Source organism: Saccoglossus kowalevskii, chromosome 7 (assembly GCF_978046115.1).
Source record: "Saccoglossus kowalevskii chromosome 7, keSacKowa6.1, whole genome shotgun sequence".
Taxonomy (NCBI): Eukaryota; Metazoa; Hemichordata; class Enteropneusta; family Harrimaniidae; genus Saccoglossus; species Saccoglossus kowalevskii.
In genome coordinates, this window is record NC_140647.1 from 29,584,722 (window position 1) to 29,650,240 (window position 65,519).

General features: G+C 35.7%; 5 protein-coding genes and 1 long non-coding RNA gene across 7 annotated transcripts; 5 read left to right on the top strand and 1 right to left on the bottom strand.

Annotated features, from left to right (window-relative positions):
• The first annotated feature begins 6,769 nt into the window (after positions 1-6,769).
• LOC146740917 (uncharacterized) lies at positions 6,770-12,794 on the top strand. Its single transcript, XM_085501901.1, has 3 exons — positions 6,770-6,864; positions 7,205-12,758; positions 12,787-12,794. Exons 2-3 carry the CDS (start codon positions 7,619-7,621, stop codon positions 12,792-12,794), a joined length of 5,148 nt encoding a protein of 1,715 aa, XP_085358027.1. The 5' UTR covers positions 6,770-6,864; positions 7,205-7,618.
• A 100-nt stretch (positions 12,795-12,894) lies between these two features.
• LOC146740918 (uncharacterized) lies at positions 12,895-14,128 on the top strand. The gene is made up of 2 exons (XR_014930008.1): positions 12,895-13,470; positions 13,811-14,128. It is a non-coding gene; the product is annotated as an uncharacterized LOC146740918 (long non-coding RNA).
• Positions 14,129-14,483: 355 nt separating this feature from the next.
• On the top strand, positions 14,484-35,347 carry LOC100376855 (26S proteasome non-ATPase regulatory subunit 2-like). The gene is made up of 20 exons (XM_006811820.3): positions 14,484-14,672; positions 20,844-20,900; positions 21,479-21,643; positions 21,759-21,880; positions 24,137-24,364; positions 25,125-25,283; positions 26,022-26,166; positions 26,540-26,600; positions 27,263-27,415; positions 28,277-28,383; positions 29,052-29,179; positions 30,025-30,112; positions 30,526-30,688; positions 30,944-31,045; positions 31,406-31,674; positions 31,954-32,122; positions 32,559-32,780; positions 33,313-33,431; positions 33,668-33,782; positions 34,602-35,347. Exons 1-20 carry the CDS (start codon positions 14,577-14,579, stop codon positions 34,667-34,669), a joined length of 2,736 nt encoding a protein of 911 aa, XP_006811883.1. The 5' UTR covers positions 14,484-14,576; the 3' UTR covers positions 34,670-35,347.
• Positions 35,348-38,381: 3,034 nt separating this feature from the next.
• LOC100377007 (dynein light chain roadblock-type 2-like) lies at positions 38,382-43,432 on the top strand. Of its 2 annotated transcripts, XM_006811821.3 has the most exons (5): positions 38,382-38,472; positions 38,955-39,036; positions 41,233-41,400; positions 41,810-41,890; positions 42,228-43,432. In XM_006811821.3, exons 1-4 carry the CDS (start codon positions 38,470-38,472, stop codon positions 41,851-41,853), a joined length of 297 nt encoding a protein of 98 aa, XP_006811884.1. In that variant the 5' UTR covers positions 38,382-38,469; the 3' UTR covers positions 41,854-41,890; positions 42,228-43,432. The 2 variants fall into 2 exon arrangements, with proteins under 2 accessions (XP_006811884.1, XP_002731040.1); XM_002730994.4 differs by having other exon boundaries at positions 41,810-43,432.
• A 722-nt stretch (positions 43,433-44,154) lies between these two features.
• LOC102807988 (uncharacterized) lies at positions 44,155-54,609 on the bottom strand. The gene is made up of 9 exons (XM_078010291.1): positions 54,469-54,609; positions 51,180-51,313; positions 50,611-50,757; positions 48,807-48,962; positions 46,871-46,974; positions 46,634-46,757; positions 46,177-46,338; positions 45,645-45,788; positions 44,155-44,897 (listed from the first exon to the last, which is right to left on the bottom strand). Exons 1-9 carry the CDS (start codon positions 54,530-54,532, stop codon positions 44,727-44,729), a joined length of 1,206 nt encoding a protein of 401 aa, XP_077866417.1. The 5' UTR covers positions 54,533-54,609; the 3' UTR covers positions 44,155-44,726.
• Positions 54,610-54,838: 229 nt separating this feature from the next.
• On the top strand, positions 54,839-59,599 carry LOC102807671 (endoribonuclease YbeY-like). Its single transcript, XM_006811822.3, has 4 exons — positions 54,839-55,123; positions 56,421-56,552; positions 57,931-57,999; positions 59,171-59,599. Exons 1-4 carry the CDS (start codon positions 54,914-54,916, stop codon positions 59,255-59,257), a joined length of 498 nt encoding a protein of 165 aa, XP_006811885.1. The 5' UTR covers positions 54,839-54,913; the 3' UTR covers positions 59,258-59,599.
• Positions 59,600-65,519: the final 5,920 nt, after the last annotated feature.

Genomic DNA, 65,519 nt, shown 5'->3' on the forward strand with positions numbered 1-65,519 from the left:
GCCTATCACGTTGTGGTAAATGCCTATCACGTTGTGGTAAATGCCTATCACGTTGTGGTAAGTGCATATCACGTTGTGGTAAATGCATATCACGTTGTGGTAAGTGCATATCACGTTGTGGTAAGTGCCTATCACGTTGTGGTAAATGCCTATCACGTTGTGGTAAATGCCTATCACGTTGTGGTAAATGCATATCACGTTGTGGTAAATGCATATCACGTGAATGCTCATCATGTATTGGTGAATACCTATCATGTTACGGTGAATGCCTATCATGTAACGGCGAATGCCTATCATTTAATGGCGAATGCCTATCATTTAATGGCGAATGCCTATCATTTAATGGCGAATGCCTATCATTTCGTGGCGAATGCCTATCATGTTATGGTGAATGCCTCCATGTTATGGTGAATGCCTCCATGTTATGGCGAATGCCTATCACGTTGTGATAAATGCCTATCATTAAATGGCGAATGCTTATCATGTAACGGCGAATGCCTATCATTTAATGGCGAATGCCTATCATTTAATGGCGAATGCCTATCATGTAACGGCGAATGCCTATCATGTAACGGCGAATGCCTATCATTTAATGGCGAATGCCTATCATTTAACGGCGAATGCATATCATGTTATGGTGAATGCCTCCATGTTATGGTGAATGCCTATCACGTTGTGATAAATGCCTATCATTAAATGGCGAATGCTTATCATGTAATGTTGATTGCCTGTCACGTTGTGGTGAATGCCTATCATATTATCGTGAATGCCTATCATGTAATTGTAATTGCCTACTATGTCATAGTGAATGCATATCACGTTGTGGTGAATACCCATCACGTTGTGGTGAATACCCATCACGTTGTGGTGAATGCGTATCATGTTGCGGTGAATGTCTATCATGTCGTAGTAAATGTCTATCATCAAGTGAAAATGAGTAAGATAAGACAGTCATGGCTTTCCATAATCTCTTATGTATCTGACGTCAGCAGACACGTATGATTACCGCCAGTGTTCTGTTAGAATCCGAGCCGCATCGGTGATCGATGTGCAGTGCCGGTAATCACGAATATCGATACTTGATCGGGTTTTTCGTTCGCGGTTTTGCTTTCTTTCGCATAACATTTATCATAAAATCAACAAAGTATTTTAAAAGACGGACTAATATTTCACAAAATCCTTCTATGAGTTTGCAAATACATAGACTTTGTTTTTTGATTCCGCACTCTTCGAACTATTTAGCAATCCAATAGCTGTATACAATATACCGGGTGGAATATAAAAAGTTCCGTTTAGTGACGTCACATTATTTTTTGATCTGCCCACGTATGACGTTATACTATGACCATACTCATGTCATGCGTGTGATAAACATGCGGATATTGAGCGGACACTCGCAGTACCTTTTTTTATGTTGGAGTTTATATCTGACAGTCTGCATTTCGTACTAACAGAAGCAATTTGTATAACTCATTATCAGTGACATAGTCCACGTCCCGTATGTGTTGTCTCCGTTTTGGGGGTGAGTCTCAAACCTTCGGGGAAAATAGACGTGGCCAGTCAATGAATCATACAAACACTCACTCAATAGTTTGGGTGTACAGATATAAAGCCACACTTTGGACCAGTTGCAATTGTGCAATCAATAAGACTCTGAATACGTGTAACTGTCTATACATATAGAAGATATACTGTACAGTAATACACATACATCTACAAATAACATTCTTGAATATAATGAACTAATCTATGAAGAATTTATGTAAAGCAGTATAAATTCATATAAGAACCTTAAAAAACTGCCTTATCACGGTAAACCAAGTGTCATCTGCTTCAATGTATTTATTTATTTATTTATTTATTTATTTATTTATTTATTTATTTATTTATTTATTTATTTATTTATTTATTTATTTATTTATTGTGATGAACTCAGCAGAAGAATTTACAACTGCTTTGCACAGCTGATATTATCTAGTCGGAGATTGGCCGGCTACTAAAGTAGCATTCATATTGTAGTAATAATGAACTCCAGGTGATGAATTCAGTGGACAATCACTCCGCAAGCTTTTCAGTATGCAGTAGTTTTTTTTTTTTTTTTAAATTAAATATATTGTTTTGATGCGTGTGTCACCACATTCACTATCAGCGAGCAGTACAAACTCATTTCAATCTCATCGCCAAACGGACGGAATAATTGACACTATCAACACGAGACCGCATTCTGTCGTGAACACGTTCAGTAGTTGATGTGTCATAAATACGAGGAGCAGAGCCCCGGGTGTTCTATACTGCCCACATTGTGTGTGTGTCACTCACATTATGGTGCGATTGTGACATTGCTGACATCCTGCATGAAATGACTCACAGAATGAAAAATACAGTATAGAGTCATCGTACTCAAAATAGAGTCATTGACTCTTTTAATAAATGTAGGTAATATTTTCTATGACTCGGATATATCACAGTATGCTGGTATCTGATGACTAACAATTAAGCATATTTTATATAAAATATTTTACTGATATGGATGCTCTCCGTATTGGGCAGATGTAATCTTGTAACGTGTACAGTGACTTTAAAAAGTTACCAAAATTGTGTATGATAACCTTAGAATTTTGTTATGTAATTTATACATTGTTGGGTTCCTAATTTTATAACAAAGTACAAACATTATTTTATTTTATTTTATTTTATTTAAAATTATTTATTTTAATTTATTATTATTTTATATTATTATATATTATTATATATTATTATATATGTAATATGCAAGTTTGATGATTTGTTTGACCGCAATTTTATCACCTTCTTGAGTTCTTTTCTTGACAAATGTGCTGGTATACGAGTATGATGCGACTTATGCCGAGATTGAGTAAAAAGCCTAATGCCAGGCGAATACAGCGCGTCTGTTCGATTCGGCATTAACCACGTGACTTTCAAACTTCTGGGATCGACACCTTATGTATTCCACAGCACAAACCACACATAGTGCACGTTGTTTTGCGCAGAATGGCAAAATAAAATGCAATGAACTGTCAGTTCAGCCATCATAGAATTGGAGTCATATCTGCCATTCTGTGTGTTGTCTATTTTCACCGAATAAAATTATAGAAATGGCGTATTCAACATATTTGTTACGTTTAATTTGTCAACTCCATACAAACTTATGTTGTATATTTTTTTACACGTCACTGGAAAACATCAACTCATCAACATTTTTGGAATACTGGTTGACCAATATATAAACATACCAGTAATGCTAGAAATACAACTCTTACTATCCTCGCTCGGCCGAGAATCCGAAATGGGAATTATTTGCTCGTATAAAGTGTTATTTTTCCGCGAAAGTATATTTTTTATTCAGCATTCTTTTTTCCTGTGTTTTTTTCAGTTAATATGGACTTAATATGCGACTTTTACTATGCCTTAATACTATCGTGAACTTAATTTTATTTCACGTTTGTCTGCGCCTAAACCGAGTGGTACTCTATCTAAGTTATAATAAGATTTACATTCTCAAATATTTCAACATATTTTGGACAACCTCTTACAAATTGATACCTGATAAAACACACTCGGCGGAAGAACGTCGATCAGTTCTTCGCTCGAATTATGCAAATGTCGACTACGTCCTGTGATGCAATTCACAAAACACAGAGAATGCGTTCCAAAGACGCGCGCGTTTTGTATTCGAGGTACTGAGAATTGGCGAACGTGCGCCAAGGTTTGAAAAAAAATATATTGTCTGTAACATTTCCCAAGGGACGGGAAAAGATGGTTAACCAATTATTTTTTTGATACCAGCTCATGATCTACCAATGCTTTCGCTTTTTAGTTTTGGCGTCCATTTCGTTAAACGTCTCAAATCAGAATCCTTAGATATTTTGATTTTCCAGCAATATATGATTTTTTCAGCTTATGTCACCACGTTAGATTTTGAGATATGGCATAATATCTTTGTCATATGAACCTATGGCAAAAGTGTTATAATACTGTCAAAATGGCAACTTTCCACTAAAATACAACCATTATTCTTTTCGAAAATAAGGCTGGTGACCCCCAAACTTTGTTTAGGTCAATATCCTTATATTGCCTTCGCGTACAGTTTATTGCAAAATGAATAAATTCTGGGTTTTTTTAATTTATGAGTAGGCTTCTACCTTAAAAAAAACAATGACCTATGACTTGCGCCACATAACGCAACTGCCACTGAAACTAAAAAATTGAGAAAGCTGCTCAGACCGATTAATATAATATATAGAAAATTGTAGTAGACTATCACTTTAGTCCTTCCACTGAAGAGCGGTACATTGCCCGTAACGTCTGGTTATATTGAATAATTACCAAAGACTACGATTACCGCCTATCATTGTTCGCAACTACGGATTGGCGTACAATAGAACATCACCGCGTACACCGAGAGCAGGCGCGTGTACATTCCAAGTACAATTACGTTCGATATGCTTGTCAGTGGAGACAATTACAGAGAAATCCATGGAATACTTGTTTCCACGCATTTGCGACATCATATCTCATTATTTAGTTTGACAACAATAAGAAAGCGATATAGACAACATCACATCATATTATGATGCGGACAATGTCCGATAATATTCGTTGTGACGTAGACAGTACCAGACAAATCGTTATGTCGTGGCAATCGATTGTAAGTGGAGATATAAAAGAAGTGTCCAACATTGTGTTTACACATTCTATTTTAATCAGATCTCACAGAGTCTATAATCTATTTTAATACGAATCAACATGTCTCAATCATATTTCCAAAGATTTCGGGTTTTTCTGAATTCAAGAGGTAAGTTACGTCATCAGGGACACTGGTACCAACATTTCAATTCAAAAACCTCCATTCATCTCTGTAGATATGTACTTGCAAAATATTATATTTGCAGTTATTGTTTACAATGACCTACCATCTTCATCACCACGTGTTGATATTGTTGTATCTCATATACCGTTTTGTTTTATGTAGGTCAAATGATGAAGGAACGGATATTATGGAATCACAAAAAAAGCACGAAAGTAGATAAAGGGTTGATACCCATATACACAGTTAGCAACGTCGACGGATTAATGCAGGCTTTTGTAAGTAACTGACAAACTTCATAACTTAATCAAGACGAAGAAAATAGATCTAGCAACGACGCACTTCTATGATGTATGACATAAACCACGTAATACGTCATGATCACGGCGTACGTTTTCGCGTTTGTATACACCATATACGAGTTACATTCGTATTACCGAGTTGGATAAAGTAAATGTCATGCTGACACGGAACTATTAATTACATCATTGAATATTCATTTTTTCACAATAATAATTTTTGACTCAAAATTTGTTATTTGTTTTTCTAGGCGCTATCTGAAGACGTACGAGTAGTAATGGAATTTGAAAAGTGCGGCAGTCTATAGTCACAACGTAACTTGCAGACAGTGTTGTAAACACGTCAGAATAATTAACACCTTTAACCTATAACACTTAACCTTTAACCTTTAAACAGAAATACCTATTAAAAATGTTATCAATGACAAATAAAAAAAATAAAACATAACAAAACGTCTATGTGTGTTTCGTGTTTGTCTGCGTACCTCTTCAAAGTCCAAATCATCTGAAACACAATACTCAGTAAAACACCCCCTCCCCACAGGAAAACTGGATAAACTTGCCCACGCTTCAAGATCCGAACCATTTCCCCCTTAACATGAGGGGACACATAAGGGACTGAACAGGAATTACAGAAGGGAGGGCAGATGTGTTTTGGGTAGGATCAATCACTAGGCGTTGTGTAAACACCTGGGACATGGCTTATTAATGGGGGGTGAGTAACAACATGTCTACACATGCAAGAACATGTGTACTACAAATAAAATATTGTAAATTAAGTAATAGCTTCAGACGGCTTCCAATAAACATACGATGTGTTAATAGTTTCACGAAAGTTTGGATTTTGTTTTTGTTTTGCGAACGAACCTGATTTTACAGTATGTGGATTATGCAGTTAATATATGGGATGTATGAGGAAATGTAAAAAAGAACACGTTCAATTAAAAAAAAATTTGCGATATTTTTTGTTATTATTCATTCATTAAAGGTTATAAATATCAAATATTAATATTTGAGTAGTACGTAGCATGAATATTCATTAGTCCCACGTGGATTTAAATTTTCAATATTAATTCGGATATTCACGTAATGTTAAAGCGCGGTAGTCGTCGCGCTGCGCATGTGCGACATTTGTGTTGATAAACATTGATTTTCCCACAATCCAATGCGTTCTTCAAATGGAAATCACAAGTATGAGGTTTGACCTGGGCGCGACTTGCACTGATTACCGACAGTGACTCCTTCGATACCTTCCAGTCGCATGAAAATTACCTAATTAAAGCTTGGAAACGTCTCAGTTTGTACTTGTTGATCTCCGCACCCGGGGTCTGCGCAACAGTCAAAGTCGCCATCTTTGTTTATATGAGACCCATATATCTTAGCGGCGGCACCGGGGGGGGGGATTCAAGTTAAATCTTCAATATTGATGATTCAAATCCAAATTAATTTAAATCAGATGTGAACCATCAAATTGACGATTTAAATCCACGTCGTGAATGTATTCGGTTTAAGTTCAAAGGCGACACATACATACAAAAAAATGAGAGTTTGTTATGATGAGGTTATCGTGTAAAAGAAATTGTTGAGACCAAATTTCTTTATGTTCAGTTTGCGGTAGAGCGCCCTCTTTGGTAGATGGGGATTAGGCTTTTGTTTGACCTGGTCTCGTGCAGAGTCAGCCGTTCGTTGATCAGAGAAACTTGTTGTGTAGTGAGCGGCGCTAAATAAAGCACGCTGGTATGTACAGTTTGTTATTCTACTGTGTTTTCCAATTCATTTTTTAGTATACAGTTGACATTATTGTATATTTCTGAGAGGTTTTGTTGCTGAATTGTTTCAACTATGTGACTTCTGCTCGGTACGTTATGTTATCGCTCGCGACTCATTTGCATATGTTTACGCTGACTGATTTCACTAGTGAGAGTATTTGCTGTATTTTACGTCTGATTTATTGATTTATGCATAGTTTTGTAATTCTATGTCTTCAGAAATATTGTATTTGTTATATTCTATAGAACTTTACCGATATCTAGTGGTTTCTGGTTTATAGACAATATTTTATTATTTGCTTTCCCAGTATTGAAGGACAGTTGTTGTAAAGCAAGCCGTTAGCACAAGCTGATGTTAGTCCCTTCCATTGGAGGTGTTGGGAAATTGTTTCGGTGAGACATGGTTCTTTATGCTATTATACTTACTGTGTTTTACAGCATTATATTTTATTGGATTAAATTTTCTTGTGTGACTTGTACATGTATATGTTTGTATTTTGAGAATATTTGAGTACTGTATTTATTGATTTCTTTGTGTATCTTTCAGTTAATCGTATCGTGTCATATCGCATGTAACGCATGGTTATGTGATAGATGGTGCGCATTAAAGACAATATAACCCTCAAGTCAAGCCTCCATGGTGTTATTTAATTTCATTGCATGAAAGGGACCCACATCTCTCATTAACGAAACATTCTATTGGTGAAGGGATATTCGTCAAAATGGATGAAGATAGAAACCGGAAGTTAACCCCTCAAGGACAGACATATGCTGAAGAGGTAAAGTTTAAGGCTCTTGGGGAAGCATGGAGGAGTGTGAAGTCTGTATCTGAGAAAATAAAGTCCCTGATGGCAGAAAACCCTCTGATTGAAAGTGTTAAAGATATTCATACTGAGTGGATGAATAAATATGAACAGTTTCTGAAGTCCAATGATAAGTACTGTGCCTTGTTAAGTGAACATGATCGTGCTGAACATTTTGAGAAATGGTATGATGAGAAAGATGTTTGGGTCACAAATTTAAAGTCCCAAATAGAGAGCTGGTTTTCATCTATGTCAAAAAATGTCAAAGCTGTCACTGGATCACGGTCTACAGTGAGTTCAATGAAAAGTAAGAGATCTTCAATAAAGTCTATTGAAAGAGTAAAGGAATCGGAGTTAATAGAAAAGGAGAAGTTGGTCAGAGATAAGCAAGCACTAGAGATGAAGCTGAAATTATTGGAAATACAAATGCAGCACCAAGCAGAAACACACAAGATCCAAACAAAGTTAGCAGTGTCCAGAGCCAGAAGTCAGCTGATAGAGGAGCTTGAAAATGATACTGACAGCCAGTCTTTGGGCAGTGAATGTGACAGTATGAATGGTGCTGAGAATGAAGGTCAGCTAAGTGAGCTTGAAGATGGTAAATCAGTATCAAACAAAATATTGTTGCCTGACAGTTCGAAGATTTCTAACAAGAACTTCAGTGATGTGTTGATTGAGATGCAGAAGCCTAAACTTGAGATAACAAAGTTTGGTGGTGACTGTTTAAGCTACAATAAGTTCATGAGACAGTTCAAATCAAGAATAGAAAGTTCCTGTGCCAATGATGAGAAAATAGCTTATCTGGAGCAGTTCACAACAGGTGAAGCACACCGTATTGTAGTTGGTTTCTCGTACCTGGATTCTGATGTTGGTTACCCAGCTGCCATGAAGGAACTAAAGAGAAGATATGGTGATCCAGAGGTGATTGCTAATTCTTACATAAAGAAGGTGCTGTCTTGGCCACATATCCGAGGTGATGATGCAAAGGCCCTGGATGAGTTTGCTGTGTTCCTGAGGGAATGCAAGGCTGCAACCCACTGTGTCGGTAGTTTGGGTGTACTGGAATATTCAGAGAACTTGATACGCATTGTTCAGAAGTTGCCTCCTAGTATGCATGAGAGGTGGAGAAGTATTGTTCAAGGTCTTCGTAGAAATGAGAAGAGAATTGGTTTTAGTAACCTGGTAGATTTTATCCAATCAGAAGCAACTAAGCTGAATGATCCAATTTATGGCAGAGATAGCATGACTTCTGATGGAAGACAGAGAAGAGACAATGTACAGCGTAAGGTGTCTGCTGCTACAAATATTGGCAGTAGTGGACTAAAATGTTGGAGTTGTGATGGACCACATCGACTAGCTACCTGTCCAGAAGTTGAAGCAATGTCTCTAGAAAATAGAAGAAATCTTGTGAGAAAATTAAAGGTGTGTTTTCTTTGCTTTGGAAAAGGACATTTTTCCACTGGATGCAACCTGAAGATAACTTGTGATGTGTGCAGAGGCAATCACAACACCCTCTTGCATGATTTTGCCCGACAAAAGAAGCAGAATAGCGACAACCAGCTTACCAGTAGTGCAACAACTGCTGACCAGCCAACAAGGGTCAATACTAGTGGTTGTACGATGCCTATCATTCCAGTGAAGGTGACCATGGGGTCCCAGACAGCAGAATGTTACGCATTCTTAGATCCTGGCAGTAATGTATCATTTTGCACTGATGGTTTGGCAGAGAAGTTGCAGGCAACTGGTACTGGAATGAAACTTACTATGAAGACAATGGGTGCTTCATGTAGTATGCCAACGAAGGTGATAACCGGTCTGAGAATAGAAGCCATCAGTGGTAACGGGGTTCCAGTGCAACTGCCTCCTGTATTTACGAAGTCAAGCTTGCCCGTAGAGAAGTGGCATATACCTACCCAGAAAGATGTATCCACATGGGAACATTTGGGAGATATTGAGTTGCCAAGGTTGCAAATCAGTAGCAATATCGATTTGCTTATTGGTAACAATGTTCCAGCAGCATATGCACCTATAGATGTAAGGACAGGACCACCAGGGAGTCCATATGCTACAAAGACGCCTTTAGGATGGGTTGCCTGGGGTGTTAAGAAAGGTGGAAAGATGAAGTATTCAAGTAATTTTGTCATTGCTGACAATAGTTTAGAGAAGTTATATAGACAGAGTCTGAACTATGACTTTCCAGAGAGAACTGTTGATGACAGAAGAGAATGGTCGTGGGAAGACAGGCGCTTTATGGAAGTGATGGACAGTTCTTGTAAGATGGTGAATGGTCATTATCAAGTGGATCTCCCTCTGAGAAATCCAGATGTGAAATTGCCTAACAATCGGCATATGGCAGAGCAGAGGTTAAAGGGTCTGCAGGCGAAAATGAACAAGAATTCACAATTCAAGGCAGACTACATAGAGTTCATGGAGAAGGTGATTGCAAATGGGTATGCGGAAAAGGTTCCTGATGGAGTGACGGCTAAGAAGGGGAAAGAATGGTATATACCCCATCATGGTGTATATCACCCTAGAAAGCCAAACAAGATCAGAGTGGTGTTTGACTGTGCAGCGAAGTGTGATGGTACATCGCTGAATGATGTCTTGCTACCAGGGCCAAACCTAATGAATGATCTTAAAGGAGTACTCATGAGATTCAGAGAGTTTCCTGTAGCCTTCGCAAGTGATATTGAGTGCATGTTTTATCAGGTGAAGGTGCCTGAGAGTCAACGAGACCTGTTGAGATTTTTATGGTTACCAAAGGGAGACTTAGACCAGAAGCCCAAGGTTTATCGTATGGCAGTGCATTTGTTTGGAGCTGTGTCTGCACCATCATGTGCTAATTATAGCTTGAGAAGAACTGGTATAGACAACATACGCAATGCAAGAGAAGAAACAGTCAACACACTACATAACAATTTCTACATGGACGATGGACTAAAGTCAGTGGAAAATGTTGAACAAGCCATTCAACTGGTGAAGGAGCTAAAGGCCTTGTGCAAAGAAGGAGGCTTCAACCTCACCAAGTGGTCTAGCAATGAACGAGAAGTTTTGAGAGAGATTCCCCTGGATGATCGAGCTAAAGAACTGATGGACTTGGATCTGGAATCATCGCAGCTTCCTACAGAGAGAACACTAGGTGTGTTGTGGAATGCAGAGACGGATGAGTTCCAATTCAAGTGCCAAATCAAGAAGACAGAGGTGACAAGAAGGTCAATGCTGTCTGAAGTCAGCTCGATTTATGATCCGTTGGGTTTTATAGCTCCACTCCTCATTCCAGCAAAGAGTGTGCTTCAAGAGATGTGCAAACAAGAAGCTGGATGGGACGATGAACCAAGTGATAACATACATGGCAAGTGGCAGATGTGGAAAACAAGCATGCAAGATTTGGAAGAAGTAAGAATTTCCCGATGCTATGTACCAGCTGAATTCGGAAACGTGACATACAGAGAGCTGCATGCTTTCGCTGATGCAAGTGAAATTGGATATGGTTGTGTTATCTACCTCAGACAAATCAACTCAAGTGAAAATATATACTGTTCATTTGTGTTCGCGAAGGCAAGAGTAACTCCTTTGAAGAAAATTACAATACCAAGATTAGAACTTACAGCAGCAACATTGGCAGTGAGATTAGTCTCAATTGTTCAAAGAGAGTTAGACTTCAAGATTGACAAAGCAATCTACTGGACAGACAGCACTGCGGTTTTGAGATATATAAGGAATGACAGAGCAAGATACCACACCTTTGTTGCCAACCGTGTTCAAGTCATAAGAGAAGCTACAGTCCCTGAACAGTGGCATCATGTGGATACCAAGAGAAATCCAGCAGACTTGGCATCACGAGGTGTTAAGACAACTAACGAATTGAATAATAGTGATTGGTTTTGTGGACCAGGCTTTCTGTGGGAGAAGGAAGCGGAATGGCCAGAACAGGTGATTTCCATGCGGATAGAGGAGAATGACCCAGAAGTGAAGACTAGCTGTGCAACCATTGAGTTTGAAGACACATCAATTATAGATTCCTTATTGACGAGAATTTCTGGTTGGTGGAAATTGAAGAGAGTAATGGGCTGGGTCATCATTGCTAAGAACAAGTTCCTCAAGTTCATAGGAAAACTGGAATGCCAATTTGAAGAAGTTGTCCAGTGCCTAACTCCAAAGATGTTATATGAAAGTGAAGTAGCAGTTGTTAAATATGTTCAAAGGAAGGCATACATAGAAGAGATAGAAGTCCTGTCCAAAGGCAAGACAGTGACAAAAAGAAGTCCTCTTTTCAAGTATGACCCCGTGTTGACAGATGATGGTATTATTCGTGTTGGTGGACGACTGAAGAAGGCAGACTTGCTTTATGAGATAAAGCATCCGATTGTGTTACCAAAGAACTCACAAGTATCTGTAATGATTGTTCGGGATGCTCATTCTACTGTTGGTCATTTGGGAAGAAATAGTATTTTGGCGAAAGTCAGAGAGAAGTATTGGATATATGGAGCAAGTCAGTTGGCGAAAAGAGTAGCGAGAAGTTGTGTCACATGTCAACGGTATCACGCAGCACCATGTGAGCAGGTAATGGCTGAATTACCAGCTGATAGAGTTGTTGCAGAAGTATCACCATTTACATTCTGTGGTATGGATTATTTTGGGCCTTTAACTGTGCGCAGAGGGAGATCTGAGGTGAAACGGTATGGTGTGATTTTCACTTGTTTTTCTTCCCGAGCAGTCCACCTAGAGATCGCGCACTCGTTAGAAACTGATGCATGCATAAATGCTATACGCAGGTTCATGGCCAGAAGAGGTCCTGTTAGAAGCATCAGATCTGACAATGGCACCAACTTGGTTGGGTCAGAAAAGGAGTTGAGACATGCACTTGAAGGTTTGGATCAGTCCAGAATGAATGATGTTCTGTGTGCAGAAGGCATAGAGTGGCACTTCAATCCTCCAGCAGCATCTCACTTTGGCGGAGTGTGGGAGAGAATGATTCGTAGCATAAGGAAGATTTTGTACAGCCTGTTGAGAGAACAACCCCGAATTGTTGATGATGAGACGCTCAGTACTTTATTCTGTGAGGCTGAGAATATTGTCAACAATAGGCCACTGACTACAACGTCATCAGATCCTAATGATTTACTACCATTGACACCTAACATGCTGATTAATCCACGAGCTTGTGCACTTAGTTCGCCTGGAGTGTTCGAGAAGAGTGACATGTATGCAAGAAAACGTTGGCGTCAATCTCAGTACTTGATAGATGTATTTTGGTGTCGCTGGAGAAAGGAGTATTTAGTTACCCTGCAGCAGAGACCGAAGTGGCAGAGAAAAAGACGCAATGTACAAGTTGGAGATATTGTGCTTGTTGTTGACAAGTCGGTACCCAGAAATAGTTGGTTGATGGGAGTAGTAGAAACAACTTTTAAGGACAAGAAAGGCGATGTAAGATCTTGCAGAGTGAGGACCAAGACGTCAATCTTAGAAAGACCTGTCGCTAAATTATGTATACTAGTCGAGGCAGAACTGAATAAGTAGTTGTATTTTCAGTTGAGTAACAGTTGTAAACTCTTTGTTAAAATTTGTTCTCTTTGTAGTTTTGGAATTGCGAGTTGCAATTCAGGGGAGGGAGTGTTGAGACCAAATTTCTTTATGTTCAGTTTGCGGTAGAGCGCCCTCTTTGGTAGATGGGGATTAGGCTTTTGTTTGACCTGGTCTCGTGCAGAGTCAGCCGTTCGTTGATCAGAGAAACTTGTTGTGTAGTGAGCGGCGCTAAATAAAGCACGCTGGTATGTACAGTTTGTTATTCTACTGTGTTTTCCAATTCATTTTTTAGTATACAGTTGACATTATTGTATATTTCTGAGAGGTTTTGTTGCTGAATTGTTTCAACTATGTGACTTCTGCTCGGTACGTTATGTTATCGCTCGCGACTCATTTGCATATGTTTACGCTGACTGATTTCACTAGTGAGAGTATTTGCTGTATTTTACGTCTGATTTATTGATTTATGCATAGTTTTGTAATTCTATGTCTTCAGAAATATTGTATTTGTTATATTCTATAGAACTTTACCGATATCTAGTGGTTTCTGGTTTATAGACAATATTTTATTATTTGCTTTCCCAGTATTGAAGGACAGTTGTTGTAAAGCAAGCCGTTAGCACAAGCTGATGTTAGTCCCTTCCATTGGAGGTGTTGGGAAATTGTTTCGGTGAGACATGGTTCTTTATGCTATTATACTTACTGTGTTTTACAGCATTATATTTTATTGGATTAAATTTTCTTGTGTGACTTGTACATGTATATGTTTGTATTTTGAGAATATTTGAGTACTGTATTTATTGATTTCTTTGTGTATCTTTCAGTTAATCGTATCGTGTCATATCGCATGTAACGCATGGTTATGTGATAGATGGTGCGCATTAAAGACAATATAACCCTCAAGTCAAGCCTCCATGGTGTTATTTAATTTCATTGCATGAAAGGGACCCACAGAAATGTTCTAACTCTTTTTTGTAATGTACAGACGAGGAGTGGCGATGGATGCCACGAATGGCGTTTTCTTACGTTAAATGCAACCCGGAGACATATTTTTGTTGACAAATATAAATTAACATAATTGTAAGACGATAAACCGGTGCATAATCAAGGGCACCAAAACTGGTCGTGTTAATGTGTGATAGATTCATACCAAACGACGCCAAGTCGAGGCAATGCCAGAAATACTGTCAGGTTTGTTACGTTTTAGAAACAGAGAGAAAACAAATTCAAATCTCTGACTGTGTTTCCTGCCCATATCACGCAAGGGCCGCCGGGTGACTGGTGATTGCGCCAACAACGTCAGCAATGTGCACCCTTTCGTTTCCCGTGAATCATTGCCTGTAAAATTAAAATGGCGGACACTAAGAAGGAAAACGTGAAGAACGACTCTGAGAAGAAAGAAGAGAAGAAAGATAAGAAAAATGATGAAGAAAAAGAACCTGAACTGGTGAGTAACGTGGTTTATATTAAAGATGCATTGAGAAATATCTGATCCATGTGGAATCAAGAAGATAGTGTGAAAAATACCCTCGAACCGGCATGTGCTTCACACTTCCATTTCGCTGTGTCATTCGTGTACAAATCCATAGATATTTTGCAGCAATGTTTTATCCACTTGTGTCTGCTTTGCATCAGGGTGTATCACTACGATATATTTATTTGACGCATTTTTCAATAGTAGTGAAGGTCAAGTGTGTAATAGTGAAAATGATACATTCTTCGGCGCCTCGTACTTATTATCAATGTATTTATTATGGTGCTTTCATGGGCTTGGGACTTTGGTTCGAATACGAGAGAAGTCGGCCAATCGCCAAGTCGGCCTGCAGGAGAAGTCGGCCAGTCACCAAGTCGGCCGGGCGGAGAAGTCGGCCACTTCAACTCTACTAATAGGCAGGAAGACTGTACAAATCTATGTTCGTAAGCTACAGAGCAAATTGCTGAGTTCATATAGGCTACCTACTTTGCTGCAGTTTAGCAGCTCTTATTGGCCGCTTAAGCTATTTTGATATTACGTTGCGGCCATAGAGCTGCAGATCGCGTCCATTGAGAACCGCACAGTTCGCCGCCCCGGGATCCCGGGGCGCACGCTATTTTTGATGTTATCGAACGATTTCAATGAAATTTAAAACGAATAAAAGTTATCCTTGCAAACACAAACATCTTAGGTATCTACTGACCGAAAATGAAGGACTATTTCTTCTTGAAAAGTATATATTTCTGTGTATAATTAGACCGAACGTAATTTAATCGATTGAACGACGGATTTCAAGATGACCTCTGTCATATGTCCTGATCACATGACAATGACGAAGCATGCGCAGTTGACATTTTAACTGAAAATTGAGAATGGCAGGTTTTTGCATTCATTGTGGAGACGAGTTTCAGAAAAAAGTTAAAGGGTATCGCAGGCAATCCATTGCATCTAGACTTAAAACCTCAGAAACTGTTGACAATGCATTAGTGAATGTTCTAAAGCTGAAACCATTACCCCGTTGGCTTGTTGTCTCTTTCCGCATAATATTGAGGAGCATTGGTGGTAAAATATACATCATACTTTTGCCATACCCTGTTGGTAATATGGCCAATGTGTGTATATTATTTAAAATACAAGTAGTACCTTCTACTTGTTGAGCTTTTAGGTCAAATTTAAAAATATCTTTCAGATTCTGGTCAAAAGACTCATCCATGCTGTCTGCTGTCTGCTCCTGTCACTTGTAACACTCTTTGGCAAGTTACAAGATTATTTTTAGATTTTTCACAATATATAAATAAAACTGCTTGAAAAAAATATTTTTAATAATACATGTACTTTATTTGATTTTTTTCAAAAAAGATGAGTCACTTAATGGTGAAATGAAATTAAAATTATAAAAAGCCGTCTGCCGTTGTTTCGTCACATGAAGCGCTGTCCCAGACAGGCGCCGATGGCCGTCTGCTGTAGTCACGTGATTACACTCGTCACTAAAAGAGCCAAGTCACGTGATAGAGGTCGGCTTCAAAATGGCTGCGTTCAATCGGAGGTTTCACTTCGGCACAGTTTTAACGTGAAATAGTCTCATTTACACGAGCAAATTTGCTTAAAGCTTGCTGTAATCAGTAACAGATATATTTCTGAGAACATATTTGTCTATTTTTTCCTACAAGTCGAGGTAATTTTATTACAATCACAATTTTAATGATACATAACTGGCATATTTAAAAATCTGTGCATTTCTTTAGGGAAGGGAACTGCAGCTCTCTGGTCGCCCGCAACGTATACCACGACCAAGAGAGCTGCATAAACTGCAGCAAGCTACCTACTATAATAGTACAACCACTGCATGTAGGGCTGTTGGGTACCAGGCGACCCCCACATCACAGCATTCGACAAGCAAAAATATTGACCATTCGCCGATACATGGCAGTTTTGGGACTCATTCAGGGTGATCGCATTGAAATATTTATTAGAAACTTTTGACAGATATTTGTTACTCATACGTTATCATTGGATCTTCATTTTTTAAAACGAAATCTTGCAGTGACACACATGTGTGCCATGAATAATAAACAATGCGAACCTGTAGTTGAGAGAACGTGCCGGCGGCCATATTGTTACGTGGATAGCCTGGCTTTACCACCCTTTTCACGGGGGTGGCAATGTGTCGGTGCATGGTGATTACTAGAACAATGTTTGATTTTCTCTTTCAGTAAAACCTTATGGCAAAACGGAAGTTCAGTGAGGGAAGATTACCTGTAAGGTCATAGTTATTTAGCCAGAAAGAACTAATTATGTTTTGTGCATAAAATATAAGTTTTTTCGTTTTGCACAGAATACATAACAATGACAATGATTTATCTAAAAGGAACAAATAATGTCGTGTTTAATCACAACTATACTCATTGTCTAAACTGTTAATATTTGAACTTGCCGAGGGTGCGAAAGTGTGAAGTTATGCATCACAATGGAAGTGCTTGAACTGCGTATTTGAACTGCTACCCGTGATGTGCGCTACTTTCATAGTTGTTATGTAAGTTCACGTCAACTCAACTGTTTGAACTGCCGTATGATTTTATGAAATGATGTACATTAGAAAACGTCATTTGTTGCCATTTATTATACACATCAATTATATTCATTTTAACGTGAACAAAAAAATGTATTTGCCGTCTTCGTTACGTATAATGTACGTTTAATCATGGAACTATTTTTTAGATCCATGGTTTAATAAATGGCAACTAACAACGTTTTCTAAGTACATGTACGGTGTTTCATAAAATAGATGTATTTTTCTTCCAAAATGTTAAGCGATTATTGCTGGATTACAATGCTTTGTCTTAGGTACTACATCCAAACAAGTGATATGAACTTACAGTCATCTCGCCGCCAACTGACACATCATGTGGAAATAGAGAGACGTTGGCTTGAGTCTAGACTACGGATCACAGATACTTATTTATTTCTGTTTTTTACGGATGTTGGATGACAATTATTTATAAAATCAAACTGGAAACATTTTAAAGTCAAGCATTCCATAGTTTATTTCCAAACAGTAAAAATACATCACATAAAAGTAGCCTAGTTCCGTTGCCAGAAAATGCCAATAAAAAAACTAGAGACGTTTCAAAGTGATAGAATTATTCAAAATAGTTTATTTAGAACAACGAAAAATATATAACGTAAACGTAACTGATATTACAACAAAAATCTAAATAGTCAAAACCTGAAATACACATTACATATTATAAATGCTAATGGAATTTCGATAAGATATATAACATAGACGTAGAGAAATGTATTAGTCGCGATGATAAACGAAAGTAAACGGCGCTGAAAAAAAAAAACACTAGAGAAATTTATTAGTCAGCATTTAAGTTTATTTTAAAACATGAAAAGTACATAACATAAAGGTAATCGAGTTGCGATGATAAACGAAAGTAAACGGCGCTGAAAAAAAACACTAGAGAAATTTATTAGTCAGCATTTAAGTTTATTTTAAAACATGAAAAGTACATAACATAAAGGTAATCGAGTTGCGATGATAAACGATATGGCCGTAAGAGCAACGCATTATCAAGTCGGCAAGTTCAAATATTAACAGCTAGTACAATGGAAAAATGGTTAAGTGGTGTCACAATTACAACAATTCTGGAGGTATAATGAAACACTTTAACACATCCAACTATTGTTTGATCTGTTAATGGAGGATCGAACCAGTCCTATGGATAAGATATATTTTACGTCCAGATTTTACGCCACCACCGGCACTTAGAATAAATATTCACGTCTCTGACGTCATACATACCTGGATTTGAACCTGTCATTTTATTGTGTTTGACCATGGAGGTATCTCTTTTCTACCTCCATGGTTTGACTGTATACCATTGCGCTGCAGACGCTGTAAACATCTCGAAAAGTGTTCTATATGTAAGTTACACAGGGAATGTATCAGGTATGGTTGATCGACGTTCAATATGAAGCCTTCAAATAAACATTACATAAAGGACAAAATAAACTGTGCTTACGGTACTTACATGGTAATTATAATTTAGCGCACTTGATAATTTTAGTTTATGTACGACCATGGAGGTAGAAAAGAGAAGGAGTCCTTCTCTTTTCTACCTCCATGGTACGACGAAATGTCGGCAATTTAGGGAAAAAATGTATGTGCGGTGAACAGAGATATACCATGGAGATTTATATTTTGAAATCCGTACTTGACGTTCGATAAATATTTTGTATATACTCAACGCCTACGAATGTAGTATGTACCTTAAAGACCGATTAGTCAATCAAATACAAAAAATGGATTTCCCCGTGGTTAATAAATACAAAGCATAGTCCGATTATCCGTGGCCTTTGTACACCTTCAATAGCAGTGTAATCTTTGTCGGTGTTTTTATAATAAAAGAAACGCAATTTGTCTGTAAAAACATCGGCAGTTATCACCTTGGACAATAGATGTTAATCGGGTCGATGTGATGCTTGCTGACATACATCCTGTGGGGTCATGTACTTGGCATACACAAAATAATAGCGCTCAAATGTTGCTCAATCTTTATTAAATAGAATAACAGACTAAATCAGACGGGTATGAACCGGACTTTGGTTTTACAATACAATTTTTATTTATTTATTTACTTATTGACTCTTACACAATCCCCGGAGGGAAAGAAAATGGTCACAAAGTACAAGGAGAAATATATATATATAAAAAACAAAAAACAAAAACACAATATACTAAATAACAAATAACAAATACAATCACATTGGATGTTCATTTATTTAGCTCCATGATTGAACAATGTGCTTTGCGGTACGACGCAGGTTACTGTCAGAGTGGACTGCCGCTAAAGCTCGTCAAAAACACAACACAACTGAATCTTTATTAAACACAAACAAGAAAAACATTTTCAGTCCGATGCATTCACTCTGAAATCCCTTCAGTACTCTGTAAATAGAAAGACATGTTATTCACTAACTGTCAATTAAGTTTAGTTTATTCAAGACACAATCGCGTCTCCTGGGAGACGGATATGGTTAAAATAACAATTAAATACATTGAATTCCTAGTCTGTAATGTAATAGCTGACTTCTCACTTACTCACATTTTTTTAATAGTACGTGACGCACGAAAACACATTTTCCGTAATCAAAGTGTACGAACGCAATCTGTACTGTAAAAACCGACTTCTGACTTACGTCTATACTGTACTGGCCAACTTCTCACTTTCGTACTTGACACATGAAAAACAATGTTTGTAGTCATTATGTACGAACGAAGTCTGTACCGAAATGGCCGACTCCTCACTTTTGTACTTGACGCACGAAAACATATTTGTAGTCAATATGTACGAGCGTAGTAAGTACCATGTCCAGTAATGATCGACTTTTCGAGAAAAAAAATGTAAATATGTTTGAACGTAGTATGTACGTAATGACCGACTTCTCCGATGTTTCACTGGCCGACTTCTCCGATGCTCACTGGCCGACTTCTCGCACTGGCCGACTTCTCCGTTGTTTTGCTGGCCGACTTCTCCTGCTGGCCGACTTCTCTTGTTACCCTTTGGTTCATCTCCACTAAGACCCTGTGGTTCGAATAATAACCCACATAATCAATTTAATGAAAATAATGATAAAAACAAAAACAAAAAAAACGATCAGATGTATCGAGCCAAAATTCGTGTTGAGTGAAATGTTGTAGCTTGATGGTCATGATATTCAATATTGCATATTATATTACAACTAGCAATCTGATTTTGTCGATATGATAGGCGGTTTTCATAAGTTAATTCTTCATAATTCACTCGCGCTACCTTGTTCAGGGGAGCAATTTAAAGCTTCCAGAACATTTTTTAAAGACCTGAAACTGTTTTGAATACTTGTTCTCATTTGATTGTGAAACACTGGCTCGAATATGCCAAGTACAAAAAAATATGTACAATTGTCAATTTGTTGTAAGAACAACACTTAAACATACTGTGGTGGAGTTAATACATACATGTATAATACAGTGCAGTTTAGGCCATACAGTCGTCAAATATGGGGTCATACTGTAGCATCTATAGGACTGCCTGCCTCTTCCATGTATGATGAATGCTTTTTAATAATTTTGCATTTTTTGTCTTTTTGCCTTCTCAGACAGAAGAAGACAGACAACTCCAAGAAGAACTGAACTTGATGGTGGAAAGACTGACGGTAAGTCTTCACATGTCTTGTATAATGTTACTTTATGTACATGTACAGTCTTGTTGTGCAGGACTGTGCTACGTTCACTCTGCAGTATTCTATCGGAGATGAACTACTGCTCCTCCCACCGATTAACAGGAGATTATCTCCAATGCGTTTACATGGTCGGAGCGAACGAGAGCCATATCAACCGTATTGGAGTTCTCGCCAAGGGTTTATTAGAGCCGAACTTGGCTGGAGCCAAAACACGTATACATGTACATGTTTTTGTTGGCTCCAATAAAATGCTGTCTTGTGTCATGTTCGGTGTCTCAGTATTCAATACTACTCGTATTGTTGATTTTATTCTACTCAGTGGACATTTTAAATAGTAGTTATTCTTGTCATCTATCTTGATTTTTAGTGAGTATTGCTGACCATTTTAGTTACTTACTAGAATACTAGTATATGGTGAATTGGCATGTTTGCCTTTTACCGATACTCCTCAGTGTACACTATTCAAAAAGTTACAATGCCATTGCACCATCTAATACAATACCATAACAGTGATCATACAAATTTTCATTGAAATGCATCTTTCTCCATAGGAAAGTAATGAAAAGTTGTACAAGGCAGCTCTGGAACAGTTGAGGACACAGATCCGGGCTTCCACTAGTTCTATGACCTCTGTGCCAAAACCGCTCAAGTTTCTACGACCTCACTTCGGTACTTTGAAAGAAGTCTATGAAAAGATAAAAGATGGAGAAAATAAGGTAGATACCGGTATACAAATATTACAATATGTAAACAAAATAATTTGCAAAGGTTTTTACTGTTGAATTAACATGTATTCAGATCACCTCATCATGCTGTCTGTTTTTTCTACAGAGGTTTTGTGCAGATATTGTTTCTGTCTTAGCGATGACACTGAGTGAAACCAGAGAATGTTTAAAATATCGTCTCGTAGGCTCAAAAGAATCTTTAGAATCATGGGGGCACGAGTATGTCAGGTCAGTTCCAATCACAAATTATCTTTATTATTCCTTGGAAAATAAATACTTTCAGAGATATTTCTTAGTTTTATTCGCTAGTGAAAAGATTGCAGTCTCATGTACACGTGTATTTAATGTCATTTTCCTTGAGGTTGTGTAAAATATAAGTCGTCATATCAAATTACTGAGGTACAGTGAAGTATTGTGCTTTCCTGTTCCATAATTAAAATTAAATTAATGTGAATACATTTCATTTTAATCTTTTTCAAGCGTTATATACATAACATGGTGTCATATTGAACATGACACAAAGACTGTGGCATTTTAGGCCTGTTTTATGAAATACTTTATCACCCTACACCAGTGTTCTCTCCAGAAATTTTTCATAGAGCCGCGGCTAATTTGCATAATAATTAGCATAAATTAACATATTGTTTGTCATATGGGGAAATAAAACAAAACCTTTTTTTTTCCTTTTTTTCTATTTATTTTATGTACAATCTGTATACAATTATTGCACTGCATGTTTAGTATTGCAAATGTCCTGCAGAAATACTGAGTTTTCTGTTTCTTTGCTTGGCCCAGCAATCAGCAACTTTATAAAACCCTGTTCAGTCCCGGTAAATTAAACATTGGGTTGATTATTCTCATTGCTTGTCTTCCGTTTCTGTTGTTTTCCGGTTAAGTACAACAACTGTTACGAGTCACGATACTTACGCTACTATGTTCGAGCAATAATAGTTTTTCTGGCTGAAATTATCCATCTTTATGTATTTTTTTTAATCATCGATGTTGTCTGTTCAACACAATTGTGAACAATTCGAGACAACGGAGGTCTGAATTACGAATTGTCGCCATTGTTATACCAGTACCACGTAAAATTGAGGCTTTTCTTCCAAGAAATAACACAAGTGTCACTCAAATTTCCACACGTTTCTTGATAAATATATTATTTTCAATTATGCTTCACTTAATTCATCCGAATCTGAGCACGATATGCGATCCAAGTGGGAAGTTCACGCTCGCTGGTACATCATAAATATATATTTTTTCACATTTTGATCTCAAAAAACAAATACAATATCAAAAATACTGACAAAAATCAAAACTTAGAATAATAGTACGACTACATTTCTAAAAATAATAATGAAAATGCGTTTCGTACACACCGGAAACATGTGGCTTTTGACCCCAAGTGTGACTATATCATTTGCATATGAATATACGTTTGGCAAAGAGCAATTGACACCGGGGCTTACGGCTTTGTTTTTATAGAACTGCTTTGTTTTTTTAAAACGATATCCAACGAATGAGAAACAACAGGGGATTATCCCGGGAAATTGGCGTTAATACAATGCATTTGTAGATTTAACTAGTTAGCCAGGAAACTTTACAGTCTGTGAGAGACTGAAGAAATCAGATCTCGGGATAAATAATAGCATCGCGGAGGAAACACATAGCGTCGCGGGCAAATCCGATCGCGTCGCGGCCGAAGACGCTGTTTTGGCCTGGGGAGAACACTGCCCTACACAGGCATTCAGTCGCCTTCCATATTAGAATTTATTGTTAGGAGTATGCTAGCTCCTAAGATATTTATTTTGGGGGTCAAGTCAAGAATAAGATAGCCAGGTGGCCTCGTGCAAATAAATTGTTTGCCAAAGCAACTTTTTTAGTGGCTGCAAGTCAACTTTCCACATTACAAAAAAAAGTAATATTTGTACATAAGGATTTTATTCTTATATATGATTTGAAATGTCAACAAAACATTATTTTTAAAATTGACATATTGTAATGCAATCGGTATAACTTGATGACAAACTTGTATGTATACTGCAGGGCTAACAAAAATTAGGCTCAAATTTTCACGCGATTATATTTTAGTGGATGCATGCAACTTTTCAAAGATCATGAGTGAAAGTTAACACACATGGTTGTTGGTGATAATGAAGGAATCCTTTGTTTACTGTGCAAAAACGTGAAACGCAAGCCCAAAGCACACAATGTAGATGGCAGTTCACTTGTTTCAAAATTATCTTGGAACATTTTGTCTGAAATTTTTGGACATTTCTAATTATTTGTTGTATTATGGTTGTAAAACAGTAAAATTAACAGAAAACATTTAGACGCTTTGTTTGAAATGATAGAACAAAATTAGGACATTTTGAAAAAGTAACAGCAAATTACTGATGTTCGTTTGGGCATCTGAATCGCTGCTGCATTCAAGTATGTGTTCATTTGTCTCATTAATTCTTACCTTCCATCATCGTTTTGTAGGCATCTTGCTGGTGAGATTGGCCAAGCATGGCAAGAAACTGATGAAAAGACAGAAGCAAATTACCGCGATAAACTGGTAAAGCTAGCCAATGAGATTGTGCCATATAACTTCAAACATAATGCCGAAGCAGAGGCGTGTGATCTACTGATGGAAATAGAACGCCTTGATCTTTTAGATTCTTGTGTTGATGAAAGTTCCTATCCTAGAGTATGTCTGTATCTAACCAGGTATGGTATTATGTACTTGTGTGTCTTTGTCATTATTCGCCTATAGCATATAGGAGTAGTGTCTGTAGACTATAATAAAGGCTGTATAGAGGAAACAATGACCAGAATCGTACAGCAATAATATTTTTGCTGAAAACCAGTTTAGGTTTATATTCATTTGTTAAACAGCAAACTATACTTCTCACCAGATTCTGTTTTGACTTTTTTTTATCCCTTGCTCTTTTGAATACTGTGATGTACTGTGGAATACTTTATTTTCGCTGGAATTAATTTTCGCTGAAAAGACTTTTTGGGCGTTTTGTATGGAATTTATTTTCACTGATTTTTGATGAGTTTAATGTGAAATATAGGAAAAAAAGTTTATTCGCTGGATTTTATTTTCACGGAATCATCCCTTCAGCGAAAATAGCGAAAATAAATTCCAAGCGAAAATAAAGTATTCTACAGTATATTTATATAGTCTGTTTGTTAAATGATTTCCCATTGGCAATAGCTCTAGAGCGAAAATATAAAACTAATGATGCAGTTTTATTTTGCGCTGGCTGATAAAAGTGGAATTTGATGACCAATGTTAGAGTCTGATGTTTTGCTGCAGGATAATCTTTTTATCTGTGTTGCATGGATGCTTGAATTGTTTATTGTCAAAATTGCCATTAAATCCTGAAAATCAAGTTGTACTTTAGCCGCTGTCACTATAATATACTATGTGACAGCATAGCTTTATATTTTAGCATACTCAGCTCATTTCTATACTTGACAGTTGTGTTAGCTACGTAGCTGAACCTGAGGATTCCACATTACTGAAGACTGCCTTGAGACTCTTCCGTAGATTTGATAGATACCCAGAGGCGATTCGCTTAGCAATGCAGTTGAATGACTTAGAGCTAATTGAAGAGATATTCTCATCATGTAAAGATATGTAAGTTTACTATTACTGATGAGAAGTCATGTTTTGTGTTCTTTCTATTATCTCAATAGGATTCTTGGCCATAGACTAGACTAGTTTGATCAAACTATTTCTGTGAACCGCACCAGAATATTGTTGTGAATATTCTCTTTGGCCTCCGTCAGTTAATATTGACCATAGTAGAATCCTAATTGACATCAGCCCCACAGTGTCAACTGTGGCTAAATATTCCTATACGAGAATGACAGTCTGTGTCGCATAGGGCACATCTGAAAACTGACTCAGGTCTGTTGCAGAGTTCTTTTTGCATGATCCACTTTTCTTCTGCCATGCGCATCAATCTGGTTTCTCCTGATTTTAGTTGCCTGCACAGTGTACGTTGTACAATTGTGAATAATATTATTATAAACTGGAGATCCAGTGCTCCTCTAATTTGGTTTGCTTTCTTAGAAATCCACTTGTCTCACATCATAAATGTTCATGCTATTAAAAGATTCACAATACTTGTTTACTCCCATCGTTTTTAACAGTGTCATCACTACTCTACTTTTTTACATTGCCTGTCCTAAACCTAAATTGCCTTCTCATGCACTCTTCCAAAAAGAGGAATGAATCTCTTCAAATTTTGTTATTGCTATGAGCTTATATGATAGTGTCAATGTGAAACAGTGTACTGTTAGAATTTGTTCTTGATTTCCTATAAATGGTAAATATCAATCTTTGAAATCTGTAATATTATTTTTGTTGCAGTTTGATCCAGAAACAGATGGCGTTTATGTTGGGAAGACAACAGTGTTATTTAGAATTGAATGAAGATATGGATGAGTATGATGACCTAGTAGAGATTATGTCAAATGTTCATTTAAATAGTAATTTTCTTGCTCTTGCACGTGAGGTAAGAACTTTTTTTTTAATATCTTCCACTACTCTTTTGTTCTTGCACATATCGTCTATTTTACCATTGACCTTAAAATACAACAGAATTGTGCATGATTCATATTTTATGTTAAAAATCAATGTATTTCACCCACGCATTTTGTTTGGATTTTGCCATTTTTGTCTAGTACTAGCTCTAGTAATTAAATCATTAGTCAACAAAAAAAAATACAAAAATTTGTAACGTGTTTTATTTATATTGATAAAAATCATTTTAGTCTGCCTGGTTGCATATTTAATAAATTTTGTCTTTACCATCAAGTCTTCTTCTAGAAAAAATCATGTTCCTGAATTGATCAAAGTTTTATAGCTATATATGTATTGCATTACAGTTAGATATCATGGAACCTAAAGTTCCGGAAGACATTTATAAAAGCCATCTTGAAGCAAATAGTAAGTATTGGTAGTGTCAGTTTATAATTCACAGCATTTCTCATCTTGATCTTAAATACTTTATTTACTTTATTTATTTAATATTATTATTAGTTGTGTTAATTTATTCCTTCCCTCCACTCTAAAAATATCGTCGATGCTTCCATGATGAGGACAATCTCTAAAAATTACTCGTAGTAATTTAAATTATGTATAAAAAGAATTTGAGGTTTTGATGGATATATGTTCTCAGATATAGCATCGGAATTATCTCTTATCTCTTACCATATATGCTCTATTAGTAGCACATGCACTCAGATAAATAAGGGATATATTTTTGGTCAAAATAAGTCCTATTTTAATGATCATGTCTACATGAAATGCAATTTTTGGTTCAAGTGTACTTCTATTAGAGATGTTCCTCTTAGATCATTTATCATTCTCCTGTGTTTGACACATTCACTGACAGTATTTACCTGCCAAAACTGGTTATTTGAAGGTTCAAGTGTACTTCTATTAGAGATGTTCCTCTTAGATCATTTATCATTCTCCTGTGTTTGACACATTCACTGACAGTATTTACCTGCCAAAACTGGTTATTTGAAGGTTTGCTATGTCTTTGTGACAACCAGTGAATGCTCTCACAGCCAGATTTCATATTATTAATTTAAAATCTTTTATAGGGCCGTCATTTGGACCTAGTGGTTCTCAAGTTGACTCTGCCAGACAAAATTTAGCATCCTCCTTTGTAAATGGTTTTGTCAATGCAGCTTTTGGACAAGATAAATTATTGACAGAAGATGGCAACATGTGGATTTATAAAAATAAGGAGCATGGTAAGTATCCCTGCTTTATGTGCCTTGTCGTTTGTATTGGAAATAGTTTTGCACTAATCTGTGTTTTTAATTAACCAAACATTCTGTTAACTTTCATGACAGCTGGACTGGTTACATCATTCTTTAGAATGTGATGTAATTATGTTAATGATTTAGGACTGACAACGTTTAGAAATCAGTGAGTAAAGGACAATATTCAAACAATTTAAATAGTTTTGTAGTCTGATAACTAATTTGCTCTATTTCAATGTGATTACTCACTTTAAGTTAACTAAAAATTGTAAGTGCAGTAATACAGTTCCATAGCAGTTCTATTCATACTGTCCATGGCGTTCCCACTGCAAATAGTAAAGAATGTACTCGCTATCTCATTGACATTGAGACAAAGTACAGCTACATTCAAAATGCTTTTTTCCTTTTTAAAACGAAACACTTGTGCAAATTTATTGCTCCAATGTTGAAATAGTGCCCTCAGTGCTTGGATCTGTAATTACTTTGTTTAGAAGATTAAGAAATTGGTGATTGTGATTAAGAAGCTTTTTTATGTCTGTCTCGGGTACATGTATATTTATGAACCACCATACTTAGGGGAAATTAGATGAAGCTCATCGCCTGCTAATGTTGATTTCCCAATTCAGACTCGGAGCAGGTTTAACGCCATATATTGGCACTATGGTCTTTACTTTCTTGTCTGGCATAAACAGTAATAGCCGCAGTATTTAGTTTGATGTTGTTACAAATGTTGAATCTGTGAAGTAACCAATCTCAAATATATGCATTATGAAGGGTAGGTAGTGTTTAGGGTTTTGAGTGGAAAACTTTTATTGTGAAAATAACTTACTATCTTGTATATTTATCCAGGCATGCTGAGTACTGCTGCATCGTTAGGTCTTATACTATTATGGGATGTTGATGGTGGTTTAACACAAATTGATAAATACTTGTATTCCTCTGAAGACTACATTAAGGTGAGTACTACACCGGTTTGTGTGTCATTTACAAGTGTCTGCATAGAGCAATATGTGTATACTTGTTCCAGGGTTATGGAATTCTGTGCTACACCACATTCATGTTTTACTTCCGATGGTAAACTGAACAAAATGTTAACCAGATAAACAAATTGTTAAACTTGTACACTGTTCGGCCTAGAATCAACTTCACACTCAGTATATAGTACTATGAGGTTATTATGAGGATACTTCAAAGTATGCACAAAGACAGTACAGCGGAAGTATTAACCGACGCGCAGCAGAGGTCGATGCAACAGCGTACTGTCTGATTATTATACATCTTTTCCTTCCAAGGATACATCATGGGAATGCCAAAATCCAAAAAATTTAGAACAGAATCAGAAAACTTCTTTGTGTGGAGTCCAAACAAAACCTAGTGGCAGCCATGTTTGTTTTTATTATGCTTACGCACATAATCATTCCATATTTGGAATTTGCATTTCCTTTTATGGTAGGATGAAAATACCGCAAAATTATGGCACGCTGTAACTTATGGTGTAAGGTGACAGATGTATAATAATGTTAATTATTTTGTTATGTACTTCTATCATTCCATCCTGGTGTCATTTAATATGACATATGATATTTAATAGTATACTATATTTTTATTAAATTTTCTGTTTCAGTCTGGTGCATTGCTGGCCTGTGGCATTGTGAACTCTGGAGTACGTAATGACTGTGACCCTGCCATAGCACTGCTGTCTGATTACGTCTTACACAGTAGAAATATCATGAGAATCGGAGCCATTATGGGGTATGTATCATGCTTCTAACATGATAAGCATTGCAGATTTCAATAGTGGGAGCCAAATTCTCCTAGTTCTTTTAGGCTCACAATCTATACTCTCTTGTTTTGTCTTCTATCAAGTTATTTTTTTGTCTGGGTTCCTTTATTTTTTAGACAGGCTTCTAAAGTTTTGTAGGTGCCCATCTGGCTACCAAATTTCACACATTATTATGCCCCAGTTCTGACTGATGGCTATCTTGTTTCAAAGATCCCACTTCTACAGAGCAATATCTCATACATGTTGGTGTTGATATTATGGATATTGCCTCGGTAGTCATGCCTATAATACAAAAGAGGACTGTCATTTACAATAACTTGTTTCTACCACTGTGTTCTCCACTCTGAATTGTATTTGCTTTTAGAAATACTCTTAATATTTTGGCAATCGTCCTGTTCTCATTCAATGTAACTTAAATGAAGGCAATAATTATGCAATAAAATAATTGTATGTACTTGTCTATTCTCATAGTGAATGAAAATTGTCTTTTGACCAATTTTTCGAGTGGGGTGCTCGACTAAGCGACTACCCCCACATTATTTTGTGAGCTGAATACCCTTGGCACTATTCGGAAGAGCATGATAGTTACGGCATGTATGTTCGCTTTGTCTACACAGACATTGTCTAGAAACAATTCTCCCCATGTACATGTATGCACAACTAACTTAATTAGCATAAACAGAAATGTATTTGACTACAGTACTGTGTATCTTGAATCATTCCTACAACACATTGTTGGTCATCATTGTTGATAAAGCATGTGATACATGTACTTGCATGGTAGTAATTATCTTGTTATCGTTTTGTATTCTAGGCTTGGTTTAGCATATGCTGGTTCCAATAGAGAGGATGTACTTACACTGTTGTTACCTGTCATGGCTGATAGTAAATCAACAATGGAGGTTAGTTCATTTCATTTTCTGTTCTGTTAATTGCTTTTACCACCAAATCTGGCATTCCAATCCTTATCAGATTGTTTATAGATAAAGCTTGGGACTACTCTAAGTTATTGGATTGAAGTAGCAAAATGCAGCTGTCATGAAAAGTGACCAATTCTTGTTAACAATCCTCTCCATGAGAAAAACATTTTTTCCAATCTGGTATTCAGGAAAGACTTTGATCTAAGAGGCTTCACACTCGGCATTTTTGTCGAGAGAAAGGTGTCTAATCAGATTCGACAGAATGCGCTTGACTTTTGTGTCCTCAATACATATCACATTTGCCTTGTCATAATTAGTTACAGAATGGAGGGGGAAAAAATTCATGTTAATGATGACCAGCAAGACCTCGTGCTTTGACCATATTGATGTTTCAGGTGATTGGAGTTGCTGCATTGGCATGCGGTATGATTGCTGTTGGTACATGTAATGGGGAGGTCACATCAACCATCCTACAAACAATGATGGAAAAAACTGAACTGGAATTGAAAGAGACTTTTTCCAGATACCTAGCACTGGGATTAGGTCTTGCATACCTAGGTAGGCATGTCTTGCAGTAATGTATTCCCTTTATTACAAACGCATATGAAAGAGTACCAGTTTAATACAGGAAATCTGTCAGATATTGTATTGTTTACTGATTATTTTCGATTCTACAAAGTAAACCGTGATTTTTTTTCACAATTGTTGTGTTGATTTGCTAGCATTGAAGACTTTGTAATTCTTTGTATGTTTTCATGTATAGAGGAATAAATATGTTATGACTATAATCAACACCATATATTATTTCAATAGGAAAACAAGAAGCAGCAGATGCCACATTAGCAGCATTAGCGGTTTTATCTGAACCTCTGAAAAGTATAGCTAACATACTGGTGGAGGTGTGTGCATATGCTGGTAAGTATTATGAAACTATAACCTTTTCTCCACCAGACTTCTCGCCCAAATTGTTCCGCACTTTTTGTTGTATTCTTTAAAATTTCTGAAAATGAACCCTAATTTTGGAGCCAACAGAAAAAATTTAAGTCAGTTTTTACTCAAAAAATTTAGCTATTTTTGTCACAGTCTATACTATAGACTATAAATGGAACTATTTCGTGAATTTGTGATGAAAAAAGGGGACCGAGTGGTGAAAAGGTTAATGACTCACTGGCAGCCATTTTTATCGTAGAAAGGTATCACTATTTTTGATTCAAACTTATACCATATATTCAAGATATACTGATGCTGACATTAATGTTTTCTTCATTCCACTAGGTACTGGCAACGTGTTAAAAATTCAGAAACTTTTACATCTATGCAGCGAGCACATCGACCCAAACAAAGAGAAAGAATCTAAGGAAACTGAAAAGAAAGATGAGAAATCTGACAAAGAAAAGGAAAAAGATAAGGATAAAGACAAGAAAGCTGAGGAGTCTAGTTATGATGCTGCGGCTCATCAAGGTATTGCTGTTATAGGTATAGCTTTGATCTCAATGGGAGAAGAGATTGGATCAGAAATGTCAGTCAGAACGTTTGGACATTTGGTAAGTATTCTAATAGTACATTTCAATTTTTTATAAAATGTATTTTTGATTGAAAAACGATGGAAAAACACAAATAGTTATTGCTATAAAAGGTATGTCTGAATCTGACTGAACTTTGAACAAGATTATGTCAACTACATTTCTATCACATATATGTAGGCTTATAGAGAAACAGCTTGTTGAGAAAATTCTGTAGATTTATCATATGCTGGTACTTATAGTCGCACGTCTTTTCCATTATTTGACCTCTGTCTCACATTTGTAATGTTGTAATTTCAGCTTCGGTATGGTGAGCCAGTGATACGACGTGCTGTACCATTAGCGCTTGGACTGATTTCAGTCTCTAACCCTAGACTGCAAGTATTAGACACGCTCAGTAAATTCTCGCACGACAGCGATGCTGAAGTGGCACATAATGCTATATTCTCCATGGGTATAGTGGGTGCAGGTAAGTTGTACATAATCATTTGGCACTAGTGACTAGTGATACAATTCTTATTGGCATTTTTCTCGATTTCACTAATTCAAGACTTCAGGCTTCGGGCAGATAATTCCCAGTTAGCTGTAGCCCAGTTATTCACAAGTATTCCATTAAATTTTCTTGAATGGATTACAATAGAAGAGCGTCGCCAAATTACTGATCCTGCTTATATGCAGAGACCAGTGACTTTCAAACCCATTGACATTTTATTTGCCTAAATCTCAGAAAATTTAGAGTTGTTTTTGCATATTAAAGCAACAGACTTATGGACTTTCTACATTGATGTACATGTTGATCTCATGTTGATACACAAAATCAAGTTCTTGACGTGTGTGGATCTCTGATATGATAAACTATAATGTTTTAATACTGTGTGATGTATGGTTCTTATTTTTGTTTTCAGGAACCAATAATGCTAGATTAGCAGCCATGTTGAGACAGTTAGCACAGTATCATCACAAAGATCCTAATAATTTATTTATGGTGAGGTTAGCGCAAGGTTTAACGCATCTCGGTAAAGGAACACTAACATTAAGTCCATATCACAGCGACAGACAACTACTCAGTCCAGTGGCAACGGCTGGATTACTGGCTGTTTTAATATCATTCCTTGATGTCAAAAATAGTAAGTTGTGTTGAATAGTATATTTATATTGTAAATACAGCTGTCACTGCAGCATGTATTGCGATGTTGGGCTGCTGGTTTTCTTGCCACAATGCTTGTCTATATTATGATTGGTGCTGTGGCAACAGCAGAGTGAATATTTTGTATTTGCAAACTTTTTTTTCACTAAAACACTATATTATATATTTATATCTATTTGAATTTGTAATATCCACTCAAATTATTACAGTATGGTTTCTGCTGGTTGTTGCTGCAACTGAAAATCAGTAATGAATACTTGATGTTATTATACATGAACAATAGAATTCATGCATCCGTAATGTGCCTCATGAACATGTTTGAAGGTGTAACAAACACTTTTGCACGTTTCCCTTTTTTGGTAAGCACTTGGGCAGTACGAGATTGCATCAACCTTGCTTATATGTGGGTTAGTACAATCCCTGCCTTTGTACTTGTACATGTAGTTTCTTCATGGTAGACGTGTAGTATGTATATGCATGTAAGAAATAATAAAATGTTTTTTCCTCTGCAGTTATTTTAGGTAAATCCCATTACATACTGTTCACATTAGTATCTGCAATGCAACCTAGGATGTTGGTCACCTTCGATGAACAGCTCAGACCACTTCCTGTACCTGTTCGTGTTGGTCTGGTGAGTAAGGCATTGTGTACTTGATAATATGCATGCGTATGTGGTTTTGTTGTGGACACTGAATATATCAGTAAGGTGCAGCATGGACAGGATTATATAAATTTTTACTGTTATTTACTAAGGATGTGGTTTTTCCCAGTGTGACTTGAGTGATATGAAAAAGAACTGTTTTGATGTGTGCTATGTTGGCCTATGTTACTCATGAATAGTACATTTTGATGTTTTCATTTGTACAGGCAGTGGATGTTGTAGGACAGGCAGGTAAACCTAAGACTATTACAGGATTCCAGACGTATACCACTCCCGTCTTGTTACAGTTTGGAGACAGAGCTGAACTTGCAACAGAAGAATGTATCCTTTTTTGACACAGTCAAATATTCAATCTTGTCAAAGGTTTGTTTTTGCACAAATTGTAAACAAATCAAATGAGTTCAGTACTGTGACATTCAAGTCAAGTACAGTTGTAAACAAGCTCCATCTATTTTTATGTTTTTCCCCCACCAAATTCCTGAATGTCTTGTTCTGGGCTTGCTTACTGTGGCTGCGCTTTTGTTTCATAAATCTTGCCATAATATAATAATTACAATAATACACTAATATAATATATAAAACAATAATTATATCGTCGGCTAAATGGCCGACAATACAGCGAATCATCAGGTAATTAGTACATCTGTATTGCAAGCATGGTTCAGGAAGCCAGAAGATCGTTATAAGATTTGGAGGTAACATTGCTTGCTTGCAACATAGCTGACAAGGTGTACAAAACAAATTCTACTGCCACAGTGAATCATTGATATTTCTCTCTCTCCACATTTGTATTTGTAGTATACTCCATATACACACTTGTTTAGTATATGGATGCTATTGCTAATTTAATTGTTCATTTATGAGTTGCCACCTTGCATCTGTGGAATAACCCTTGACCTTCGCCTGTATGATGTAAAAATAAGTCCTTATTAGGCGACATTTTAAATGTTTACATTTAAAGTGATATCAATAATTTTTCATTCACATTGTTGGAACAGTGCTGCTCTACATTTGAAGGCAATGCTTCAAGTGCCCCGCCCCAATCTAGTAAAACATTTTGTGATATAAGGCTTAATGGGTTGCTATCCACAACCGATTATTTATTAGTGTGTATTTTCCTTAACTCTTTGACTTTCTCAGATCTTCCTGTAACCCCTGTGATGGAAGGCTTTGTCATCTTAAAGAAGAATCCAGACTACGAAACCTAGACCGTTTTCTATTCCTAATATAATGAGTTATTTCTACAAGTTGTCTATAATTCTCTGTAAATAACAAACAAACAAAAACAATTGAGCCCCAATTTTAAAGTTTCTCTGTTTACAACAACTTGTACACGTGTTACTTTTATTGCCCTCTGAGGGAAACCCCAAAATCAGTTATATTGAAGTAAAGAACAACTGGTTTAGCTTATCATTGTATATTACTCTGGTTGAAGTTCAGTTGGCTGTACTGGCTTATCACATGTGCCAGCAGGATATAATGCTATATGTAGTGATTGTTATGTATTAACAAAACTTCTTTAGCAATAACTCTGAATCTTGTACGTGTACCTGAAGATTTAAAAACTACCTTCTAGTTGTTTGCTCTTCTGTAAACAATTACCAGTATAATTAATGGATTGCTATACCACTCTATACACTTGCATGCCGGAACTGATCTAGTCTAGATTACTGTTTTCTGTTGTTGTTTTTTGGAGGGTAAGGGGTGTAATTTTCGAAGTCAACTTATTGTTTTTTTTATGAAAAAATAATTTCTAACAAATTCTGGTGACACCTTCATGCTGTAGCAGAGAAACTTTATATCATTTTAGGAAGTTGTTACCTATATAAATTTGTTTTGTTGACAGTTTCTGTAACAGCTCAATAAACCAATTTATTTCACCAAGACTAGCACTATTTTTTGTTGTTTGTCTCCATTGTGTGAAGACAAAAGTCTTTGAGTTACCATCGATTTGTTTCTGTCCACTGATATTTCATGGCCCAGTTATCAGATTTTGATAAAATTTAATACACAGTTGCTATTCAATAGTCTGCAAAGTTGATTAGTTTCTGGTTACAAACCTTGAATATTGATTATCTAATTTGCATAATATTTTGCTATAACTTCAAGCTTTAGGTTAAATTTGTCTGGGTTTACACCTGTTATTTGTCACTAATGAGTTAATGTTGCTCCAAATTATTTGGTGCTACTGTTCCATGGACGATTGTCTAAAAATGATAAATAAACAGTGCACTGAAAATGTATGCATGGAGAAAGGGTGTAAATATTAACTTGTGACTATTTGCACTGTTTATTTATCATTTTTAGACTGGGACTTGTATTTTCACCTCAGTGCAGACATGCCTGGGCTAAAACTTTACACGTCACACATATCGAACTTGTGCACAAGTATTTGTTTCCCAATTCAATTAAAGATTGTGACCTATTTTGTGCTAAAAATCAATCATTTCGAAACCGGATCTCTGTTTTTCCAGATCGAGCTGCAAATAGCTGACTGGCGAACATTTTGTTTTAACAAATGCAATTACAGGATCATGTCTGACGTTGTATGATCACATTCAAACTTTTTACACATACATCATATCATGCACAAGTTCAGGCATTTGTTTCATGATCCAATTCAAGATGGCTGAATGGTGGCCATTTTTCTTGAAAAAATTCATCACAATTAAGCATTCTGCAGTTCTTAAAACTTGCACGTATATGAACGCATTTCATTCACATTGGGTACATAAATTGAACACGAGACCTTGATACATGTATCATTTTTTTTCTCAGATCAGATTCAAAATGGCTGACTGATGGTCAAACCGATCAGTTCGTCGACTGGGTGATCGGTTTGCTGAGCATCTACGGCAAACTAGACAGAAAAATCGTTATTATCCGGTTTCACTTCATTTTAATTCTAGTGGACATAATATTACAGATATGTCTATTTCTGGTGTATGTGTTGTCAATGGCAACGAAAATCAGCTCAGGCGTGTCGAGGAGGAAACTATATTCCGCCTTGGTACTAAAGAACCCCATGGTATTAACAAACAGTTCAACTCATTTGTTGAGCTCACTACCTAAGGCGCGTTATTTGTTCTATTGTGGAATTTTTTGTGATTCTAACTTATAGTTCATGCGCGTTCTTACGTTCCTATGTTCTACCTGTACGTTATCACACTTGCTTCTATGCTATCGATAAAGAGCCATTGCTCGAAACGTCTAGCTATTTTTAATAGTTATTTAGGACTACGATTACCAAATATTATCTTCAATATATGATAGTAAAGCCATGATTGTCTTGTAATGGCCACCATACAATTTAGCAAGAATACTAACAACTCCAACTTAATTTAGCACATTTAAATAGGTCATTGCTTTCTTCTGCAATTGCTTGAAATTGCTCCATTCATGATCGACACTTTTCTTTGGCTGGTGGCTATTTTCTTTCTTTTTTTCATGGACCCATGCCGGTTTCTTTTGAATAAAATTAGCTTTTCTGTTTAATTCTAGTACAAATATTAAATATTAATAAATACATTGTAAACTGAGAGCTGTTTTCTCGCAGTAGAGGAGGCAAGTGAATTACCAAATTTTGAAGGAGAATAATCCACTGGAGCAGAGCACTTGTAACCGAGTTGTTTATTGTTCAACTGCTGGAACTGAGCCCAAGTTCTCATGAGTTTTTCCATACAATGCATCATTATGCAAACTACTAAATTTGTCACAACCTCAAATCACATTCCTTTCTCCTTATAGAGAATGAAAACTCATTTTCAGAGATTCTGATATACACTCGTGAGGTACTCCAAACTCAATGATAAATAAACTTAATATACCGATACATGTATAACCACTAACACCAGCAAGTAATTCTAAATCGCAATGTCATGATAAGAAACCATGTGAAGTTAATAACAATATGGCCGTGTTGCAGTACCTGAATAAACATCTAGCAAATAATATTTACGGAAGCACCAAGCCACTCAATTCATATCTGTCTGCCATGCTCTTGACAAGCCATCGACATTGTCATCTTTGATCATTGTTTTATCTGCCAGGGTCAGCCTTAATTGCACAAGTCTAAAATTTCGCTCACGCAACTGATGCAGCGATTTCCCGTCTTCTTGAAAACTACTAGCCAGATTACTTTGATATATTATGTGTCTTAACTTTAGATGGACCACTATCAGATTTGTTCATTTGATTGTGACCATATTATTAATTAAAGAGTTCCAGCTTAATTGCTTTGATAATTGGTATGTATGGTACATGGGTTGTAATTGTCATTGCAACAATCAAATAAACTATCATTGTTGTGTTACGGCAAGAACAAGAATTGAGCCCCGAGTTCGTATGCATTCTTTGAAATAAATAAACCCACACTATCCCATGTGCCGTCATTACAAAAGCTCCTAGTTTCACTTGATTTACAAAAAAGCATTATCTGATTTACAAAAAAAAAATGATTAACCCTTTTCCTTTAATTAATTATACTGTTATTTTGTTTTAAATGTGAGAGCTTAATTATATGCCTTCTCCGAAGTATTCTCATGATCTATATACCGGTATATCTATCCCTCAGTTTCGTGAGCTCGCAGGATTAGAATAGCGCCCTCAATCAACGAAAGTTTTAGCATATGTTTTTAATTTGCGAACATGCATACAGAGGTATCCCTACTTCAAAAATAATCTATCATTCAAGTTTATTATTCAAAATTGCTTTTTATTTTTAATATTATTTGCCAGGCTCCTTGTCAACAACGCCTAATTGCAATTTGTTTAATATGTAATCTTGTGTGTCGTTGATCCGCGACTCACTGCAGTAGCAGTGACAAAGTCACGGGCCGATGCCTTCAGGAAAACCTGTGTGAATCTAAACCCATTATGCTAATGTAAATATCCGCTGTGCACCAACATGTACTTAAAATTGAGCATGCGCAGTGAGATGAGTCCGTAGCAACCTCGTATCACTAAAGATTTTCAGGAATCGCGGTTAGACACACACAGAGAGGACAACATGGTGAGTTGACTCGCGTCTGTCGTATTTTTGATATTTTGATGTTCTGGGAGTTATTCAACTCGTCTAGAACGGCAGCTGTATGATTGATTTGCGAATGGCTCGATAATGTGTTTTAGTACACTGGACGTTCAAAATTAAATGGCGTGTGATGTGGGAGTTGGTGTTGATTCCACTGTACTTTGGAAAGGACTACACTCTGTTACCTCATTCATTTTAAACCATCTTCGTTGAGCCTGACTGTGGCTGTGCAGGACTACCAGAGACTGAATATGAACATGACAATGACATTAACGCATACTCGCGCCGTCGGAAATTGTCCCTCGGCTCATATTGAATTAAATACAAAATGACATGACACGTCGGGTGGCATTTCAAATAGTCTGTTGTGGTATGGTTCGCGTCATGTTTCATTCTCGCCCTAAGTTGCCCGCCCGCCTTCAACATCCATGATAATCTATACATGTGTTTTTATTTTATCTTAGACGTCAGCCGAAGTCGAAAATACCTTAAAACGGATACAGGGGCATAAAGGTGTACTTGGACTGATTGTTGTCAACCCGGAAGGTCAGTGCATTACCCAATACATCATCATTTTAATTAATTGCAGTGTATGTTACCGGATGGTGAATGTTTATAACACCTGTCCATTCGATCGTTTTTTTCTCTCGATGTTGCAAAGTAGAGAAATACGTGTTCGGCGAAATAAGTGTACTCAGCAATAATTTGAGTTAGCTGATCAAAGGCAATAACTATCGTCAAAACAGTTTTTACTTGTCCGATGTTTTCAAATCCCCGGTTCCAAAAAAAAAAAAACGGGAAAAAACGCCGCTTCTCGGCACCGGACATCGGGGAAACATAGAATTTCGTCGTAGCTCATTGCATTGTTGGTATTATTAGAACGATCAGTTCGTAGCCTGAGGTTGTTATTTCTGCAACGGAGGTAAAAATAGACCTCAGTGTTTCTGACGTTCAGTCTCGCCACTTGTCAAACAAGACTCGCTATAGTTACCTGACATGGACATCAGTAACCCCCCCCCTCTCTTCGTTCATTCAAGTTGAATGGTAATCTCAAAATTGAATGTAAACAATAACAGGTGAGGGCATTGTCGTATAATTAGGATTATTCTATTGTCTACGATGGATTTGGGTCCAGCATCGCCTTTCCTTTATCGTGACAACAATAACTAGATGAGAGTTTCTTTGTGACGCTGACAAACACGGGTGCTGTAAAAGTGTAATTACCTTGCGCAAAAATCAGTTACTTGTCGGTCTTGTAAAACTATCGATCCTACAGGTGTTACAAACACTATGTCACGGGCTATTTACAGTGAAATACACACTAGATACACTGAAATTTACAGTGTTCATGTCTGTGACCAGACAATAGCGACCCACTTGGCGGGTTTGTAACGGCGAATGTGATACTGGTACACATTTGCGCAGTGTAAATTTCAATTCATTTACATGTAAGCAAAGAAAACAGAAGAGTACTATAAAAACGTATTTCGTCGTGTCACTGCGAGCCCGAGTGTTTTTGTTTTTTTTGTGGAACTGTCGTTAGTTTCAAACTTCAGTTTTTAAATTAGCATTGTTGTCATGACGGGGCGCAGTTCTTTTTCCCGTCATTATGTCAAATTCGAGATTCCATATTATTATTATTATTATTATTATTATTATTATTATTATTATTATTATTATTATACATTTATTGTCGTAGTTCAAAGAAGTTAATTTTCCCACTGTATATCAAGTAGCCGAGAATAAATGCCTGTCTTCCCGTGTTTGTTCATGTTTCATGTCAACTTTGCGATATTTGCTAAGCCAACTTTCACACTAACCGTATATCATTATACAAAAATGAACCGTTTAAACTCGTTCTTATGTGGACAAAAAGTATGGCGATTGACACCGTGTGTGCGGTAACCCCCAAACAAAGCGAACAAGGTGATAAATACGATGTTTGGTTCATCTCACTTCCCTTGGTAAAGTTGTGGCATGTTACGCCCGACCCGTTATTGTGATTAGTTCAGGCACTGCAAGGGCGAAGCAATGCGCAGACCACACACAAATAGACTCCATATTCTTGTATTCTATTTCTGTGTTGCCCACGTTTAAAAAAAAAATCGACCGTTTCAGAGAGTTTTACACATTTCCAATGCATTCCTGTTGTGTTCAGGTGAAGCGTTCACGTATGCCGCTTCACCGGACGTTACTTAGCAACTAAGTGACCATGTTGACTGTGTTTGAAAGTCACCCAAGAGGTGACCCTATTAGGCTGTTTTTCAATGCTTTATTGATGTCTTTTCTTATGGTTTATTTATGCAATGCTTGTTGCTGTGTCTCGACTATTCTGTATTGCAGTCACGAATCAACGCTTTAATTCTGAAGCTTCGCTCAGAATCAACAAACGAATTAACATTATATTCACAATTGTATATTGGCACATGTATACATTACGTCTGCTGACTCTCTTCTACTCATTTATGTGTGCGGATTTGTTGTGCCTTTTTTCATCTACAGTCAAGAGGATTTGGGACGTTCCTAATTTGTTATAGAAAAACAACTGCTCTGTTATGTAAGCTTTCTTGACTGCAATTAAGTCTTCGGACATTCATTTGAAAACACGAGTCCGAGTCGCTCGCCAGAGTGCGTCAACTTGAATCGACCTAACCTCAACAAATCACGGAGTTGGTAACTAAGTAACTGTTCCACAGTAAATCGATGCTATTAATTACCGTGTGTTTTCCCTTCTTTTTGTAGGCATAATTTTACGGACAACTCTGGACAATTCAACAACTTTACAACTAGCCAACTCGATACAACAAATTACGGCTCTGGCAAAGAGTGTAGTCAGAGACGTTGACCCACAAAATGATTTGACGTTTCTCAGAATAAGATCGAAAAAGAACGAAATCATGGTAGCACCAGGTTAGTTTGTACACTTACTCAATGCTTGATCAGAGTGACGTTTTGTTGTATACATGACAATTTTACTGTAAAAAGAGTTCCAGCATGAATAAACCCTTTTTTATTAGTCCGCGCCCCCTTGTGACGGACTGCTTCTGTGACGTAAATGGTCATTCACAGCGTCGACGTCATTTTGATTTGTAGTCTTCCGCCAATAAAAAAATACTTATTTTAAACACAGTCACTCAGAGGGACTGTGTTTTAAATAACGAATAACTGCAACAGTTTTCGGATTGGTCAACCGTGCTTTCATCCACGTACGTCATTTTGACGTCTCAGAAGAAATTTGACGCTAGAGGGCGTAACGTTTAGGAAATCTCAGCCCAGGGCACAGTTACGATTGCTAATACACTGTTTGTTTTATCTACAGAGGATGGTTATCTATTAGTCGTTATCCAAAATCCATCGGAGTAGTATGCGGGCGTGACTTCATAATGAACAACCGAGAGAGGTATCCATCCGGGCATTACTGCGAACACGTGACTGGTGCAATTTACTGTATTTAACATTGACCTGTACAAGTAGTCATTCAATCTCAAAAATTACGAGTGATACTGGTTATAAGTTATCTTTTCGTCATTTGGAAGCAAAGGTATTCAGGCAAAGTTTGTTACGGACGCATGCGCACACGTCATGTGAACTACAGTAATATTGGTAGATGGCGTGTACTTCTACATAACTTGAAAATTATGAATTATCTGTGGCAGCCCCGAATTTAGTGCATATTATTACTGTAAAATTGGTTATGTATGATGTTTATGAAAGATATTTGTACGTTTTTTTTCCAGATGGCGTGAATTATGTTCATCCCACAAACAAAATTGACGATCCTAATACCGACAACACGCACATGAAGTCATGTCACATGACCTATTTTTATGTAAATACTAGTCTATGGATTTTTTGGTCCATTTATATTTATTTAGTATTGTCAAAGATTACAAATATAATGATCAAATGCTATACGGATATGATAACAATGTTCAATTCGAAAACATCTCATTGTTTTAAAAGGTGGTGGTCAAATTATGCGCTAACAGTGCATTGTGTGCGGTATACACGTCAGAGATCACGCATGCGCATGGAGTGTTGCTACGACCACCATATTTTAATTACACCCAGTTGTCCATATTTCAAATCGGATATACATGATCATTTCGTTTGAGGCAAACTCAACTCCTCCACAGCCATCTTGTCTCAGGCTTTCTCCAAATAACTTAATATCACTGTATTACCATTGTTTAAAGTAAACTTTTGTCATTTTACGCAAAATAAAACTTCATAAAAAATGTGTTCATCATCTTTTTTTTAACAATTTCAATTATGATCAAGATCTGTTAGCAATGCAACGTGTTCAATTTGGCAAATCATCGAAAACATAATTTTAAGGAAAACATGAATTCCTACGCACGACAGTACTCCCACAATGCATCGCACATGTCCAAATTCTATCAAGGTAGGACCTCAACGTTTGCAACCTCCCATTTTAAAATTGGTGGCATGAAAAAAAAGTTTGGAAAATTTACGATTGACCAGTTTTTCCTCAAAAGATGCATTTGTCAGTTTTGTCACTTGCATAGTTATATTTCTCATAACAACATGAAGATGCATTATGAGAATTGAATGCGTCAATAAAATTGAAATAACCAGATATCTATACAAATACATTTCTCCCAAGGTTGCCATCAACTGCATCAGAGCTATCACTATTGTATTGCCATTCCTTTCAATGCTGTAGAAATTTACCTGCAGTTAATTCTGAACCCAATCAGCAGTGCAAGTTATATATATATATATATATATATATATATATAGCGATTATAGCGATATTATCGATATGGAGGATTATGACCTTTGTACACTGTATAAAGTGCAATTTAATATCTTTAGTTTGATTTCTCTGTATCATATTCATTTCATTTATTTTCATTTGACATTACAGGGTACTTCTGTAGTTAATAAACCATAGTCAATGTTTTGCAATTTTCACCAAGTTGAATATGCATTCTGTAGTGATTATTTTTTGGCACAGAGCTGCACTCTCCCTTGCAGACTCCTATGACCTGACCAAGGAAGCCACAGTGAGCAACAACCAGTGGGGCATTCCCTGGCAACTAACTAACTTAGTGATAAAAGACCCATAGTCTCTACTGTGCACGAATGTGGGTGTGGGTGTGGTACAATGTTTACCAGAGTCTTATCTAGAGCACTGTTGCAGACCTCAATTCCTTCTATAGGGAATGTGTGCAGACATTCACACAGAGTATTACCGGGTGTATATCAACATATTTAGTGACACCTTTAAAAAAATACACACGTACAATGTACACTGCAGCACTATTGCGGATTGACATTCAACCAATGTGTTATTAAAGTCATCGGCTTCGAGATCTAACATTCTAAATAACCATGTATGGTCATGTGACATGTTCGGTGCTTTATTGAAGACATTGGGCTCATTATCTGATCAACATTTAATGATCATACGTGGTCACGTGACCTTAAAAATGCATATCACATCTGGAACACTATTTCAAGTACAATGTATATAAACATTGTAATGATCATTAGAATGATCTGGACGGGTTATTTTTTGAGAAGGTTAAGACAGATTGTCATTTTCCACATACATTGACCATTCCATTAAACAACTTATTAAGACTTCACTTTATAACGCAACTCAATTTCTCATCCAGTGGAACTTACAAATACATGTACATATATATCATTTCATTTAATGAAGTAAAAGCTGGACTGTGTACAGCAGATTTGCATACCTTAACTTCTGGCACCATGAGGATAAATATGATGCAATACAGAGAAGAATTATCCATATATGGACATTGTATGACATCATTATTGTACAATTACAGACAATAACAGATTTCTCTATTACGTTAAACTTGACCAGAATCTGCATAATGTTGCAAATGTGAATTTGATATCGAATTACACATTGTAAATTTCAGCAAAGACCAAGCTAAAATATGTGGCAGCAATGACAACAACAGCATTTCACATCAGAGCTGCACCACAATATGGCACTGTGGTAGAATTCACTAATGTTACATCGTCTGAATCTCAGTTTGTAGCTGAATAAATGGACCTTGGCAAAGATGCCAATGTTATACTTGTATGTAATGATACATAACGATTTTTTTTTTTTTAAATCGAGTCACATTATCTTAATGTTTATTTTATCACGTTTGATAAATATCTACACAATATTCAACAACTTGAGAAATTAATAGAACATCAGGTTATCAATAAATATTCAGATTTTCTCGCTATTGTTCCATTTCATCATCTTCACTACTACAGCTGCTAAAATCATCTGCATCCATGGTAACTTCATCATCTTCTTCTTCATCCTCTTCTTCACCTGGTCCAAGTTCTTTTAGAAGTTCTTCTATGTGTTTCAGCATTTCATCGTCATCACATTGCACCTTAGAAAAAAGCTGTCCAAAGATACTGTTATTAGAGTCGTGTTCATCTGCATTTTCAAATTAAAAATTTTAAGCCATATATTAAGTCATATCTTATGAATTAGGCAAGGACGCATAACCAAATTGAACACAAACCATGCATGGCACAGTCCTCGTTAGTTATCAAATTTAAGATATATAGTTTTGTTTATAGTAATATAGCTGGAATATAACCATGTCAGGAATATGATTATGATTGTTTAACATTAAAAGGATTGACATTTGTATCTGTTCATCAAACGAGTATTGAGAGATATTGCTCTGGAACAGCATTATTTAAAACAAAATCAGCCATTTTGAATACATCTATATATCTATAACATGACGTATAATGAATATATAAAATTTAAACATAATTAGTCTGGACGCACGCACGCACGCACGCACGCACGCACACACGCACACATCGCACAGAGGTCAATCCATAAGTTCCTGTTTTTGGACTACATGAGAACGGGGACTTATAATAGTGCCTTAATGAATATTTATACTTTATATAAGGTTGATGCAGATCAAAAAGGTACAAACAAAATTACCAAATGCTTTTCAATAGGAATCCTTCTCCCATTTATAAAGTTAAAAAGCAAAACAAAAATTCTACAACGTATATACCACTGTGCTTTTCAATCGAATATCGTACTCAGCAGACACATTCACATCAAACTCACTAAATTCAATTTCCCTAAGCAAGAAAAAAAGTGAATATGTAAACAAATTTACCGTGTGTGCGCTTTGTAAATAAAATCTTGCTGCTTTTTTGTGTTCATCTGTTGTTAGGAGATAATTTGACCAGCCTATGAGATACCACACTATCACAACCTCGTCATCCTCTTCTAAGAGATTTTCCAAAACATCTATTGATTTCTAAATGAACAAAAGAAAAATGTGTTAAACTTGACATGATGGAGAATGATGGATGTATAGATATATTGCTTTGATAACATGGTAACTTTGCTATGTTGGTGGTCGGAAACAGTACTCAAAATAGGAATTATGAGTGCCGGCAGAAACACTTAGCCAACACATTTACTCAATTAGTAGCATATGCATTTATGTAAATTACAGAGGTATTTCTACTGTCAAATTAAAAAAATATCCTAATGATTCAGTATATATTGAATGCAATTTGGAGATTAACATGCGCTTCTCCTGGAGATGTACGCTTATTAATAAAATATGTTTAATATTGTATTGTTTTATACAAGGATCATGCAAGGCGAGTCTGGATACACAAAGTCTGGATTCTACTTACTTCAAACATCTGTAACTCAATAAGTAATTTAGCTGTGGTAATTCTACACTGGTAATCTAAAGGACAAGGTTCTAGCGCATCAATCCCATCAGCATCCAACTGAAATTGCTGCCACTGGGGTAGCCAGAGTGATAAGCTTTTGTTCAGAACATCTTTGGCTTCCTGAAAAAAAAAATGTACAGCCATACTTTTTATAAAAGAAGTGGCTGATTGTCTTTATTCAATCTACAATGGTGACCAAACCATGTGCCTAATCATGTTGAGTGTTACCTTTGGCCACAAAATAATACAAACTAAATTTCAGATCACTCAAATTAACAACTGGTTTTAGCAAAGATTAATCAATTTCCATTCATTGGTTTTTTCAAACAAACTGATGTAACATATGGAAAAAAAGAATCTTAATGATAACATCAGGGTTTGAGCCCAGTAGGATTGTAACTTTAAATAAACCCACCTGTAAATTATTTTTACTCAAATGATAACTTGAAAGTAGTTGAAGTGCTTCAGCATTATTTGAATTATATTCAATTGCTTTGTCTAAACTGCTTTTACATCTGTCTTCAGCATCCGCCTCAAAGCTGGAAAAAAAATACAGTGATCACTATCATTGTTCAATTAATAGATGGATTATAATTCTGATTGTAAATCAAAAATTAGATATAAATCAATAATATGTCAAGATTTGGTTTACCAGGAGTCTGTGAGATAGATTTCAGCAATTGAACAATATGCTTTTGAGATATCACGGTCTGTTGCTGACATGTCCTCATCTGGACAAGCGCAGGCACCTTCAATCTAAAATAAATCAACAAACAACAATTTTTTATGTTTATGTAATTAAGTTTTACATCATTATCTATAACCATTCGCTAGGAACCACTTAAATTTTGTGAGACACAATTTGGCGAATTTTTCGTTGTGATGAATTTGTCTCTGGGGAAATAAACTAGCAGCCTGTTATCAATACACATTTCAATTAAAGAACTGAAGATATCATCAGAAAATGAACAATATGTATAGTATCATAACAATCGGACTTTTTATAACTATTTATCAAAAATATTAATTAAAATTAGATAATTGAAGAACAAAATCATCACGAAATGAACAAATCTGAGATACATGTAGGTCTACCTGTAGTACCTATGTAGTATACATAATATCAAAGCAATTAGACTTGCGGTTTTTAACAAGAAGTTGAAAATATCACTTTTTACCCAAAATGACAAAAATATTCATGAAAATTAGAGAATTAAAGATATCATCATCAAATGAACAAATCTGAGAGAGGTCCACATGTAGTACCTTGATATGTAATATCAAAGTAATTGGACTTTTGATTTTTAACAAGAAGTCGAAAATATAACTTTTTACCAAAAATGACAAAAATATTCATCAAAATTAGAGAATTAAAGATATCATCACAAAATGAACAAATCTGAGAGAGGTCCACATGTAGTACTTACATATGTAATATCTAAGCAATCTGACTTGCGGTTTTTAACAAGAAGTCAAAAATACCACTTTTTATCAAAAATGACAAAAATATTCATCAAAATTAGAGAATTAAAGATATCATCACAAAATGAACAAATCTGAGAGAGGTCCACCCAAGGTACCTACATACCAAGTATCAAAGCATTTGGGCTAGCGGTTTTCAAGAAGAAGTCAATAATAGCATTTTTGACAAAAATATTCGCTATAAATATGACAATTGAACATATCCACACGAAATGAACAAATCTGAAAGAGAACCACCCAAGGTACCTCCGTAGAAAGTTTCACAGCTATACAGTTTGTGGTTTTCAAGAAGAAGTCGAAAATGTCGACGAACAATCAGTAATACTATAAGCTCCACTCGACTTCATCGACAGCGGAGCTAAAAATAGAGTGACACAACATTGCCAAAATGTTGTCCTCACAAATGCCAGAAAATCTTGAAATTACATAAATTTCCTGAAGTGAAATTTAAATGGTTTATAGTATATTGCAATATACTACATGTAGTACGTAAATATCTTTATCACATCTAATTTCACCAATGCTAGCTGCACACATATTACACATAGGTCAGGAAATTCAAAATCATGCTCAAATTAGCAAATACTAATTTTCCGGCAAAATGTGTTGAATATTGTTTAATTAATCAAAGGAAAAACTAAAAAAACAGCGGGCAGAATTGAATTATGTTAAAATTGATAACACAAACAGTGCCAGTGAATCAATATCCATTTGCATTTGTTCACTCGAGCGAGTGTTACTACGTCTTATTCAGAAAAAAGGTACACTATGATGTAAAATCAGTTAATTACAAGAGTTTTTTTTCAATGCCAAAGTAATGAAATGTCTATTTTCATTTTACTTTTACTGCATCTAGAACACTTTGTTACATTGATTTTGTTTCCCTCATGGGTGCTATTAGGGAGAGCATAGGCATATTATGACCCACATGTGTCATTTTGTCTTTTATTAGTATTTCATATACCGGTAATCAAAAAATAGAAAACACATTTATACCATATTTGTCCAATTAAACCAAAAACCTCATTTGTTAACTACTGAATCATAAAAATATTACTTATTTTGGACATAGAAATACCTCTAAATAAGAACTTTAACAAACTTACTTTTTGTCCCTGATTCTCTTTTTCTTTTCCTTTCAGCATTAACTCAATTCCTTTCTGGAAACATTCCACAGCCTGTTGACCTTCACATATCTGCCCTAGATACATGTACTTGGAATGTCCTTCATTGGGTTGAACCGCTACTGCCCGTCCAAAGCAGTGTGTACTGGTTAAAGAAACTCACTCAGGGCAGTTAGACAGCAGAATTCAAAATTTGCACTACTGAACATGATACTACATCTATATGCAATGCACTCTGGGAGATAAATTCCCCCTGTATTGTAATTAAAAACTTTTGAGTTGACTTTTTTTCATTTTGAGTCTCCGAGCAAAATTTAAAGATATAAAGAAACAAGCCATGCATAGCACAGTCCCCGTTAGTTATCAAATTTAAGATATATAGTTTTGTTTATAGTAATATAGCTGGAACATAACCATGTCAGGAATATGATTTTTTAACATAACATTTTTTAATATAGCTGGAATATAACCATGTCAGGAATATGATTTTTTAACATTAAAATGATTGACATTTGTATCTGATCGTCAAAAAAGTACTTGTCCATATTGAGAGATATTGCTCTGGAACAGCATTCAAAATCAGCCATTTTGAATACATGTATATATATAACATGATGTATAACGAATATATAAAATTTGAATATAATCAGTCAAAGCATTTAAAAGATATGGCTCTAGAAGCCCAATCATTAAAACAAAATGGCCGCCAGACCGACATTTTGAATCCGATCTGAAAAATAAATGATGTGCATCAGGAACCTGTAATGTCTAATATATGTACCAAGTTTGAACGAAATCCATCCATAAATGCTTGATATTTGATGATTTTTTAGCACAAAAATGGCCACCATTTGGCCATTTTGAATAGCATCGTCAAACCAATATATCTGTCTATCTATGACATGATGTATAATGAATATTTAAAATTTGAACATAATCAGTGAAAGCAAGTCAGAGATATGGCACGAGAACCACATTCATTAAAACAAAATGGCCGCCAGTCGGCCATTTTGAATCTTATCTGAAAAACAAAATTATTTGCATCAAGGTCCCATAATGTCTAATGTATATACCAAGTTTGAACAAAATCCATCTGTAAACAGCCGAGAAATGCTTGTTTTTGATGATTTTTAGAACAAAAATGGCCGCCATTCGGCCATCTTGAATTAGATCGTGAAACAAATTGATGTGCATATGTATACTATCATGTATGATGTATGTGTGAAGTTTGATTGTGATTGGTCCAGGCATTTCTAAGATACAGGTCCGGACGCACGCACAGACGCACGCACGGACACTCGAAGGTCGAAACATAAGTCCCCGTTTTCGGACTGCGTCCGAACGGGGACTAATAATTTCACTATAAATAAGCCAGTAAAAACTTGCGACATTTTCAAAAAAAAATTGGCCATTCTTTTGGCACATAATAATAAAAACATGAAAAAGATGGTCTATTAAAACATGGAATCATACACAGAACATAAACTAGACAAAATTTGTCAACATATGCATATGAGAATGAAACACAATACCATTCAAAATCCACACAAGCAGCACAACAATAGTACATGTAGGTAAAAAAAAAAGTCACTGAAAATTTTAAATAATCATAAATTCAGACAAATTTTATATTGAAGCCAAACAAAAGTCTAACAAAAAGCTTTTTAAAGTTACACAGAAGCAAGAAGGTCATAATAAAATAAATCATGCGTTTATTTTGTTTACTCCCTACTGTCTAAAACATATGCAAGACCCCAATTACACTGTACAAAGTTTGTAAGGATATTTTTTTAGCATTCTCGGCATCCCCCATCTCTAAAAGTAACATTCCTGATGTTTCCAGTGCCCTAGTGTTTTCTGGATCCAGTTCCAAAGCTCTCTGGCAAAACTTTTGTGCTAACTCATAGTTGAATGTATCTATATAATCCTCTGTCTGTAAATAAATAAAATGCAATTAAAGTTCCATAAACTTTTAAATTTGTTTAAAAAAAGCAAGTCAGTAAATCTCTGAAATAAATGGTTGCAAATTGCCATTTTTTGTTATAGTCCTCCTCACTATTTGTTGTACTACCGGGGGTTATATATTATAGTACAATAATATTGTTGAAAAGTTACGTTCAAAATGTCTCGTTACGTTTTTTCGAGCGCAATAGCCACAATAATTTTAAGCATCTTGTAAACATCACTCATTATTTACAAGATACTGACGTGTGGAAGTTACGCTTGAAACGGCATGGCTACGAGATGAGATAAACTATGCTATAATCAACCTGAAAAAACTTAAATGTTTGAGGGATTTAGACAATTTTTCCTATATACCACGATTGTTGATAATGAAATTACCATTCTATGTACCTTATCAAGCAACTGGTCTATGTTGTACTTAGATTTAGACTCTGCAACAGTCAAATCAGGCTCTAAATTCTTACTGACAACTTTTTTTTTTGGTCTTGTAGATTTTTCTTCTTGTGAAGTGTTTTTCTTGAGAGCTGTAATCATATAAAAACAAATTAATTAGTCTTTGAATTAAAAATTCAACTCACTGTTCACAGAAAAAATAATTTTTTTGACATTTTTTCAAAAACTTGTTCAGTCAACTGGCTTACCGGTAATATTCAAAATATTGTGGTAAATTTTGGATAGTTATCACAAGGCATTACATTTGAGAAGAGACAACTTTGCTCACCTTACACCTATGAGAGCTAATAATCACAGTTTCAATTCAAACTATTTTGTAGAGATTTTAACAGCATAGTTTAATAATAATAAATTCCCCTATCACATTAGGGACGACGTCAAAAGATTGATGTCAGATAAAAAACTTAATTCCTTTAGTTTTTTCCCAAAACCCCCCACTGAAACTTAATTGATAAATATTGATCACGGCGTCAGACTACATTCCCCATTTAATAAAAAATGATAATTGGACAGTAGTATGGCATAGCAGTTGGTTGTAATAATGAATGGAATATACACTTGTGCAAACTACTTCTCTGGGTTCTGCGCATGCTCTAGGTCTATGCCCTGAAATTGAACTCAATTGACACACATATCGGACCAAACCATTTTCTCGTCTTGGATGTTTTTTTTTTCATTTTCTGTTATTTTTGTCATGGTTGATTTAAAAAAAACCAACTACAAATACTCTAAGGATTTTTTTAGTTCATTAGAAAATAAAATCGTTTTTGTAGGATGGAAATTTTTTGAGGTCAAAACCCCCCATCCCCAAACTAAAGCAAATAAGTTTTTTATCCGACATCGATCTTTTGACGTCGTCCCTTACTATGATCATTACATCGCCCTAACCCCTTGAGCGCCGTATTTTTCACTGTCAAATTTGTTTATTTTGGACGTATTATTTACTGAAAATATTTTTAAAAAAACACACCAAAACAAAAAACAGGAAAAAAATTATGCAGCTTTTAGTATGACAAAAGTTGGTGATCAAAGAGCTATTTTTTAAACATTTCTTAATTGAGCCTTCTGGTCGAAACTTTTATAAAATGCTGATTATCAGACTGTCAATCTTTGTAGTGTATGAGGAGACGTATACAATTACCTGGTACACTGAAATGATGTTTTTATGATAATTTGAATGAACTTCCATACACACAGTTTTAACAAAACCTACCCAGACATCTTAACCTTTTCACCACTAGACTTTCTCACCCAAATTTTTCTGAACTTTTTTCCTTAAATTCTTCAATATTTCTGGAAATGAACCCTAATTTTGGTGCCAACAGACAAATTTTAATTTTTACTCAAACAAATTTGCAATCTTCTGAAGGAAAATGTAGGCTATAAACAAGATTATTTTGTGAATTTGTCATGAAAAGATGGAACTGATGGTGAAAATATACACATATTCTATACGTACATTTTTACATCCATACGGCAATAAGGTTTGTACATTTTGTGTTCAATGCAACACTTCATGATTAGAAAACAAAATTTTCACAGATTATAGGTATCTCATTCTATTAATTAAAATTTTATAATTTTATAATAAATACTGCCCTCCCCCGGGTTCAATTGAAATATGTAATTGCGAGGAGTAGACAATATTGAGTTCTTCAAACCAATGATTATCTCAACATTATCTACACCTGTACTAAATACTTTTATATGAATATGTTCTAATGTCTGCGACAAAACACTTTTTCAATTAAAACATTTTCTGATTGAATAACATTGAATTAACTCATTATTAATATTAGTTTACACTCGCTATGTCATTGTTAGATTGGTCAATTTGAATTCTAACAGCCACTTTGAATTTAAAAAATATTTTCTATATTTAAAAAAAAAAAATTTATAAGGCCTAAGATTTGTTGTTGTGCACTTTAATAAAATAATTAACAACATTAAAACAACAAATTCATTTCTACTCAATTCTACAACCCCTGGCCTACTGCTAATAATTGCTTATTCATCACTAAAATACCACAGTTCCTCTATAGGGTCTATAGAGGGACTCTGGTTATACAGTTGTATACCGTAATTACAATATATTATATATCTGACACCGAAAACGAAAGAATTTACACACAAAACATTGTGTGTCAAAAAGGTTACGGGTACTGACAAGACGCCGCAAAAAAATGTCCCTTGTTTTCTGATTTTCACATGATTTAAAATGTTTGACCCCTGAAGTGTCATTTACGTCAAGACCGAATTTGGCCCGTAGATTTTAGATGGTTTTGAGCAATAGACGGCATCATAGGCCTACACATCGGCAAGCCACTGACTAATAAGTAACAATACGGCCAAGAAAACCTGTGTATAGATGTTGCGGACTGTCAAATTAACATATGTCCCAAGTCTATTCTTCCCACACAATTATTCGTACAAAAGTTGTTTAGTCAGATTTATTAGGCTAGCCTGATACTAACTCGTCCAATACACACAACAAGATCTGAACAAAATGTATCAAATCATGGTCACACACTCATAGTGAATCCTAGTCATTTGTTGTATCATGGAGGTAATAATAATATTACCTCTATGGTTGTATCAAACTTTGCAGTACGTTAATCTGTCAATTGTCAAATCAAGTTACTCATATTTCAAGATTATAGTGTAATGTTCTTAACAATTTTAATTAATCATGGTAAAAGTTGTTTATTTCTGAATATCGGGGAACACAGTAAATAATGTTGTAAGGACATCATTTTGAGCTATCCGATTGTATTTTATATGCATTAAGCATGGTTGTTTTGTTACCAATATATAAAGGAAGTCACCCTGCACAAGATCGTACGGCTAATCAAAGGCAATGAGACGAAAGTAAATTGGGACGAATCGACTTGTGGGACGAATGTGTTGGGACGAATCGACTTGAATCTATAGATATAACCTCAGAGTTGACCAGGGTCATCCGCATTAATTAGAGTTAATTAATTAGAGTTTGTCAATGCACTACTGAATACAGGGTTATCTTATGTCACCACATCAAAGACACGCGTGGCACTGCCAGACCCAACCGCTCCAGACTGGAACTTGAACCAGAACGATACATCACAGAGGAACTGTGGATGCATGTATGGCCAGTGACAGTCAATATGGTGGTACTCAGAAAACTTATCGTTACTTGATGCCAGGGATTTAGATTCAACCATGTTTACCTTCACGATTCTAATCTCACCTCTCTTTTTCTGTACCAGCTTAGCTTTTTTCTTCCTCAATTGGTCTTTTTTACTTCTCCCCATTTTAGTTTTATAAATGTGATACGTCGCGAACCATGTGTGAAGCAACAATTTTTGAGCATGCGCAAAAGAAAGAAATGGCTTCATTTAAACTCCCTAAGCTTTTAAATGTTATTATATTATTGCTACTTTGTTAAATTTAAGTTGTTTCCATAACTGTTTTTGTTACCCAACAATATATTTGGATGTATTTAACGGTGTCCTTACAAACATTAAATCAGGATAACAGACTGTAAAATTGTCTCTGTAAATATAATTTTATAGGGCTAGGGAGCAAAAATGGGGAAACCCGGAAGTAAAAACGAAACGTTGTTTGTCGTCTGCCACTGTGAGATTTGATCTGACTTAAGCAGGTAAATGTTCGTCATGTAGCTACAGACGACAATGTCATTAATAGTGAAAAATCTTCAGAGAGTTGTTTCGTTCAACATTGGTCGACTAGAACGAGATTTGGGCATCATCCGACAATTAATGGGGGTAGAGACGTACGATGTGGCCGTACTGTGCGTAGATGACAGAAAAATACAAGAGCTGAATAGAAATTACCGTGGACAGGGGGTGCCAACGGATGTCCTGTCATTCCCTGCATATGAGGCAAGTAGTATCTGGAATAGTAGTTACTGTCTTGTTTTGACGTACAGTCACTTGAATAAATCTATCAGTACTATTTTTTATTATTTTTTCTTGCTACTGATGTAATAGTACTATGGTACTATTTTTATTAATTCTCTTGGATTCTCTTAGCCATTACTATAATAATGCTAGTAATATTATAGTAATAGTGGCGACAAATGCGGTAAAAATTCACCAAAAATAGATTTGTTTAGACTAATTCATGTGACCGTGTCTACACAGTGTTTACTAAATTTAAACAAAATCCCAAACGCCATTGTAGACCAAATTCAATCCAAACTTATATCCCCATTTTAGACATAAACCGAATTTCAGTACATGAAACTGTAGATCTGATATCAATATTTAATTTTGAGAATCATTCTTTTTAATGTATTATATTATGTATTCAAATTTACTTGATTTGAAGTGAATTTTGGTATGAATGTTTCTCATTGTAAAATTGTCCTAGGGAGTACATAGACTCACACTGAATAGTAATTTCAACACTATCATCTGCACTATACAATCATATAGATTCCAGGGAATCTTCCCTAAGGTAATGCTACAATTGTATTTTTGTCTCAGATTGCGTCTCCAGGTCTCTTACCTGACATCTCAGAAGATGAAGTACCCGACCTTGGTGACATGTTTCTTGGTCTTCCATATATACAACATCAGTGTCTGGAATAGTAGTTACTGTCTTGTTTTGACGTACAGTCACTTGAATAAATCTATCAGTACTATTTTTTATTATTTTTTCTTGCTACTGATGTAATAGTACTATGGTACTATTTTTATTAATTCTCTTGGATTCTCTTAGCCATTACTATAATAATGCTAGTAATATTATAGTAATAGTGGCGACAAATGCGGTAAAAATTCACCAAAAATAGATTTGTTTAGACTAATTCATGTGACCGTGTCTACACAGTGTTTACTAAATTTAAACAAAATCCCAAACGCCATTGTAGACCAAATTCAATCCAAACTTATATCCCCATTTTAGACATAAACCGAATTTCAGTACATGAAACTGTAGATCTGATATCAATATTTAATTTTGAGAATCATTCTTTTTAATGTATTATATTATGTATTCAAATTTACTTGATTTGAAGTGAATTTTGGTATGAATGTTTCTCATTGTAAAATTGTCCTAGGGAGTACATAGACTCACACTGAATAGTAATTTCAACACTATCATCTGCACTATACAATCATATAGATTCCAGGGAATCTTCCCTAAGGTAATGCTACAATTGTATTTTTGTCTCAGATTGCGTCTCCAGGTCTCTTACCTGACATCTCAGAAGATGAAGTACCCGACCTTGGTGACATGTTTCTTGGTCTTCCATATATACAACATCAGTGTCAGCAAGATGGAGGAAACCTAAGTGAAGTATTGCCTGTAAGTATGCATGTGTATACCAGTCTGCTCTCTAAGATCATATGACATGATAATGACACAAACAGATTTAATGTGATGCAACTAGTTGTGTTAATTCACTGGCGCTTCATTGAGGCAGAAGAAAACCATACATTGATGAAGTGATCCAGAAAATCATGTTGTTTTAGTCAAAATATGTGTAAAAACGAAGTGAATCAGCGGTCACACCATTTTTGATTGTGCCTCAAGTCACCACACAATTTTATTATTAAGACTGACCTCCCCAGCAATCAACAAACTGCCTCAACTTGATTTTGGAAAATTCGATTTTGACTCGAAACAAGATCAGTCCTGTTAGAGCGCACACTGGTGTACATCTAGAATTCTCTCATTAAAAAGAATACACCATATGTGTCTTAGCATTGTGCTTAAGGTTTAGGTTGATATACTGTATATCTATCTATTACTTTACCCTAATCCAAGACACTTTAATTTATTTATCAAGTTATTTTGACTTGATACAGTTAAATTAGATTTAATTGTTATATATTATTGCACTTTACCTGAGTCTGATTAAATTTCATTCCTAAATAGAATTGAGGTGCTCCACATATTCTGGTTCTGGTTCCATATTATGTCAATCAACATTCATCAACCAATATATTTGATGTGGATTTACTCTGTTAATAGAATTTAGATAGCCTCAGAGATCTCAAATAGTGTTTCTTTTCTACAACACCGTCCTATCCACTGTTCCCTTGGCCTAAATAACCATTATACCTAGGCAATAGTAAGTGGTTAGTGTGAATCAGAGAGGTTGTGGTTTCTATGCCTGGATCTGACTGTTTATACCGGTACTAAGCAGCATACTGTAGAATACTTTATTTTCGCTTTGATTTAATTTTCACTATTTTCACTGAAGGAATGATTCAGTGAAAATAAAATCCAGTGAACATACAATTTTCCCTATATTCTACATTCAACTTGTCAAAAATCAGTGAAAATAAATTCTATAAATTCACCAAAAATATCTTTTCAGCGAAAATTAATTCCAGCTAAAATAAAGTATTTTACATCAGAATAGAGTAGTATTAGCAGTATGAATGACGTCAAACCCTGCCTTCAAAACATGTGGTATTAGTTGTGGAAGACTAGTTCATAAGTGGACTTGCAATTAACACAAAAGGAAAACAAAGTTGAAGAGACTAATGTAACTTTAATGTAAAGAACCTAAAAACCAAAACTAAGGTAATTGGAATGGTGGACAAAATTGGAACACTATTTGAGGGCCAGAAGCGAGTCATGAGCTGGCCATATGCATGTAAGGTTTATTAATTAACTTTAAATGATGTGGGCAAGAATAATATTTACTGATACTGGACTTTTTCTCACCTACAAGGTGATTGCAACCCATGGATTATGTCATCTTATTGGTTATGATCATAAAACAGAAAATCAGTGGAAGCAGGTAAATTATTTGAATAATTCTAAATAAGTATTTGTATTATACATGTACATTTGTATATTGTATATTTATAGAAACAAATCATTTTCTAATTAGTCATTGTATGGTACAATGTTTTGATATTCCGAGATCTTTTTGTTATACTTCTTTTTTGTTTTACAAAAAAATATATAATTAATTTTCAATTTAGTCTTTTTAACGCGATCGCGAAAAATAGTGACTGCGAAAGAAATCCTGACTGGACGCATCTGCAGGCGACCCCCTGCATTGTAGTGAAAACCGGAGCGGAATCACTTTGGTGATTATGCTAATTAAAAATGTTGACTAGCATTGACAACAAATCAAACTGCAGCTGTATACGTCATTTCTTATCTATGTTAATGTGCGTGACCTTTCACTTCTGAGGTCCCGGCGATTTTGAAACACTACTTATATACATTGGACATTTAAATCGATCAATGACATCATGAATAATTAATATCAGTCAAATGTCCACAGATGCATCTAGTCGGGATTTCTTTAGCTGTCACGTTAGTTTTCACGATCACGATCATTAAAAGGGCTTAACAAATTATTTCCCGACTTTGCCAGTCTATATGGAATGGTGTCAGTGACTGGCTGAATTACCGGTATTGACTCTATTAACAACCTTGTTGGCTGAGACTTTGCTATTGGTCAGATTTACATTTGTGACCTGGAATAAATGGTGTTACTAAACCCAGTATTATTTATTTTACTCATAATTTATTATTCTAAACCATTTTTATTCCTATGTGCAGAGCACACAATGGAAATCTTTATAGTTACCCTGTCAGTAAGTCTGTTCCAGTCTGTTTCAGTATCACAGAAACTTCTGTTTGGATTTTCATGAAACTTGGTATATAGATACTCTGGGATAATGCACAGATCTGATTCTTTCTATAAAGCTTTCTAAATGGGAGTGGGAGTCACATAATGCATATAATAACTTTTTATTAACAATTCAGATGTTTGACTAAGTGAAAAATACTTATGTCAGAATGGTCCCATAATGAAACACAAAATTATTTCAGAGTTCCACATGCCATACTATACCATGGTTTACTGAATCGTACAGTGTGAACAAAATACATTGCTTATTACCATTTAATTACTATTATTTTTAATTTTTTGTACTTATTCTCGTTTATTTCAGATGTTTGACAAAGAACTTAGCATATTTCAAGAATACAACAAACTGACTGGTTTGAATTTAAAACCTCTCCTAGATAAAATGGAGTAAAAACAGTTGATGACATGAACGAACAATACCTGTCAACTACAGTGAACACTAAAGGCGAAAAATACATGTTAACTCTGAGTATTCTTGTACTCAAATGTTGTTATACTAATATCTCAGGAATACTTCATTGATAAACAAGTATATGACAAACACAACTGAACCCTAAATACTCTGATAACCCTAAATAATTTTCGGCACAAGTCTATGCATATTTATTTGCTTGCATATTTTCATAACACTGCATCATAACAGTAGATTCAATGTTTTTAAAAATTGAACTCAATACATGTATTAATAACATAAATGTCTGGTGATATTTTGGAATAAATTACTGTAATTTAACTTGTTAAATTTGTTTCCACCATTTTTATGTTGTATATGCAGATACTATGAGAAAAAGATATACCGGTACATAAAATATATGTATTTTTATCCCCTGACTGAGCACAATTTCTGTCTGCCCATCTGTTCGTCACATTATCTCAGATGTTCATAGACCGATTTCCAAAACTTGGTACATAGTTGATACATGATGGTATACATAGGCCTCATAGGCCTCGCCAACTGACAACCCATGTTTGATTCCAAAATTAGTCTAAAAATTTAAGCTGTGCTGTCTGAATAGAATATTGAATATTGGTGGACATACTGAAGCTGATCCATTATTGGTCAGATTTTTATGGAATGCATCCCATATCTTGGACATGTATGAAACAATCAATTTTTTGGGGGGGGGTCAATAGGAGAAACCTATCAATGGGTATGTGAGGCACATAAGAGGTCTGTGAGTTGTGTTTTAAAAGGGTAAGAAATTCTCAGCGATCAAATCTATGTTTACCCCAGCTTCTTTTGTTTGTTTCTATTCTCGGTAGTGAGGCAGAGGAAGCTTGGGCAATCTATATTCAATCAATGGATTTACTTGAAATTTTTTTTGAAGAGGTGGTCAATACTGATATGAATCCATGTTGGTTTGTCTGTGATTTAAAAAAAAATACATGGATATATCCAATTTAAATCGACAGTGTGGGCATCGGTTATTTTATTGGTCATGATTCATGATCAAGGATTACAATTGTAATCCAGTGAAATTAAACACCATGATGAAAGTCTGGTTTATAATAGTGTGGGGTTGAAACATATATAACGATTTCCGTATTCCAACTCCCGTGCATTGAGAAACATGATTAACATTTCAGATGCTCGGCTGCTCTTTGCTTCAACTGACATTTATTTTTATGCGACTAGATTGGTGGCCAATCAGAATCCATGATTTGCAGTTACTGGAGTGACGAAGACATCATATAATCTGCATACAACAAATTACAAATAACTGTGCAATATATTATTCTTGCGCAATTACAATTATATATAAGGACAGAAACTGGTAATTGAGTATATACGTCACAATGCCACTATTCGTAATCTTGTGCCATAATTGTTGTGACTAATACAGTTAACAGTTGTCCCAAATCATAAAATTAAACGTTTGTAATATACATAGGGTAAGAATTCCAACATTTATTTCATTATCACCCCCCTCGCAAGTGTGTCAGTTGCAAGAATCGGGGCTTCAAAAATTGATATCTCAAAAACGCTAATCGTTTATCATTTTTAGCACACGGGAGCACTTTCAGAAGCAGATAGGTTAGCCCGTCTGTCTGTATGCTGTGCCGTTTTATGGTAGAAATAAAAGTATATTTACAGCTAGTCAAATAATAGTATGTGGTGACAAAATGATTACAAAGTGTTATTTATATTATGCAGGAATGTTTATGTTTCAATTCGAACAATTCTACTCAGTGTTAAAGTTAATTAGTGTATTATTGGTATATTTTAACAAGCTGTGACTGAACTGTAAACAAATACGTCGTAACATACTTGATATTGTGATACTGTGGGCACGTGACTTGATATATGCAAATATATGTTCTCACCGCAAGATGGCAGCATACAACACAGTGAGACGTTCCTGTGCAATAACGAAGGAGTAAGTTCTGGTAAAAGGGGAACTTAGTGCCAGGGATTTGCTCATAGTTAATTTTAATTCCATAACTAATTATTATTTTCCTCTGTTTCGTGAGTCCCAACTGATATAAAAGTCTATTTATTAAATAATTACATGACACAGTCCCCATAGTTTTACAATGTTAGAGTGCATATATACCACAAGTTGTTGAAGTAAATACATGGCTTCATATGATATTTTGTATTTTAAGGTATGCTTTTCGGCAGATAAAAACATGCACCCCCCCCCCCAATTGTGATCAGTATAGTACAGGGTGATCGGACATGGCCAGAAACATTGGTGATTTCAAACATTCGGAGCGTGGATGGTTATAATAAATTTAATGATATATGCTTGCATTACATTACCAAACTGTTTGATTTCTTTACTTTAAGCAAATACATGTCTCTATATCGCGATATACACGATATTTAATCGACAATTGGGAACAATTACAGTGCCACGAATATTACACTCCGCTTCGACTGACTTATTTTATTATCGCCCCTTTCATAAGTTTGTTATCAATTACATCAGGTACGCACATGTGATTCACACGACGTTCAAGTTGCAGTATTGCTTCGGATCCACGGCTTGCAGGAATTTTATATAAATACAGGAATTCTATTGTGTACTAATTGTATTCAATAGTGGCAACTTCACAAGGTTTTAAGATTGTTTGTAAGATTTTGTAAGAGATGAGTGAGAAAAAGAGACAGCGTGGCGTTACTTCGGGTGCCCGTTTGGATGAATAAAACTGGACTATCTATAATCATGGACGTACTTGAGATGGACGCTGCACGGTGTTTAGTATGTCCATGCTATAATGAACTAATGTGTATTCCTTTGGGTCGAATCTGGTATCTCTGCGTGTAAGTGTTATCAGCTAAGCGAGTCAAGTTTCCCGAACACAACGCTGTGTTCGAAACATATTGTGGAGAATAATCATGGAATCGTGCATTTATTAATCCGAGGCTTCAAAAGAAGAAGAAAAAACGATAAAATTAGCACTTTGCAGCAGATAAAAGTTTTAATATCTGCCTCCAGGCTGTAGCGCGGTCACGCTATAATGTGACTATGTATTATAGCAACCGAATACTACTACGTGTTGATAGTTGCGAGGTTACGGGGGTGAGATAGTAATTAACAAATGAAATGCAATATAACAGTTACGCGACGTACATTTTTGAACAGGGATTTGTCGCTTTGTTGTATACTGCCATCACACGCGATTTTGAGATGTTAATCGGGTGCAACCTTCGTCGACCAACTTTTTCTAGTGTGAACGCGGTATTAATCGTCTACTTTTTGGCATTTTCCCGACTTTGTGCGGTAAATTTGATAGTTTACAAGTAACTTTTTCCGCCTTTGCTGCCATCTTACGGTGAAAGAATGAAATTTGCATATGTCAAATCACGTGCCCACAATGTAAATTATGTTACAAAGTAATTCTTTACTTCTTTTCCGTGACAGTTTGTTCAAATATGAATATTACACTAATTGCGCCATACAATGGGTAGAATTCTGCGTTTAGAACATAAACATTGCTCGTAATGTGTAACAACATCTGTATTCATTGTTTCGCCGCATGTTATTATTTGACTGGTTATAAATTATTTGACCCATAATTAGGATTCTGCCATATTTCGATTCAGCATGATACCGACGGATGGGCTAACCTATCCGCTTCTGAAAGTGCTCCTGTGTGCTGAATATAATATATTAATTGCGCCATAAAACGACTCGAGGAGAGTTACGTGTTTTAAAACATAACAAACTAAGCATTCCGTCGACTTATCACTGTGTATATTGACCAGTTACTTGTACAGTACACTATCATATGCTGAGATTGTGGGTGAGTTAAATTGACTGCACAATGTGACGATGTTTAGGATTTCTATAAAATAGTCACTCAATGAGTTTGTTTGTCGTTGAAGTTCAATTACATTGCAGGTGTGTTTGTCTAAGTGATAAGATCACCCAAATCTCAAATTCTTAAGCGGGAAAGTATATAGTTTAAGTTATATTTAAAATGAAAAATGTTATTCTTCCTCATCTAGTTACTACATTATACTAGAATATATTTGGATATTTAGAGTACTAACAAAGTTCCACTTAAGGTCCGGTTAGACCTAAAATAAACTACGAATATTCACATTTGAGATATAATTTTTGGTATGTGTTGATTCTTTGATATTTTATCTTCGCCTTCCTGTACTTCGTTTAGTAATTCGAACTTCTCAGTTTGCGTAAAAAGAGCGAGTTTCTCGATTTCGACATCGAAAATTCCTTTGCTTCATTATTTGCTGAGGGACGGCCGCTTAGGTATGTGCTCTGTAACTTACAGCAAGTAGACCTAAAAGGCTTAGGTAATCAAACAAAAATGACGTAGTACTAAAGTCCAAAAAGTACGTTCAAGCTTTGCATTTTTTCGTAGGATAAAAACTATTCACTCCCTCGCTTTCATGTGACACCTCAAATCAACTGATTTCCATTTCCCTCAAGAGTCAAAATGCTTCGACTTGAAACAGTCTTTTTTGCCTGACGTGTTCATTTGACTTCAATAACGTTTCAGTGGTTGTCGCTGTCGTCGTACTCTGGGTCTTGCCGATAACATTTTGGTTCAAATTCACCAAGAAAATTCAAGAAATCTTTCATTTCTTTGTCAACTAACATGACGGAAATCAAATTAGCATAACAATGCATTTGAAGGTTGTCGCCATTTTATTGGACAGCTTCCCACTCCTGTGCCACACCAAATACTAGTACCTTTGTTGGAAAATTCAGGTGCATTAAAATGCGTTTTTAAGTCGCGTACCATGTTGGTTTGTCTGTGATTTAAAAAAAAATACATGGATATATTTAAATTGACAATGTGTGCATCGGTTATTTTATTTGTTACAGACATCATTCATGATCAAGGATTACTATTGTAATCGAGTGAAACTAAACACCATGATGAAAGTATGGTTCATAATAGTGTGGGGTTGAACATATATAACGATTACTTTATTCCAACTCCCAGGCATTTAGAAACGAGATTAACATTTCATTTCATATTCGTTTTATCGGCTGCTCTTTGCTTCAACTGACATTTATTTTTATGCGGCTAGACTTGTTGGCCAATCAGAATCCAGGATTTGCAGTTACTGGAGTGACGAAGACATATAATCTGCATACAACAAATTACAAGTAACTGTGCAATATATTATTCTTGCGCAATTACAACACGTCACATGGAGTCTCTTTCCGCAGCGACACTGACCCTGATTATATATAAGAAGGACAGAAACTGGTAATCGAGTATATATGTCACAATGCCATTATTCGCATTCTTGTGCCATAATTGTTGTGACGAAAAACAGTTACTTGTAACAGTTGTCCCAAATCATAAAATTAAACGTTCATAACAATTATAAGGTACAGAGTGTAAGATTTCCAACATTCATTTTATTATCACCCCCCTCGCAAGTGTGCCAGTTGCAAGAATCGGGGCTTCAAAAATTGATATCTCAAAAACGCTAATCGTTTATCATTTTTAGCACACGGGAGCACTTTCAGAAGCAGATAGGTTAGCCCGTCTGTCTGTATGCTGTGCCGTTTTATGGTAGAAATAAAACTATATTTACAGCCAGTCAAATAATAGTATGTGGTGACAAAATGATTACAAAGTGTTATTTATATTATACAGGAATGTTTGTGTTTCAATTAGAAAAATTCTACTCAGTGTTAAAGCTATTTAGTGTATTATTGGTATATTTTAACAAGCTGTGAGTGAACTGTAAACAAATACGTCGTAACATACTTGATATTGTGGTACTGTGGGTCTCTTTTGACGTATGCAAATATATGCAAATATACATGGCTTCATGATATTTTGTATTTTAAGGTATGCTTTTCGGCAGATAAAAAAATGTGCGCCCCCCTCTCCCCCATTGGAATTAGTACATGTATAGTACAGGGTGATCGGCCATGGCCAGAAACATTAGTGATTTCAAACATTCGGAGCGTGGATGGTTATAATAAATTTAATGATATGATGCTTGCATTACATTACCAAACTGTTTGATTTCTTTTCTTTAAGCAAAGATATGTCTCTATATCGCGACATTTAATCGACACGAGATTTAATCGACAATTGGGAACAATTACAGTGCCACGAATATTACACTCTGCTTCGACTGACTTATTTTATTATCGCCCCTTTCATCACGTACACACATTTGATTCACATGACGTTCATGTTTCAGTATTGCT

What these genes read in the sequence shown, in the direction of transcription:
- LOC146740917 (XM_085501901.1), top strand. Translation starts at nt 7,619, where the DNA reads ATGGATGAAGATAGAAACCGGAAGTTAACCCCTCAAGGACAGACATAT.
- LOC100376855 (XM_006811820.3), top strand. Translation starts at nt 14,577, where the DNA reads ATGGCGGACACTAAGAAGGAAAACGTGAAGAACGACTCTGAGAAGAAA. An exon ending in TGGGGGCACGAGTATGTCAG is followed by an intron (nt 21,881 to 24,136) that starts GTCAGTTCCAAT and finishes ATCGTTTTGTAG; the next exon opens with GCATCTTGCTGGTGAGATTG. An exon ending in GGAGGTGTGTGCATATGCTG is followed by an intron (nt 31,046 to 31,405) that starts GTAAGTATTATG and finishes TCATTCCACTAG; the next exon opens with GTACTGGCAACGTGTTAAAA.
- LOC100377007 (XM_002730994.4), top strand. An exon ending in GATTGTTGTCAACCCGGAAG is followed by an intron (nt 39,037 to 41,232) that starts GTCAGTGCATTA and finishes TTCTTTTTGTAG; the next exon opens with GCATAATTTTACGGACAACT. An exon ending in CGAAATCATGGTAGCACCAG is followed by an intron (nt 41,401 to 41,809) that starts GTTAGTTTGTAC and finishes TTTTATCTACAG; the next exon opens with AGGATGGTTATCTATTAGTC.
- LOC102807988 (XM_078010291.1), bottom strand. Translation starts at nt 54,532, where the DNA reads ATGGGGAGAAGTAAAAAAGACCAATTGAGGAAGAAAAAAGCTAAGCTG. An exon ending in TTGAGTTACAGATGTTTGAA is followed by an intron (nt 45,789 to 46,176) that starts GTAAGTAGAATC and finishes TTGTTCATTTAG; the next exon opens with AAATCAATAGATGTTTTGGA. An exon ending in ATTTACAAAGCGCACACACG is followed by an intron (nt 44,898 to 45,644) that starts GTAAATTTGTTT and finishes ATCTTTGGACAG; the next exon opens with CTTTTTTCTAAGGTGCAATG.
- LOC102807671 (XM_006811822.3), top strand. Translation starts at nt 54,914, where the DNA reads ATGTCATTAATAGTGAAAAATCTTCAGAGAGTTGTTTCGTTCAACATT. An exon ending in TGTCATTCCCTGCATATGAG is followed by an intron (nt 55,124 to 56,420) that starts GCAAGTAGTATC and finishes TTTTTGTCTCAG; the next exon opens with ATTGCGTCTCCAGGTCTCTT. An exon ending in ACCTAAGTGAAGTATTGCCT is followed by an intron (nt 56,553 to 57,930) that starts GTAAGTATGCAT and finishes CTCACCTACAAG; the next exon opens with GTGATTGCAACCCATGGATT.